Here is a 72,089-nt window from a genome sequence, read left to right as displayed (position 1 = left end):
AGTACTGTCAAGTTTTTAAAAGTCACTTTATGCTATCTTATGAAAACATCAGCATCTAGTCATCAGGACACCCTAGATGTTTATTGTAGGACAATCCAATAAATTTTCTTAAATTTTGAAAACTATTCTAGATGTGTTCATGGTGTTGTTTTGGTCTTTTTCCCTTTGTTAAACAAACAGTTAACATTTTTGTAAATAAGTGCACTATGCACAATTATGCGTTTTTATGCGCTACTTGGCGATCTTAGGGCCTTTGTGGTGCGTCACTCGAATTGTTTGGAATCCGGAAGTACAAAGCATGGGAAATTCCAAACTTAATTGCGAAAAGGGACTTGGACACATGCACGTGGTATGTGGGGTCTCAGCCCGGCCGGTTGTTTCACAGCTGGTGGTTGATCTTAAAGGTGCATCATCTTCCTCAGCTGGTAGGATGCTCTGGTGTTATCACAATTACATGTATGGTTGACCAAACAGGTTAGTTCCTAGTCTAGGCCATGGGACTAGGGACCGCGTCTCGGGAGTAGGGGGTGCCCCCCTCAGACGGGGGCATGGACCTGGGCGCTCTGTAAAAAGAGTGCGAGGGACCTGATGATCTCCATGGCCTGTTTTAGGGACGTCTTGTAGTGTCGGGGCTGGTATCCTGGGACCTGCACGTGGTGGCCCTGCTTTTAACTAGCCTTACCAGGATGATATGAGCAAAATTAAGAAATTAATTAATTATTAAACTGCTTGCAATGGTGCACTTTTACAACACCTTACACTTTACTTTCATGAATTTAATATCCAATGTAATACAGGCACAACTTTTCAGGTAATCAGCTTATTTCCTCTTTGTGTTTTCTCAGCTGTACTGACTAAAAATAAATTAAAGTACATTGTTGTGCCAGGCATTTACTCTTTTGCTTAGGAAATTTTGGTTGCATACCTGTTGCAGTGCGATTGCTATGAATGAGATTAGCATATACACCTGCAGTCTTGTTTTGTGTTAACAAATTGCTCAATAAGTTTATATTCATGTGGAGTCTGTGTTTTTTTTATAGCTCCTGGTAAATGGTGTTTATTGACATAAGGGGTTAAAGGCAGTGGACACTATTGTTAATTACTCAAAATAATTATTAGCATAAAATCTCATTTGGTAACGAGTAATGGGGAGAGGTTGAAAGTATGCAAATTGTGAGAAACAGCTCCCTCTGAAGTGACGTAGCTTTCGAGAAAGAAGTAAGTTTCCACAAATTTGATTTCTATGCCTCAGATCATAGAACTTGAGGTCACAAAATCAACCATCTGAAAGCACACAACTTTGTGTGACCAGGGTCACAGGGTGTTTTTTTTTTCTTTTATTATTATCTCGCAACTTCGACGACAAATCAAGCTCAAATTTTCACAGGTCTGTTATTTTTTGCATAATAGGTTGAGATATACCAAGTGACTGAAGACTGGTCTTTGACAATGAACCAATAGTGTCCACTGTCTTTAAACTTGTTCTTTTGACTGATTTGGGGCCATTTTATTTTTCGGCCAACTTTTAAAAATAAGCCTTTTTGAGCCAGGATTTTTTGTTATAAAAAACTGCAAGGGGTTAAACTTGTTCTTTTGACTGATTTGGGGCCATTTTATTTGTCGGCCAATTTTTTAAAATGGGCCTTTTTGAGCCAGGATTTGTTGTTAAAAAACTGCAATGGTTAAACTTGTTCTTTTGACTGATTTGGGGCCATTTCGTTTTTCGGCCATTTAAAAAAAAAAAAATCTTTTTGAGCTAGGATTTTTGGTTAAAAAATCTGCAAGGGGTTAAACTTGTTCTTTGGACTGATTTGGGGCCATTTTATTTTTCGGCCATTTTTTAAAAATTGGCCTTTTTGAGCCAGGATTATTTGTTAAACAAACTGCAAGGGGTTAAACTTGTTCTTTTGACTGATTTGGGGCCATTTTATTTTTCGGCCAATTTTTTAAAATTGGCCTTTTTGAGCCAGGATTTTTTGTTAAAAAAACTGCAAGGGTTAAACTTGTTCTTTCGACTGATTTTGGGCCATTTTATTTTTCGGCCAATTTTAAAAAATGGGCCTTTTTGAGCCAGGATTTTTGGTAAAAAAACTGCAAGGGGTTAAACTTGTTCTTTTGACTGATTTGGGGCCATTTTATTTTTCGGCCAATTTTTAAAAATGGGCCTTTTTGAGCCAGGATTTTTGGTAAAAAAAACTGCAAGGGGTTAAACTTGTTCTTTTGACTGATTTAGGGCCAATTTATTTTTCGCCCAATTTTAAAAAATGGGCCTTTTTGAGCCATGATTTTTTTGTTATAATAACCGCAAGGGGTTAAACTTGTTCTTTTGAATGATTTGGGACCATTTTATTTTTTGGCCAATTTATAAAAATGGGGCCTTTTTGAGCCAGGATTTTTGGTTTAAAAAATTTCTTTTGAATGACTTTGAATATGGCCAAAGTGCCATGAATTTCAAGCCGGGGAGGGCGCTCTACAAGGTATTTTGGAGGCTAAGTTCTTCCGCACTCAAGAGGGCGGTATAGCAAACAAAAATTAGGAACTTTTGGATGCCGAGTACTCACGGCCACTAGAGGGCGCTATAACAAAAACTGTTAGGCAATCAAAATGATGAAAAAAATGCATGTTTTTGTTATAGCGCCCTCTTTTGATTAAACTTTACATGTTTTGCTGTAAACACCCAAATCCATCCAGTCAAAAAGGCTCATTAAATTGGCCGAAAAATAAAATGGTCCCAAATCATTCAAAAGAACAAGTTTAACCCCTTGCAGATTTTTAAACCAAAAATCCTGACCCAAAAAGGCCCATTTTTAAAAATTGGCCAAAAAATAAAATGGTCCCAATTCATTCAAAAGAACAAGTTTAACCCCTTGCAGTTCTTTAAACCCAAAATCCTGACCCAAAAAGGCCCATTTTTAAAAATTGGCTGTAAAATAAAATGGTCCCAAATCATTCAAAAGAACAAGTTTAACCCCTTGCAGATTTTTAAACCAAAAATCCTGACCCAAAAAGGCCCATTTTTAAAAATTGGCTGTAAAATAAAATGGTCCCAAATCATTCAAAAGAACAAGTTTAACCCCTTGCAGATTTTTAAACAAAAATCCCGACCCAAAAAGGCCCATTTTTTAAAATTGGCCAAAAAATAAAATGGTCCCAAATCATTCAAAAGAACAAGTTTAACCCCTTGCAGTTCTTTAAACCCAAAATCCTGACCCAAAAAGGCCCATTTTTAAAAATTGGCTGTAAAATAAAATGGTCCCAAATCATTCAAAAGAACAAGTTTAACCCCTTGCAGATTTTTAAACCAAAAATCCTGACCCAAAAAGGCCCATTTTTAAAAATTGGTTGTAAAATAAAATGGTCCCAAATCATTCAAAAGAACAAGTTTAACCCCTTGCAGATTTTTAAACCAAAAATCCCGACCCAAAAAGGCCCATTTTTAAAAATTGGCCAAAAAATAAAATGGTCCCAAATCATTCAAAAGAACAAGTTTAACCCCTTGCAGTTCTTTAAACCCAAAATCCTGACCCAAAAAGGCCCATTTTTAAAAATTGGCTGTAAAATAAAATGGTCCCAAATCATTCAAAAGAACAAGTTTAACCCCTTGCAGATTTGTAAACAAAAAATCCCGACCCAAAAAGGCCCATTTTTTAAAATTGGCCAAAAAATAAAATGGTCCCAAATCATTCAAAAGAACAAGTTTAACCCCTTGCTGTTCTTTAAACCCAAAATCCTGACCCAAAAAGGCCCATTTTTAAAAATTGGCTGTAAAATAAAATGGTCCCAAATCATTCAAAAGAACAAGTTTAACCCCTTGCAGATTTTTAAACCAAAAATCTTGACCCAAAAAGGCCCATTTTTAAAAATTGGCTGTAAAATAAAATGGTCCCAAATCATTCAAAAGAACAAGTTTAACCCCTTGCAGATTTTTAAACCAAAAATCCCGACCCAAAAAGGCCCATTTTTAAAAATTGGCCAAAAAAAAAAAATGGTCCCAAATCATTTAAAAGAACAAGTTTAACCCCTTGCAGTTCTTTAAACCAAAAATCCTGACCCAAAAAGGCCCATTTTTTTAAATTGGCTGTAAAATAAAATGGTCCCAATTCATTCAAAAGAACAAGTTTAACCCCTTGCAGATTTTTAAACCAAAAATCCTGACCCAAAAAGGCCCATTTTTAAAAATTGGCCAAAAAATTAAATGGTCCCAAATCATTCAAAAGAACAAGTTTAACCCGTTGCAGTTTTTTAAACCAAAAATCCTGGCTCAAAACGGCCCATTGACAAAAATTTACCGAAAAATAAAATGGTCCCAAATCAGTCAAAAGAACAAGATTAAATAAAAAGACAGACTCAACATGAATATATAAACTTATCAAGCAATTTGTTTACACAATACATATGTATTCATGACAATGCACGTATTTTGTTTTTTTCCCAAGTTCTCTCAAACGCCCTTTTCCTCTCTTTTATTATTCATGAGAGCCAAAGAGTGAACTCAAACATGGTTTTTTCTTTTGACTAGTTGCAACAGGCATGCAACCAAAATTTAATAAGCAAAAGAGTGAATTTCTGGCACAGCAATGTACTTTAACCTATTTTCAAACAATACAGCTGAAAAACCAAAATATTAGACAATTGATGACACTCATGAGAGTAAAGGGTAAGGTATTGTATAAATGCACCATCGCAAGCGTTTAATTTATTTGGTTCATAATTTTGCCTATATCATCCTGGTAAGGCTAGTTAAAAGCAGGGCCACCACGTGCAGGTCCCAGGATACCAGCCCCGACACTCCCGGGAGATCATAAGGTCCCTCGTACTCTAATTAAAGAGCGCCCAGGTCCATGCCCCCGTCTGAGGGGGGCACCCCCTACTCCCGAGAGCGGTCCCTAGTCCCATGGCCTAGACTAGGAACTAACCCGTTTGGTCAACCATTATGTGATAACACCAGATGATGCACCTTTAAGATCAACCACCAGATGTGAAACAACCGGCCGGGCTGAGACCCCACATGCCACGTGCATGTGTCCAAGTCCCTTTTCGCAATAAGTCTGGAATTTCCCATGCTTTGTACTTCCGGATTCCAAACAAGGCCCTAAGATCGCCAAGTAGCGCATAAAAACGCATAATATGTGCTTGCTTGCAATGGTGTACTTATTTACAGAAATGTTTTAAGTAGTTTAAAAACTTTATTGAAAAACACCATTAAAACATGTCAGGCCTAATAACACATCTAGAATAAATGAAAAAATTTAAGACAAATTACAGGGTGGTTCATTCATAACTTGACAATGAACAGCTATAGTGTGTTCTAATGACTAGATGCTGATGTTTTCGTAAGAGTTGCTCTCCTTGTACTTTGTAGCCTTCAACAAGGTCAGTGGAGCTGATTCCCTCTGCACTTGATTTTGGGGAACAGCTGAATCTCTGGCTCTGAAAAAATAAGTTTACAGATACAAAGTTGTATGGTTAAAAAAGTTAAATTAGCAAAATACCCTGCAGAGGTATCAAATCTGGCTTAAAAAAACAATGCATAATGATAATTTGCAATTTGCTTGCCATTTTGATTTTGTGTAAAATATACATCAGGTCTTGACTAATTTGCTTTTAAGGAATTTACCTTTTACTAGAGAGTGCAGTTCCTTAATCAAAATTGAAAGCAGAAACTCACCAATTCCAGAAGCGACATATCGTTGCTGTCCAATGAAGGCTCCACATTGACAACAGGAGTAGAGGTCTAGGTTTAGGCTGAAGCAGACACCGATGAACTCATGCATCGTGGTGACCTTAGCAGAATGCCCTGATGGGCCGCGATTCTGCAACTTAGGTATACCCATGGAGCTAGCTCCATGGGTATACCAACCACCGCATTCGATTTTGGGGTGGCGGAAATACACTTTGAGCGGCAGGAATTCGCATTCACAAACAAAAAATGTTTTAAGCATGCACACAAACAGGAACAAACTCATGCAAATTGCAAGCGAAAATATAAATCACAGGAAAGGAAGCAGAAAGGTGTTTAAAATTTAACAAAACTGATTTTCTTAAGCACAAGAAGAAAAAAAAGGTAACACTAGGACTGCTCAAATAACAGTGAAGTGTATCTTGCCATGTGGACTGTCAAAAGCCTTCCTGTAACAAAACAAACAGTAGATGTAAAATAATTAATTACCTTCAACTGAATTGCTTTCACTTTAGAATTTTTATCAAAAATACTTGCAGAACACCAACAGTTTAGAAAAACTACTCCAAGAAACTTATGCGGATCCAGTTTATTTTCAGTGTTGAATGTCTTGATTTGGATCAAATTGATATTTTCCCTCAAACAAGTTTCAGACTTACAGAGAAATGTGGCACATAGTGGCCCCTTTGTATTTTCCAAAGTTCTAGAGTTATTTTTATGAAACTTGCCACAAATTGTACATTGTACAACTTGTCCTTACTTGAGATAAGACTAGTCTTTACTCTTCGTGAAATCCACCCCAGGTGACTAGCACTGCCACTTTCTTTGGAAAAACACGTGGAAAGTTTGTAGTAAAAGACCCCAAAATCATTTGTTTTATTTTAATCAATTGTCCCAAGGTCAAGCAAATGCTTGCCATGCTGGCAGCTGATCATGATAAGAACTATTTTTGTTAACAATTATTACTGTAGATAAGTATTGCTTTAAGTAAACAAATGTGGTGGTGGTGGTAAGATGCAGCAAGAAAAAGCTAGACACAATATATTTTGGTAGTGGGGATCATTTTTATTTTGGGAAAAGAGCATAGAAATTTGTGGCATCAACGTTTCCATATCCTCTTCTTATATGTCACTCCACAAATTGGTTGTACTTTATAAGATTGGAATGAGACCCTACTGGCCCAAGTCCTAAATCCTTCACTTTGGACACTGGAGAAAGTATTGGGATTATAGGGTTTCAATTAACCTGTTTACAGAGAAGGTAGTTCTTTATGCCAAGATGTATGATGATAACTGGGTCTCAGATCACATTCATGTTGAACTTTTGGAGACTGGAGCTGCAGGCAGGAAAATGAAACAAAAACATGTTTTGTTTAAAAAAAAAACTAATAAAAATCTGACAGTTATTTCATTGTATCACCACTGAAAGTTTTTTTTTACAATCTAGAAAAAAATAAAAATAAAACAAAGGTATTTTGTGCTTACTCTAAATTTTTCTGGAAACAATACAACCTTGATTAATAATGAGGAGAGCGCAGAACCTTTATTAGTTTACAACGATCTCTGCTTTTCACCCTTTCAAAAGATTGTAAAAGAACTGCTGGATCCTTACCAATATTAATATGTCTTGATTAAAAAATGTAAGGAAAACTGTTATTAAATATCTTCAAATTTGAATTAAAATATGTATTAAAGGAGTAATTTAGTAAAACCCCGTGCCTCATCAATGTGATTTATCAATGTGATTTACTGTTAAGTGGAGCAAACAGCTTTAGGCTGAAAAAAAAAACCAATATATGTTATGTACTCCAGACATTTGTTGTTATTTTTGGGGGGTGGCTAAACTATCACAAAATGTATAACTGGGTTGGCACAAATTAGCCCTTTGTGGTTAGGATTTACAAAATCTGTAAAAAAAAAAAGAAAAAAAAAAAGGGTTTTTACTAAAGATTTGTTGTACTTTTTGAAGTAAAGGCTGCCAGTATGCAATCACTGGTTGGCAAACATAACAACTGTGCCGTGGCAATTATTTATATTGAACCTGTCGTGTCCAAGTCATTAAATTCATTCAATTTATGGTTCATAACAAACAAATTGCCAAAAAAGTTGCAGCATCGACCTAATTGAAAGTAGATTTACAGTAAAAATTAACCATGTGTGCACTTTCCACAAGTTTCGTACAGATTTGTCTACAACTATGCAAATAGTGAATATTTGTTAACGCACATGCAATTATTTTTGTTAGAATACATTAGCCCAAAAGGTTAGAATAGCTAAGAGTGTCTGGAACTAGGTGTGGCCTTTGTGTGAGTGTGTAGTGGAATGGAATTGTGGGCCAGGAGGGTGAATGTGGTTTGACCAAGAAACACCCTGCATGCATCTCAATTTCATAAAGCAGTTCAACAACAAAAACACTGCTTAGCAACTTTGCTAAGCAATAAATGAGCGGGGCATCAGTTGCTACAATGTAAATTTTATAGAATTCTGGCTGGTAGCCAGTCTCAAGTAAGACTTTTTCTGCTTACAGACTTTAAGATATTGGGCTCTGATCTATGACACTACATGCAGTGATTTCACCTCTCTCATGAATCATCCCATTTGCTCATTAGCAGTGCGAGACAAAGATTATTGAGCCTACTGGCCCAAGTCCTTCTGAATCCTTCATTTTGGATCCTGAAGGAATTGGGGTAAGTTAAGCTTGGGCGGTTCCAGAAATTTGGGGCTCGGTTCCGGTTCTGGAAAAAAGCTCGGTTCTGAGACATACCCGGTTCAAATTCAATATAAAACATAAGCCGCCCGTCCCGAGCTCACACACACACAATTGAGCCGATCTATTTTAACTGAAAATAACCAAGTTAATCAGACATCGGTCCCGAGCTCACACACACACAATTGGAGCCGATCTATTTTTAACGAAAATACCAGAATACCCACCCCAAGTCAATCAGACATCGTGCCACCGAGCACCTATTCTCCCTGCATTTAACCAAGTCTTTGATTTAGCCGGCAGGCAGTACGTCCGTTGTGTAGCAGTACGTCCGTAGTGTACGTCCGTAGTGCAGTACGTCCGTAGTGCAGTACGTCCGTGCATGCAGTGTGTCGTCTCTGTTCATACAAGTGTACATGCCTGTACATGCCTGTACATGCATACAGTACTGTGTGTTTTGTGCATGGATGGGGCAAGCTTTTATGAATATGGATATATCAGCAGCCAATCACAACGTGCTGTCTATTTGGACTTTGTACATGTACATGTATATGCATGAGATATACATGTATAGATGCCTATGCATTGGAGGGGGCTGTGCACTGTGTATGCAGCCACACGTGATAGCTTGATACTCATGTCAGCTTGAAGCCTTTGCGCACTGTATCTGCGGTCACCGCTTTCAACATCAAGCCTCAATTTCTAGAGCCGGTTCGTCGCAGGATCGGCTCCACAGAGCCTTTTATAGTTGGGACTCGGTCTTTTAAAATCGGAACCGACAAAAGCGGGTACCCGGTTCCACAGAAGAGTGGAACCGCCGGTCCGGTTTTCAATTTGGAACCGGGTAGAACCGGGTAACCGAAGGAACCGCCCAAGCTTAAATTGGGGGATCCTTCATTTTGGATACTGAAGGAATTGAGATTGTAAGGGTATAAATTTACCTGTTTACAGAGAATGTTGTTCTTGATGCCAGGCTGTATGATGAGACTGGAGCTGCAAGCAGGCAAACAAAACACACCTTTTTGTTAAAAACATCTAGCGGTCCCACAAAGTCATTTTGTACAAGAAAACAGACAAGGAGAATCTCCTAAAGAGAAGATTGAAATTGTACCCAGTCAGTTTGCCACATTGTTTACAATTTGGTATTCATAAGTTTTGGGGTCTTTCAGGCTTTTTTCATCTCAATTTTTGTTTCCACTTTAAGATTGACATTCTCAATGGCGCAGGGTTTGTAGTAAGACCAAAATACATCAACCTGGAGGCTGTTGGTTCAAATCTTGTAATTTGTCTTTGTTCAACCGAATAATTTAAAAAAAAAACATACATGGTTTGCATCATGTACAATTGCTTCTCATTCCTAGATTTTGTGTAATGTTTACATCAGGCCTACTGATAATACTAATTTGCTTTTTAGAAACTAACCTTTTACTAGAGAGAGCAATTCCTTTAAGGGACACCCTGCCTTGGACCCGAATAACAGGGAAGGGGGGGGGGGGGGCACTGTGTTGACCCCCTTTTTATTTTCCCACTGTTTGGGGAACTATATAAAAAAAGAAATTGATGACAAACTTTGTTTGGGGGTTTTCACTTCAATTCTTTTTCAAAAATGGAGACACCCAAAGATACAGACTGAAAACAAAAACCCAAGATGATGTTGCATATGGTGGCCATCATATTCCCACAATGGATATAATAGGTTAACACTCCACTGCAACTTTCTTGGGAAAGACCCAAAGAAAGTAAAATGGGTGGAAAGTTTGCAGTAAAATACCACAATAACTACTATTTTGTCCACAATATGACCCTGGATACTTTGTTGGGTAAAGTCAGAAAGTTTGTTGGTGGTAAGATGTAGCAATAAAAACCTATTAACAAATATGGTGGAGTGCACCATGTGCCCCCCCCCCCCTACAGATAGGGTTTTAACGTAATTAAGAGTTGTCATTCCAAGGTGGAAATGATGCAAAATGAGCAGTAATTCAGTAGGAATCTTCGCCAGCATGTAGCCTCTATCCTTCTATATCCTCTTCTATGTCACTCCATACCAAATACTTTATCAGATTAGAGTTTGAGAACCTGTAATGAGGTTTTGGGGCCTACATGGCCCAGTCCTTATAAATCCTTCACTTTGGATACTGAAGGAATTGAGACTGTAAGGGTTTCAGTTTACCTGTTTACAGAGAAAGTATAGTTCCTATCGTCAGACTGTTCAATGATTGGGTCTCAGCCTTGTTGACATGTAGAGGTTTTGGAGACTAGAGCTGTAGGCAAAGGAAACAAACACAACTAATTGTTAAAAAGTAGTATGTGCTTTTGAAAGAGACCTTGTAGGCCTAATGAGCAACTGTCATTTGAGCCTACTGGCCCAAGTCCTTCTGAATCATTCACTTTGGATATTAAAGAAGGAATAGAGACTGTAAGGGTTTCAATTTACCTGTTTACAGAGAAAGTAGTTTCTATGGTCAGACTTTTTGATGATTGGGTCTCAGCCTTGTTGACATGCAGATGTTTAGGAGACTGGAGCTATAGGCAAAGGAAACAAACACACCTTATTAATAAAAAGTAGTATGTGCACTCAGAAACTAATGGTAAAAAGATGTTTTGTAAACAAAGTTATGTAAGAAACTACCTAACTTAAGTAAAACACGGCCAAAATTATATACTGATTTGTAAAGTAAAAAAATATATACATGTTTTGAGAGTAAGTATTGCAGTTAATCAAAGTTATGTAAGATTTACCGAAGTAAAGAGAAACTTTACATGGCATTGGTAGGTCTTACAAGGAACTGTGAAAAAAATCCGGTGTTTACATGCAAGTTATGTTTTCCCCGCGTGTGCGCACGCGCGTGTCTGCGTGATGCTAACGTCTCAGTCCATGCAGTCATGTCGTTCGTGCTCGTCGAGCAAAAGTTACAAGAATGGGGATTTGTGCGCCTAGGTGGACTTATTAAAAGGTGAGTTTCTCAAAAGTTGTTACGATCTACAGCCATATCTACTGATGCGTGTCGTATTATTTTTTGTTAGTTTTACAACCATTAAAATTTGGCCTACATGTTTGCCATGAACTTGAAGATGTATACAGCGCTATAATGCTGACATAGCAAGACAACATGTGGCAACACGTTACAACACATGCTCACTTTATAGCGCTGCAGACATGTTCACGTTTATGGCAAACGTGTAGGCCGAAGTGGTTGTAAAAACTAACAAATAATAATACGCAAACATCAGTGTCTGTATATGACTGAAGATCGAATTTTTTTTGAGAAACTCACCTTTCAATACGTCCATCAAGGAGCAAAATCCCCATGCTTGTAACTTTTGCTCGACGAGCACGAACAAGCAGTAAAGGCCTTAGGGTCGTGTTAGAACAAACTCAAACGTTCAGACGGGAAAAGGGTACAAACAACGGTAAAAAGATGTAATTTTGTACGACTACAAACAATCCAAGTAAACATTTTACCTAAACAAACGGTAAAATAATAATAATTACACAGCTATAAGGTACATCAAAGTTTTTGCCCATTAAAAGGGTAACGCGGAATAGTTTTACATGTAATATAAGTGTAAGGTTTACACAATCAATGTGTAATATTTTACATATCTAGCGTTTACTTACAATTTAGGTAAATATGTTTACTCCTAAACGAAGTAAGTTGGTAAGACTTTGTTGTGTAGGTTTTACCCTGGACGAACTGGTAAAAGTTTACCTAACTGTTAGCAGGTTCACCCCCTGCCTCTAAAACATGTTTTTTTTAACACAAATTGTGTAAATATTTTTCTGAGTGTGCTTTTGAAAGAGACCTTGTAGGCCTAAATGAGCAACTGTCATTTGAGCCTACTGGCCCAAGTCCTTCTGAATCCTTCCTTTTGGATACTGAAGAAGGAATTGAGACTGTAAGGGTTTCAATTTACCTGTTTACAGATAAGGTAGTTCCTATGGTCAGACTGTCCGATGATTGGGGGGTCAGCCTTGTTGACATGTAGATGTTTTGGAGACTGGATGGAGCTATAGGCAAAGGAAACAAACACACCTTATTGTTAAAAAGTAGTATGTGCTTTTGAAAGAGACCTTGTAGGCCTATAAATGAGCAACGTCATTTGAGCCTACTGGCCCAAGTCCTTCTGATTCCTTCACTTTGGATACTGAAGAAGGAATTGAGACTGTAAGGGTTTCAATTTACCTGTTTACAGATAAGGTAGTTCCTATGGTCAGACTGTCCGATGATTGGGGGGTCAGCCTTGTTGACATGTAGATGTTTTGGAGACTGGATGGAGCTATAGGCAAAGGAAACAAACACACCTTATTGTTAAAAAGTAGTATGTGCTTTTGAAAGAGACCTTGTAGGCCTAATGAGCAACTGTCATACGAGCCTACTGGCTCAAGTCCTTATGAATCATTCACTTTGGATACTGAAGAAGGAATTGAGACTGTGAGGGTTTCAATTTACCTGTTTACAGAGAAGGTAGATCCTATGGTCAGACTGTCCGATGATTGGGGGGTCAGCCTTGTTGACGTAGATGTTTTGGAGACTGGAGCTATAGGCAAAGGAAACAAAACACACCTTATTAATAAAAAGTAGTATGTGCTTTTGAAAGTAATGTTGTACAATTAATAAAACAGGGCCCAATTTCATGGCTCTGCTTACCGTAAGCAAAGAATATCTTACGGAATCAGGAAATTCATCAAGTGAATTTAACAGCCTGCTTAGCAGTGACTTTTGGCTTGTGCACGTAGGTACTCCAGGTTACTAGGCATCTTTGCTTACACAGCTAGTGCAGAAGTTTGGCGCTTAGCAAGCAATCGATGAATGGTGATCAAGGTGATCCCTGGAGCATTCTATTTTGATCCCATGTGGTGGGATACAGTAATTGAGGATACTTTCCTTGACAATTACAAAAAGTATAACCTGTCTTTGAATTTTGACTACAGCTGAGGTGATTAAAAGGGAAGGTATAATAATATGTTTGGTAAATAATCTTTGGTTAGAAGCCTAAGTAGACAGCAGCTTTGGATAGTTCAATGGGTAATGTGCTTATGATAAATATAATCTTTTAAGCCCACAAGTTTGCAGTTACGCAAGTTACCAATTATGGGGCAATTTTTGTTTTTCCTCAATATTTGGGGGTAAAAATCAGGCATGAGAATGGGTGATGATAAAAAAGCAGGAAAAAATTCAGTTGATTGGAAATGTCAATACTCCATCATTTTTGTGCGCAAAGTCCCTTACGGCCGGGGTCCAGGGCCCGCTTAAGGGCCCTGGGAGCTCTGGGTATTTTAGAAGCTCTTAGGTGGTCTCTGATGCATTTCTGACACCTATTTTTCCAGGTAGAAGTGAGCTACTTTTGTGTGACTTTTCCTTTTTTTTTTTTTTAATAATAGGTTTAAGGGAATATAAGGAATGTAAAGCTCAAACAATTCAAACAATTTTGGGTTCGCCTGCGATTTTGTTACAATTCCGGAAAAAGAAAGGGGAAACAAATAATAATAATAATATTTTTATTTTTTTGACGATCTTATCCCTTATTTCTGCCCTTGAAAATGCCTTTTTTTCTCACCAACAACAATTTTTATAGGTTCTTGATTTGAAATTCGGTTGTGTAAAAGAAATTCTTTTGCGATTAACTGTTTGTGATTTTAACGATCCGTCGGCGACGCACATTTTAAAATATACATAGGCCTATATATTTGGCGAGAGCGATGTGTTTTTGTGAAAGAGGTTGTTATTCAGCATAGGGTATAACTGGAACGAGGTTGAGATTAGACCCCAACATAGAAATAGAACCAATGAAGAAAGCACGTCGTCCGGACGTACAGTGTGTTCGCTGGTTCCCAATATATCTTTCGCTGGTTGTGAGGCAATAACGGGTACAAGTTTACCATGGCCTGCCGGCGATCTCAGATTCGTGCCGCGCCGCTCATTGGTTCGTGTGCAAACCTGCACGTACACAGTACACAGTACACATGGTGCAAACACGTGCATTGTTTTTTCTGTAGACTTTCAAAAGTCTCCACACGTGTTATCTTTGCTGCAGCAGCAAGCGCATTACACGCAAACATTATTGAACCGTACCACTATAAACGAAGCAAGGAATGAGGCAAGTTTATACATCTGTCGCTGCTGCTGCATGCATGCGCAATGCCAGGAAGACAACAAGCCGTAAATTGGGCCAGCTGCTGGACGGCAATTTATTGTTTAGGTGCCGGTATTTCATAACGACGTGTGGGGATCCGCGATAATAACAATTACAAAGGTAACTTACATTGTCTGACTAGAGAAGAGGGATTAGAGAAATCCAAATGTATACCCCAAAAACTACCCCCCCCCCCCCCCCCCAATTTTATAGCAAATTCACATCGAACTCGGAGACCACAATTTTGAAAGGAAAAACAATGGAATTCCGGTTTAAACCGGAAGATTCTCATGCCTGAAAAATACAATCATCCACAATTTGATATTATAATATTTAATAATCACTGATTTGTACACTTTTACATCTGTCAAATCAAAGTTGACAAATTGTATTTCAATTTGTACTTTACTCCAGTGTACAAATAATATTCAAATAGTGTGTAAATATATTCATAGAGTTGTGAAGACATTTGAATAGTGCAAGTAGCAGTTTGAATTAGCCCAGAAAGGTATAAGAATAACCAAGTATGTCTGGAAGAAGCCTTATTTGTGTGAGTTGTGCAGCGAAGCACGGGTGAGTGGGCATGGAGAGTTGCAAGTGCCTAGACGCCAAAGATTATATAGCGCCGCAAGGCACAAGATGCGGAACTCGGGCTGGAATGTGAAATCCTACTGGGCGCCATTTCGCCAAGTAACTATTTTGATACAACAATAGACCTGTGCAGATCAGTGCAGACAATGACCATTCCTATCAATGGGAAACAAAACATCCACTTGCTGAAATGGCGCCCATGCGTATTTCACGTTCCAACAATAGATAAAGCTTCAGTTCCGCATCTTGCGCCTTGCGGCGCTCTATAATCTTTGCTAGACACACACCATACTAGTCTTTTGCTGCAGTGGGACGCGGTCTATAATAAAACAAGAATGGGGTAACTTCACTCTGCAATGTTTAACTGTTGGCCACATGACTCCATGAAATCTCCTTGGGATTTGTTCTACAAATAAGCCATGGTAGACTAAGATGAACTTGGGAGGTTGTGGCCAACATTATGTGATAGCAAGGGAGCTCATTAAACAGCAAACCAATAAGTTAATTTGCTTTATTTTAACAAATTTTGTTCAAAAATGAAAGTGGAGATCCTAAACCATGCAAATATGTTTAAATTTTATCACAGTATGTTTATTTAACCCTTTGGTGAACAGTACAGGGTTTACAGAAGGTAATGGTGAACGACTTCCCTTGAAATATTGTTCCATGAAATGCATTACTTTTTGAGAAAACATTAAAACAATTTCATTATCAATTAATTCTCGATATATCGAGAATAGCAGATTTATTTTAAAAATGTCACGACCGGCGAAACGTGTGGAAACAAGGGTGGGTTTTCCCATTATTTTCTCCCCACTCTGATCCAATTGAGCCTAAATTTTATATATAAATTGTGATACACGAAGTGTGGGCCTTTGTACAATACTGTTTTCCGATGTTGTGCGATTGCTTTAAGATACAGATCTGAACCAGTGAAATTATTTTTAGCCAAGGAGATAACATGTGAGAATGCGAACAAAGTAATATAAGCAACGATTTAATATAATAATAACCATGGCAATGGATTATACTGCAGTTTTGTAAACAAGTCCATGGCAGCAGGTTCTGTCCGGACTAGAATGCCTCCACTGCGATTCATGTGAGTGTCATTGGTCATATATAGTAACCATTGTTTACCATACCATAGTCACCCATCACTTAATTTGTCTTTTCAATCAGAATCATTTTGTGATAATTTAAGGAATTCCTGTGCTTCTTCTGGCCCAAAAGGAGACGCCATGTTGAGATATTGGTCGCTTTTCAGTGCGAAATCACACAATTTAAACCAAAACCATAGAAATAGAACCCAAAGAACGCTGAGTGTCTCATTGTGCGTGTGGTTTCGTTGTGAGACCATTTTTATGCACGCGCACACGCCATTTTCGTAACGCGTGTATGCCAAAATATTTTGCCATACAATTTTGCCATACAATGACATCATCATTGACCAATGAAAACACTAGAAATGGTATATGTGTCTGACATCTTGCCATTTTGCCTTAGCGCGTATCACAAGATGATAATTTTGCCATACGCGCGTGTCACAAGATGATAATTTGCCATACGCGCGTATTGTGCGGTATTGATACGCCGCGTCCACAGACGACACAGAGGGTGGTCGAGCTCAGCGTTCTCCGGGTTCTATTTCTATGACCAAAACACATTCAACCATGTTTTTCTTGAAATTTGTCAATAATGCCCCCTATTAACTATCATATTAAACAAAATTGATCAACAATGGTTATAAACAACTGAATGAGGGCAGTATATACGTGGGTTGTAGTTTTAACCGATTACCACACGTCAATTTGAACATGTTTTTGGTGGGCCCTAGCGACAGCCTTGTGCACTTAAGAGTTGAGTAATTAACTGTTGAACACTGTCAAACTTTGTGAAAACTACGCGGGGAGTACAACAAAGTTCGTAATAAGTGTCTGTTTATTGAAAATTTATCTTGGTTAAACATTTTCTCCCTTTGTAAAAACTAAAAATGCAGCAAGTAGTTGTTTTTGGCCCCATGCCCGCACTTTAATATACCATGTAAAAATTGGGAAATCTCAGTGTTTGTGGCAACGTAAAAGAGGAAATCACAACATGCAGTGACTTTTACCAACATAGGGTGTCAACTGCGAGATTTAAAAAGTGTAACAATTTGAATTTTTTTCATTGACACAGAATGACAGAGTATAATCATGACATTTTCCAGGCATCTTCACCTTGTTGACACATCATGGGCTCGAATTGGTGGTTAAAAGAAAAAAGATACGGTAATAATTACTGTTTTCCGAAAACATTGGCAATTATTGACAATCAACTTCACATATTTATTTTGATTTGTTTTTATGCATCATGTACATAAATTAACTTTTTAAGGGAAAACACAAAATTAGGGCTCTGCCTTTACCTCCATTTAGTCCGATTTTGACGTTTTACAACTCCACGCTTGTTGTGTGTACACAAACATGTGTTTGGCAATGAAAAACAAAGTCGCAAGGCAGGCAGATCACTGGTAGTGGTGGGTCACAAACATTAATCCAGTACAAGCCTTGAACACCAGCGAAATAGCCAGGGGAAAAACATAAACTGTATCCAGTCCCTGGCCGCGCGCCTCCCTCGCCCCATCCGCTACAAATACAGATCTTGATAGACAAATCAGTGCGAAAATGCGTAATTTAGTGTAGGGACTTGTGGCGAGTTTATACATTGGAGTAGTCTGTTGCTTCGTTTTTAGTAGTAAACAGCTCAACTAAGGCCGTGTCCGAAACGACGACTTCGGCTACAGCTACGTCTAGATCAGCGCGTCTACCAGTGTTGAAGAATAGGCAGACGCGCGCGATCTAGCCGTAGCTGTAGCCGAAGTTGCCGTTTCGGACACGGCGTAAGTTTGATATGGTTACATTTTTTAGTGCACAGAATCAGCATTGTGAAAACTAGTGTGCGGGATCGTACGTTCCGAATTTTACCTCCATATAAATTAAATGGGTCACAATGTTAACATTAAATAAAATTTTCGAATAAATAATGTTATGGAATCAAAGAAAAAGGGCACGACGGCTAAGTGGCCGTAAGGTACGTGATTTTTAAAAGGGCTTCACGGCAATTCGCGGGGGCATCACGGCAATGGCCGCTGGTGGCCGCTGCAGAGGTCGAGGCCTGTACTTGACAAATTTCTTTGCTAAGCAAAAATTGAGTGGGGCACCAGTCAAAACAATGTTAACTTGTCATGGAGTGGCTGATAACTTGTTTCTGTTTAGCAATACTTTTCTGCGCCAGGCTTTGAAAATGGGCCCACATATAATAATAATAATAATAATAATTTGGGGGGCTAATTCACCCTTACTCGCAGCTAAGAGCTGAATTGCGAAGGACGCGGCTACAACGTGTTCGAGAAGCAGGCATGCAAGGGCGCATTCAGCTGCCAGCCACGTCAACCCATTATGACCACGGAGCACAGCCAAGATCGAAAGTGTTTAATTTTTTCCTGAGGGAAGAAAACCGGATAGTCTGGAAAACCCTCATGGCACAGCAGAGAACCAACGCACAACTCAACTCACATTTGGCCCCGACCGGGAATCGAACCGGGTCACCTTGGTGAGAGGCGAGCGCTTTACGCACAAGCCAACCGTGCCACCCAAAACATGGGCGGCACAGGCCACAGCTCCATTGAAATACTCCAACTTCTTCTGGAAATGTGTTATAAAATATGTTTTTAAGATATAAAGATCTAAATCGTTATGACAGTATACATGTCAAATTATTTTAACAATTTTCAGCACAATATTGTTCTTATTCAGTGACACCAGGGCCCAATTTAATAAAGTCTGGTCATTGCTGGGTGAGTACAAAAACGTGCTAAGCACAAACAAATCTTGCTTAGCAGGAACAGGAATACCAGCTACTTTTCCAATAAAGTTTATATTGTTGCGACTGGTGCTACACCAACTATTTGTTTAGCAAAGAATTTTCTGCTAACCGGCTTTATGAATTTTAGGCTCAGTTTCAGAACAAACTCGCTTTGGACGGGTTGTCATGGACGATTGTGCAAAAAGTAAGTTTTCAAAACTCAGCCTCCAAAAGTTTTAAAAACAAAGACTATATAATATAGCAAACTCACACAAGCGGAACACAGTCCTTCTTTTCTAAGGGCCCGTAGCACTTGGGCATGCTTATAAAAGAATTTTAGTCGTGCATATAATACGTTTCAATTTGGAAAATTTTCGGACGACATATTCGGTAGTTCTAACCTGCACATTTCAACAATGTCGTCTGCGCACCGAATAATTGAGTCAACACATGTGTTTTTTATTTTACTTTTCGGCCTGCGGGTTGTGTTGTAAAGTCCAACATTTCTTCAAATTCTGCGAATGAAAATTCTTTGCAGCACTTTTATTTTCAAGACAAAACAAATCTCAACTCACCATTACACTTTTGTAGTAGTTTGAACTCGGAAATCCGGTGAAAAGCTGAATTTCTTGGAGATAAAAGACACGGAAACTTTTCAAAGTCCTCCATTTTTTCTTTGAAAATGTGCAAATCATGCAGATTTTCACCAACGACCCCAGCCGGCGTCCTCCATCCAGCCCCCAGCCAATCAGCAACCAGCTTTGACATTTGCATAACAAAGCCGGACCTTCTAGAATTTTCTTGCCCAACTTTTGTGACCATATTAGGTACTAAATGGGCGGGCCCTGCAAGAGTTGAAACTATTTATTTTAAAAGGGGTGATCGGGTACGTCTTCTTGCATGGGGTAAACTCGTGAAATTATTAAACCAGTGTTTACATGGTGAGATTTTTATTGACTGATAATTAAGTGAACAATGACCCTAGAAGAAAATAGAAGACACAGAATAATAGAACTGAGATTTGTTGTCTTAAGGTATGGAGAATTTAGAAGTTGATCAATACCACCATCCGCTGAGAAGTAGGTATAACACCTGATTTGATAGACACGTAGTGAGAAATTAAAAATTTATCAATTGGATTATACTATTTGTATGGTTTCAATATCCCAAATAACTTTTCTTTTTCCAAGACAGTTTTCTTCGCTCTTTACATATAATTACTGTTTTAACAGATCAATCTTTAGTCGCTATCTGCCAATTTCCCAATTTGTTTTCGGGTAATTTCGTCAGTTTCTTTTCACCCCGTTGAACCCGACTTTTCCCTGCCATTGATCCCCATTATTAGTATGGAAGGATACCCTTCCCCACGTGGGTGACCCAACGCTTCTCTGTCCCTACCAAGTAGTCTGTACACTTTCTGTACAGCCTTTTGTTAAGTTGTATTAGCATCTGAGAAGTTTTTGTTTTACACGTGTTTGACATTACGATCGAAACAGGGGACTGATTTCATAAATCTGATAAGCAGAAAAAAATACAAACGAATGAAACAAATTTATTTGCTAAGCAAAAATTTAGTGGGGCACCAGTCAAAACAGTAACCTCTGTGATTAGCAAGATTTTTTTCTTCGTAAAACAAAAGTTAGCTAAAAACTAGGTCAAAGATCTACTATTAAAGTTCAAGTTACATGACGCCCGACGATAGTTGATTTTATATAACACCCAAGCAGATCCTTGCCATTTGATTGGAGGATTGTCCGTCACGTGATAGCAAATAAAAGTACCATTGCACGCTGAGTCACTCGCCGTGCTTTTTCGTTCCATCCGAAAAGTACCATTGCACGCTGGCACGCTGCCAGCGTGCAATGGTACTTTTCGGATGGAACGAAAAAGCTGAGTAAAAACATCACTGCGTGCGCGTGTCTTTGGTAACGCAGCAGGTGTTACTGCAAGAAGGCATAGTAAAATTACTAGCATTCGGCTTCTACAGTTGAAATTGTTTGTTTTGAAAGTTGTTTCTTTCAATCAAAATGACAAAGTTCTACTTGGATGTTATATAAAACAAATAATGAATGTTTTTCATTCGTGCAATGGTGCGAATATGTTCATTCGTTGAAAGCTGGAATGTTCCATTCAACTCGGCTCCGTCTCGTTGAATAGAACATTCCATCTTTCAACTCATGAACATATTCGCACCATTGCACTCATAAACATTCATTATGTGTATAATATTACTTTTATTTATTTATTTAAAAACAATATTATTGAATGCCGGAATAATGAATACTCGAGAGTTCCAAGACTCCTCGAAATTGTTTTTATCAGAAAATACATTCGAATAAACTTTTTTTTTTAACGGCCGTGTTGATCCCAAGAGGGCGCAATACCGAGGTATGTGCACTTTCATAATAGACCTTATCGCAAATACCAATGCGCAAGCGCAGACTGTTGAATGAGGTGCATTGTGGGATATATATGGATCAAATTTGGATACCAGCTAGACCACAATGCACCTAATTCCAAGCTTTACGCGCGCGCCCCGGTATTTGCGAAAAGGTCTTCCTAAAAGCACAACCAAATGCTTACCAGAATAAGGTTACCAGTCAAACTATTACGTGAGATGTACAATTTGTTGTGACTGGTACCCTGCTCATTGCTGCCTAGCAGAAGACATGGGCTTTCTCATTGATATTCCTTGCCAAAACAAAAAAGGGTTGATTTTTGCCTATAATCGATTCCATGTTTTGTTATCTTTATGCTACTTTTGCCTATCGATTAGCGTTATGTTTTCAAAATTTAGTGTTCTTGAAAATATCGACTTTGGTAACCGGCTTGTGTTTCGGTTACTTCTATTATTCGGAAATCGGTATCATTGGGTCTGTTCTTCGCGCGCCAGACTATTTCCAACGACGAGGCGAGTATCGATGCGTAGTGAGCAATTTGAGGCCGAGGTAAATGTCAATTATTTCTTCATTAACCACCACTCTTCCTTCTTCTAAATGAATCGAACATATCTTCCGGTATTTCTCATTTGAAAAATTCAACTGATCTTTGCATAGGTTGTATCGTAGGAGGTCCTGTTTGTGAGGTGTCCCTAAAATCGTGGCAAATCTTTTACCTCTCAGTCTCTGTGCGCGATGTAAACAGTCCCTAGATAAAAAATGTGTGGTTTTATTTGCCAAGCAAAGAGTGTCCTCTCCCTTGGCTCCACTGGATATTTGCACTTGTAAATGCAAAAAGTTTGGTATTTTATTTTAGGCATTTCTACAAGGTACAAACTACAAAAATATGTCATAATGTTGAGGCCATATACAAATATTTGCCCACCGAAAAAGTTTCATCAAACACTATTTCAATTCACAAATCATGATGATCAAACCATGTGACTGAATATTTTGCTGAGCATTCTGGAAAAAAAATACAGAGGCTTAAAGAAGCCATGTGCCTTATATAATTTTCTAATATTTTTTGATTTTTTTTTTAACCCTCCGATCAATATTATTATTAATATTAAAATTTAAATGATCAGCTTGTTGATTCAATTATCACTGTTTATTTATACGCTTTATTATAAATTTTAAGAGAAAAAAAAGGGGGAAAAATAAATAAAAATCAGATTTGAAAGCCAATGATTATTCACACTTTTTTATAAAATTATTTATTTTTGTTATTTTTTGCAAATTACCATGGTAATTTTAAAATGTCATTAAAAAATATTTTGAATAAAACGAAGACAACTGCTGGCTATAGATTAATACTCAGAGTCTCAAAGAACACTTGTACTGTAGTCACTGTAGATGTTTCTTCCATGTATGGCTTCACCGGGAAACTATGCTTTCTTGTTTGCCGTGAAAACAGGAAAAACTCAAAACAAATGGGGCCAGTTGAAGTCATCGAAGATCTGTGTGTAGTGTGAACATTTCAATGTCCATCAAGTTTTAATATATGTTTGCATACTTCATATTGGCAAAAAGAAGGTAATTAGGGCATCGGTTGATATAAGGCATCATTATTTTTTTCCCAATTCTAAGAAAAAGGCATAATAGTGTGAAAACTGGTAAGGGGAGGATAATCCTTTAACAAATTATGAGTTTATTTTTTAGGTAAGCGCGGATTCACTTTTTAAAATGGCGATGTTACCCACGCCGTATAGCCTACGTTACACACGTTACACTGCAGCCATGCTGTTTCAATTTCCGACCCATACTTTCAAAGTATTTTTGGTTTTTTTTCTAGAGATATCAAATGAATCTTTAAGTTTAAAGCCAAACACAGACACATAACGACAAACAAAAGATGTCAGAATCACAAAAAATTACCACCCTCCCAAAAATAAATAAAAATATAAATAAAATATCAACCATCAATGTCAACTCAAAATACTCAATGACTATCAAATAACTAAAATTAATTAAATAGAATGAATTAAACAATAGACAGAAAAACTTCCAGAATGTTTTGAGCAAATTACCAGCAGCTGAGTTCGTTGCCCATTCTCCATCAACTAACGTCCGTCGATGCCAGTTTTTTAAATAACCGATCGGCGATATATCAAAAATTCAATATCGAGTTTACTCGATATATCAAAGGATGAAGCCAACTAAAAACAGTTCTGTAAAAAAAAAACGAAGATCGACAGTTTAATAATTGGGTTTATATTTGGATAACTTTCCGTATGGCGCCTCCACCGCTTTTTCACTCATTTTTACAAAAAGGGATATATCATTGAGGTAAATAAGATACTATATTATTTCATATCGAATGAAAAAGTGGTGGCGCCATACGGAAACTTTTCCTTATATTTAATGGTTTTTTGCCCCGCACTCCGTTTTTTCTTCTTCTACCAACAAAGAAAAGACGTGATTTCGTTGCCGCTTCTGCTCGCTAGGCAAAGAGAGAAAGTCCGCTCCCTGTATGATTGACACCATGATTAAAACACAAACTTCACAATTCTCCTCGTACAGCAGACGTTGTACACTGTTAATGCACAGTCTGGCTCCATGTGTTTTTACACGATTCTCCTCGTTCAGCATACCTTCTACACTATTTTCTGCACAGTCTGGCTCTGTTGGGCCTTATTGCTTGTTGTATAAGGGAATGCGGGGCCGGAACCAGATGAAAAAGGGAAAAAAATACTCGACGGCAATCTTCAGTTTTAATTTCCGTATTTTTTTCAGCTGAAGAATTGCATGCCTGTTTTTTTGCATAGAGGTAGGTTTTTGTGACATCAAAGTTTTCGCTATTAGCAAAAAAATTTGGTCAATCAAAAATTTCAATATTTTGATATGATTAAAAAAAGTGTCATCAGCGATTTGGATGTTGAGGAAATATCACTTCTTTTTAGTATTTTCGATATATCGACGGACGTTACACTCAACTAATGTCAAAAGTGGCATTATTGAGGCCTGCCTCAGCCAAAATATTAAGCTTTGCAGGTACTCACCACGACTTCTACTAGAGCATATTAAATATTTCCTTTGTACTACAAAACCCATAGAGATGTTAACTCATATTATGCGCTATATAAATGCAATTTATTATTATTATTATTATGACAACTAGTGTAGTCTCATTCACGCGCAGCATGTCGCACATTGATCACACCCGGCCCGCACAACTGTTGCGCACAACGTTTACGGGGTCAAACTTAACAGGCAGTTGGCGAAGTAGTTGTACTTTTCAAAATTATTTAAATTTCATATTCTGTTGAAGGCATGATTAGTTAATCATTTTGTGGTATTTTGATGTTCATATCTTAAAAGAATCCACCCGCTGTAATAAAACTTAAGTTCATTTCACTTTGTGACCCGCGCTACATTGTAAGTAAAGAGAGCGCGCAAGCATGCTTGCTCTGTCGCTACCGATGCGTTGTGTATAAACAACCGTCATGTTCTTCGTGAGCCCCAGTGAATTATTGCCACACAAGTACCAAGTACTTCAGTTCACAAGGAAGATGGTGCCAGCTTTGTTTACTGTTTTTGCTCAACTAATACACCCGCTAGTTTAAGTACATGTTTAAATGCCAACAAAAACCTAGATAATGTTTGATCGAATGTGGCGAGTGTGTCGGGGCATGTAGGTCATTGAGAAAGCGCTGTGTGGAGCACACGTAACCTTGCACTGGTATGGCACACACTGGGTTTCTGCCCTCACGCACTTTAGCAATTGTGCATTATTGCGAAGAAGTCATGCTGCACGCGCACTGTGCAAAATTGAGAAGCGACTTAGTAAAGTTAAGTACTGGCAGTCAATATGAGACTCAGCGTGTACAAACTATTTGTAATGAAACAAACTCACAATTTTATGGCATAACACTTAATTGCAAGTGAAATTCAACAAAACTGCTTGGCCGTAGCACTTTCGGCTACAGCAGTCAAAGACTGTAGAACAACTTTCCCTGTCCAAGCTCAAAGGGAATCTGGGATTTGAGGCATTGCATGGTGGGGTATCAACATATTTTGATTATCATTAAAGGAAATAATTATTATATTATTATTTTTGTGCATGTTACAGGATCCAAGTAGATGTCTGAGACCAGGAGTTGAGGAGCTTCCTAATATTGTACAATGAGTTTTGTAAATGAACTGCTCTCTCCTTGATAAAAGTAAGGGAAACTCCCGAGTCGTGAACATTAGAACAGCTGTTATAGTTCATAAATCTATCATAGTTTCCTTCATTATTGGCAAACTTGCCACCTTTCTTCTATTGTACATTCTACTGGCAACCGAACTGTAAAATTGAGTAAAATTTATGTTGGGGGGGGGGGGGAATTAATACTGTTTTGGGGAAAATCAAATATCAAATTTTCCTTGCATCAAAATTTAACACCAAGAGTAATAACTAGTAAACACATAATGGTAGTGTGGGGGTTGTTTTGCTTTGCAAAAATTGTCATAAAAAAAAAATGAAACCAAATTTGTTTACATTTTTACCTTTTGTTTGTGTGGCAGCTGGTAAACTTTTTACAGCTGTTTGCAGCCACTTTGAGCATTATTTTTGGTACAAGCTGATTCCGGTCGCTATGGTCGCCATTATTCTAGTACACAGAGACCCGAAAAAGAGTGGAATTGTGGAACGGTTGCTGCAGATGAAAAAACCCGACAACATACCTCTTTTACATAATATTGTTTATTCTTGTTAGCTACAGGCAGATGCCAATGTCGGATGAAGTCTACCCCTCCAAAAGTAGATGCATGATGTCCATGCTGCCCAGTGTCAAAGTACAACGATGTCTTCCCAAACAAAAGGTAAGAACCAGTTTCAACATGGAGGTTCAGTATTTATTTGGACTATTTAAAATCTTGGCCAACATAGGCCGCTGAAAAAATGGTTTTATAAACATACATGTTAAAGAGTCAAGGATGTCTTCATCAACAGTTAAATTGAACAATATCAACAACCACATAATTTCAGATGCATCAAGAGAAGTGTAAAGTTCTCTCTGTAGTTTTTGTTGAAATTCTCTGTAGTTTTTGTTGAAATTTGATAAAAACAAAACCTACCCACCCCCTTCATTTTTTTAACTAGTGTTTTTTTATGCCATTGGTGGCGCTTTTCAAGGTTCCCAGCACTAAAGACCCATAAAATCAAAAAGTGAAATTAACACTGATTTACCACTTCCTCAGAAAACCAGTGTAAAAGCAGTATGTGTTGTGATGTAAAATTGGTCAAATCATGAACTTGAAGATTGTTTATCTCCGCTAATGTGCAACTTCCAATGCGTGTATTCAAACCTCACAGTGCTGTTTTCATGAAAACTCTGCATTTTGGCTGAGCTTGACACAAATCAAATTAAGTTTTTTTTAATTGTGCACCCATTTTTAGATATATAGAAAGGAAAAAGAGTGTGTATAATTGTAAATCATTGCACACTCAATTTTGTTTTAAAACAAAAGAACAAACATTCAAATTTTGTTTGAGGTGATCTTTATTGATAAATTCTTAAACTACCCGTGTGCTTATTTGCTATTATTGTTACTTGCTAAATAAGGCTTTTTTGTTTTATTTGTTTGTATGATACAGCAAGGGTTGTCAGCTCCACAGAGATCTACACATCAACCAAGAAGATGTCTGAGACCTGCAGTTGATGAGCTTCCTAACCATTTACAAAGAGTCTGATAAATGAACTGCTCTCTCCCTGATAAAAGGTAAGGGAAACTCCCGAGTCGTGAACATTAGAACAGCTGTTAGTTCATAAATCTATCATAGTTTCCTTCATTCATTGGCAAACTTGCCTCCTTTCTTCTATTGTACCTCCTACTGACCACCAAACTGTAAAATTGAAAGGGGGGGGGGAGTGACACTGTTATTAGGAGAGCATATCTAATTTCCCTCGCATCCAAGTGTTAACAGCAGGAGTGGTAACAACTAAACACAGAGATTGTTTTGCTAGCCTAGTTTGCCATAAAACAAAACCAAACATGAAACCAATATTGCTTTATCATTTTGACGTTGTGGTTGTGTGGAAGCTGCTCAACTTTTTGCAGCTGTTTTCGACTGCTTTGAGCATTACTAGTATAATAATAATAATAATATAGAAGTCTTACATAGTACATGTATCTACCAACAAGGTACTCAAGGCGCTTAGTATATACATTTATACAGAATGAGAGGTTATTGAAAGGTACGAATTTTGAGACCCAATTGTGTAGCACCTTATTTATAAGAACAAGTTTCAACATGTGGGTTCAATAACTAATAGCGCAAGGTGTTGCTTATTTAGAATTTTTATGGTCTTGGCTCACAAGGTGCTACAGCCAGGAACACCGGGGCGAACCCCTTCTCTCTTTGATAAGTGCACTGGGTTCTTTTACATGCGTTACACAACACATGGGACCAATGGCTTTACGTCCCATCCTAAGGACGAAGCAATGGTTAAGAGTCTGGCTTAAGGTCACTGCTGATTCAGGCCACTATGGTCTCTAAAGTATTCTAACACTAAAAACCTGTGCCATTATTCTAGAACATGGGAGTTTCATAACAAAAAAAGAGTATAATCGTCACCTGCTCGATTCCTCAACCCCCGCCCCCCCCCCCCTCTAAAAAGAAAAGAAACATCACATAAACATGTGCCATCATTTTCATTTTGCTTGAATTGTTTAAATCAAGTCTTTTGAGATGACTAGAATGCCCCCCTCAAATGGTAAAAGCCTTATTAAATTGTTGCTGCAGATGAAGACACACAACAACACACCTCTTTTACAAGATATTGTTTATTTTTGTTTAGCTACAGACGGATGCCATTGTCAGATGAAGTCTACCTCTTCAATAGTAGATGCATGATGCACATGCTACCCAGTGTCAAAGTACAGCAAGGTCTTCCCCATCAACAGGTAAGAACCAGTTTTAACATGTGGGTTCATTAACTAATAGTTCAAAGTGTTGCTTTTTTAGACTTTTTATAATCTTGGCTCAACAAAAACCACGGACAAAAAGGTTTTATAAACATACCAGCTAAAGAATCGGGGCTTTCATCGTCATTAGTTAAATTTAATTATATGCACCAACATTAATTTGAGATTTTGGACAGCTCAATTTTTTTTTAACCAATTTGATTGAGCTTTACTCAATTGTATGTAATTATTACACATGACACTTATGTCCAATAAGCTTCTCTCCACCCAGGGGTAAATGGGTACCTGTGAGGGCAGAGTTGGTTCTTGTGATTGATTAGCTTAGTATTTGGCAGCACAGGCTGTATACTTCCCAGGGAGCTGAGCTGGTTGAAGGAATTATTTAAGGCCAAGTGACCAGGGGTAATAATGTTGAAGCGCCATGAGCGCCACTATGTGACCGACCCGAGCGCTGAATAAAAAGCCTTTATTATTATTATTACTATTAAAAATGTTGAAGTTGATCTTTAATAGTAAATGTTCAAACTGCCCTTGTACTTTATTACTTGATCTTACTTCAAAGCTTAATAAGAGTTATTGTATTTTCTGTTTGCATTGATAGCTGGGGCAGTCATCAGACAGCGAGGGTTGTCAGCTCCACAGAGATTTACTCATCAACCAAGTAGATGTCAGAGACCTGCAGTTGATGAGTTTCCTAACCGTTAACATTGAATCAGGTAAATAAACTGCTCTAAAAGGTTGCGGAAACTATTCTGCACATTACGAAAGCTGATGGATCAATCATGAATCTATCCCAGTTTTGTTTTCTTAATTTTTTCACTTCTTTGTCTTGATAGTTTATGCAATAGACCGATCCATTAGGCTCCGCTTTCATTGAAAACATTCCGCTCACCTGGCTGTCAAATATATCTACACAAACTGAAATAATAACAACTTTTCTGGGGGGGGGGGGGTGGTTTGGGAAGTAAATAATTTGAAAACAAAATTTACACATACCTCAACATAATGGCTGTTCCTTCAAATGCCTACATCTCGTTGTTCGATCTCGATCATTTTTATCTTTTGTTAGTACATGAAAAACTAAAATTACATTGTTTAATGTCACAGTCTAAATATACCTTAATAATAAACATTTGTTTGTCTTAATATGTAGATGGTGTCTACCTGTCACACATTTCCGAGACCTGCAACTGCGTGTAGTCAGCCCACTGTCTACATATCACCTGTTAATATGTGTGAGGGTTACGCAAGAGGAAGGTAAAATACCTGTGGTTGTTTTACACTAACATCAAAGGGTGGTCTGTTTTTGCAGCACTCATGCCAACAGAATATCTCGTCACATACCACAACATTTGTGGGGATGAAATGCTGGCACCAGCCTAACCCGAAATGAGAGGTCTGTCCCTACAGATTGATTACAGATTTAAAAGATAGGAAACATGTTTTTGATTAACAAAACCCCTGTAACTGTACAAAATTACAATTTTAAATAATTAAAAAGGTTTTTAGTACAAACCATTGATATTTCTTCTCAAGTTAAACGATAAACTAGGAATGAAATTATTTCGCATCGTATGATGATAAGTAAAAGATCTGGAATGTGCTGTACACCATGCCTGACCTAAAACAAATTTACAAAATTTAGTTCAGGCAAATCAGATCCAATTTATTTAAGGTACACTTTGGCAAAATTGATCTGAAAATTTAAATGATGTATAAATGGAGTAATCATTAATGGATCACCATATTTTGATGACAACAGCCAAATTAAACGCCCCTAGTTATGGTTAGTTCATTTAATAATAATAAATTATAATAACAAATATAATAATGTGCCATGTCTGTCTAAAAGACACTCCTGGCGCAGGAGAGATGCAGAAGCAAGATTGCAATGAGCTACATTGTTAAGCATAAATAGAAGTTTTTGACTTCCTTTTCTGTGTCCCGTTACATCTTAGGACACCTCAATGTTTTCATCTCACAGCATAAAAAAGCTGATATCCTAAAACTTAGAGAGTGTAGCAAATAACTCTCATTACAATCTTGAAAGCTTCAGAGTTTGAGAGAAAAAGTAATTTTTATTATTTAAACCTCACGGTCTTCAAGGCATTATATATGAAGGAATCCTAAATGAGCAACCAGCTTGTTGATTTCATTTGTAAGTAGATTTGTTAATTATTTAATGTCGGAGGCAGATGTTATCTAACATTCAAGTAAATGTTCTTGTAAAAAGTAAGTGTACAATTTGCAAGCAAGCACACAATTTGTGTGTTTTGAGCTCACAAAGTTGGAGAAAAATGTACTGTTTCTCGGGGTGGAATACTTCCCGAAAGAGTGGCTTTAAGATTTCAGAAAGATAGTGGGTCTGGTATAGACTTTTGTTACCAGGAGGAAAAAACCTTATCTTAAAATTAGATTTCTTGCAAGGTACACTTATTTACTCCACAACTTAAAGCTTCACAAAATTTTAAAGTAAACTCATACATGTAGGTCAATAATTATAAGTAGCCATAATCTTTGCTCTTAATGTTGTTGACTTAAAGACATTGGACACTCGTGGTAATTACTCAACATAATTGTTAGAATAAAAACTTACTTGGTTACGAGCATGGGAGTGCTGTTGATAGTATACAACGTTTTGAGAAACGGCTCCCTCTGAAGTGACATAGTTTTTGAGAAAGAGGTAATATCTCACTCAAATCTTACGCAAGGTGTACAGTGCCTTTAAGAGGTATTATTTGCATAGTGGACAAAGATCTTAAAAGCAAATTATTATTTGATAGTAATGAAAAACTAGACATTTAAATAAAAATGTCCTTCACAAGTTTTGCCTAATAATTTATGTGACTGGCTGACGAAACCCTAATCTCTGAGCCAATAAGTATTTTGATATTTTCTTGATAAATTATTTAATTGACCAAGTGTAAAAAACATGATTTAAAACCAAAAACCCAATACCAGACATTGTAGTTTCTTGACAGGAATACCTGATACGATGACAGAACTGTTGCACCATAATCAATTGGGCAAAAAAACATTCCTCATAGTAAAAAGTGTTACTAGCATACAATCTGTTGCAAACGATTTTTCTATGATTTCTGGTATTTGGATTTTAAAACTTGCACAATTTCATAGAGGTGCTTAAAGCCCAAAAGTAGCTAAGCACAAACATAAATATGCTTGCCAAAATATGGTTACCAGCCTAACTACCTTGCTATGTGAAAAATGTGTGACTGGTATGGTATCCTGCTCCTTTCTGCTGAGCTGAAAACTGCTAAGCAATATTTTCAGCTGAAGCAGCTCTGTGAAGATTACTTTGTTGTGCTTAGCTACAAGAAGGGTCATGACAGTGCATAAAACAGCACTCTGCAAAAGATTCAAAGTTTTTGCAAAGAAAAACAATTTAAAACAATTGTCTTACGCTGATAATGTTAAGATACTTTGTTTACATTATAATATACTCTTTGAAGTTTGAGTTGTCAAATAAAATGATTCTATAAATGAAAAAACAAATCTCTCTATTTCCCTTACTTAATGTGCTATTGTTTTACATAAAATGTGTTGTGGATTATAAGTATTAAAAGTAACTTAAAAGTATTTAACTAAAAAGTATCATACCACACTTTTAATATGAAAAACCCCTACCGTCAAATTACATCTAAGAACAACCACTTTAATAGAAATAGTTCCACCCCATTAAATAGTACTACACCACACCTTTAATGCAAAAAAAAAAACCTTCCGTTAAATTACATCTAAGAATAATTACTTTAATAGAAAAAGCTCCACCCCATTAAATACTTTAATTAAAAGGTACCATACCACATCTTTAATACGAAAAACCCCATGCCGATCAAAATGCCAAATTTCGTTGCCAAACGCGACCAATCATTGACTCCGGACTAACATACATTTGGTATATTAAATCAACGTACAATAATCACGATGGATCTTGGCGTGAATTAATGGCAGGAGATCATTCAATTGCGTTTTGTGATAACAGTAAAACAATGACAATGCAGAGATTGACAATGAGAGAAAACAGCACTGCAGTGAAATGTATGGTGTTCAGAGGAGCCATGTCATTTACTGGGGAGACTGTTAAAGGCTTGTTACTTGTTCATCAGAATGAAGTAACCACAGGCGTGGTGTCGACATCTCAAATGGCAGTGACCACTTCCCATCCACTTACCAGCTACCCTGCAATCAGCAACACCGAACCCGTACCGAGAGATCGACCAGACGGACAGTCTACCCCACCTGCACCCCAGACCCCATCCCATATACCGACCAAGAAGCAAGATCCCGGTCCTGACAGTAAGAACCCTTCTTCAGGATCTACGGACTCTACAGTCACCTTAGTAGGATGGTTTCTAGCTGCTGTCTCCACCTTGCTCTTCCTCGCGTCACTCCTGTACATTATCTTGACGAAAAGAAGATCCAAAGCCAATCCTAATTCAACCCGTGTAGTTCAGACAGCTCCAGATGAAGATGCAAATACGTAATGAGGAAATGGAAACCCAACTACACGGGCAAGCTGCTTCTACTGGCCATAAAGAAACATCACCATCCAGCTACCAAGATCTGATATTCGAGTAGGATGTGTTCGTCAAAATGACGCCATCTTTTGTACTTTTTGTATATACGAAATACGAATTAACCCTTTCCGCTACGGTTAGTTTTAAGGTCTGCAAATCCTTTATCTTCGACTTTTAACAAGAGTTAAATAATATTTATCCAAGGAGAATGGCGCCGAAATAAAATGAACAAGCGATGCGCTTCAAAACTGAAACTCATGTTGTTGTTTTTTCAATGGTAACCGATCCGACACTTGACGTTAAACTTTTCCGATTAATGGTCAATGAATGAAACATTTACTGGGATTGTTGTTAGAAAAGCGGTGTTTAAAAAAAAAAAAAAAAATCGTATAAACCCCTCGACGTCGTTGGAAATCAAATATATTTCCTTTGAGGTTCTTTTCTAGGGTAAGAACTTTATACTTCCGGATTAAAAATTTGTTTTGTTTGATAGTTGACCAATCTGACATGCAACATTTATCCGCAAAATAACACGTTCTCTTATAACCAATTAGTATTTCTTATTTACATTCATCTGAGATACGCCTACATCTTAAGATGGCCACGTGGATATGACGTCATCTCTTCACCTGCATGCATTACTCAATATTTATTAAAGAAATCACCACAAGGACAAATGACTATGTGATATACCTTTAAACGGACAATAAGCTATTAAAATAATAAAAACAACTCATATACGCCGTTTGAGAAAGCAAATTAGAGCTCAAAAGAATAATCAGCTAAAAACTTTTCTCATCATATTATTTGAATCCAGTCTGAGAACATCCGGGTCAGGATAAATCATGGTTCCGTGTCCCGTGGGGGGTCTGACCCATTTCGCTTTCAGTTAGACCAGGAATCAGTGTCAAGTTACCTGGAATGGATCAAAAGGACGCAAATCAAAGTTAAAATCCATGGGGTTTGACAGCAGATGGTCAACCTCCCCCCCCCCCCCCCCGGACTGGAATCCGGGTACGTTTTAGAGTGAAGTGCAGTAGTTATTTCAGTAAATCACATCGGTTGTTGGTCGTTTAAAATATCTTGATTTTCATTGTGTTAAAAATGTGTCGACGCAGTGCTAGACATAACACAAGCCTGCATTAGTTATCAATTAAACTAAAAGTAGAGTTTTCTTAAAGGCACTGGACACTATTGGTAATTGTCAAAGACCAGTCTTTTCACTTGGTGTATCTCAACATAATGCATAAAACAACAACCCGTGAAAATTTGAGCTCGATTGTTCGTCGGAGTTGCGAGATGAAAGAAAAAAACACCCGTGTCACACGAAGTCGTGTGCTTTTATGGTTGATTTCGAGACCTCAAATTCTAAACTTGAGGTCTCGAAATCAAATTCTTGGAAAATTACTTCTTTCTCGAAAACTACATCACTTGAGAAAAAGCCGTTTCCCACAATGTTTTATACTATCAACCTCTCCCCATTACTCGTTACCCAGGGAGGTTTTATGCAAATAATTATTTTGAGTAATTACCAATAGTGTCCACTGCCTTTAAAAACCTGTCTTGTATGAAACCATAATTATGTGTAGTTTTAATAAAGTAAGATGATCTACACATAAAAACAGGCGATGTAAGTGTTTTGATTCTTTTAGGAAACAAAGAGGGGGGCAAAGAACCAATTGAGAAAAACAAACTGCAATATGAAGGGTTCAGTGCAGTTATATTACATTAAATCTGAACTTTCCCAGGGCAGGGGAGTTTACAAAACTCGTAGGGAACAAACAATCTGTGCAGTTCTAACAGTAATTCTAAGGGTAGAATCTGAACTTTCCCAGGGCAGGGGTGTTTACAAAACTCATAAGGAACTAACAATCTGTGCAGTTCTAACAGTTATTCTAAGGGTAGAATCTGAACTTTCCCAGGGCAGGGGTGTATAGAAAACTCATAAGGAACAAACATTCTGTGCAGTTCTAACTGCAATTATAAGGGTAGAATCTGAACTTTCCCAGGGCAGGGGTGTTTACAAAACTCATAAGGAACTAACAATCTGTGCAGTTCTAACAGTTATTCTAAGGGTAGAATCTGAACTTTCCCAGGGCAGGGGTGTTTACAAAACTCATAAGGAACTGACAATATGTGCAGTTCTAACAGTTATTCTAAGGGTAGAATCTGAACTTTCACAGAGCAAGGGTGTTTACAAAAACTCATCATAAGGAACAACCAATAATGTGCAGTTCTAGCAGTAATTATAAGGGTAGATTCTGAACTTTCCCAGGGCAGGGGTGTTTAGAAAACTCATAAGGAACTAACAATCTGTGCAGTTCTAGCAGTAATTATAAGGGTAGATTCTGAACTTTTCCAGGGCAGGGGTGTTTAGAAAACTCATAAGAAACAAACGTACAAAAAACACTTCCCGCTTGTCCTAGTTATATTACCAAAGACCTTTCTGTATTAAAATTAAGGCAGGAATTTGTTGACGTTGGTGCAAAAGAGGAAGAAAAATAGAGAAAATATTTGAGTTGTTGTGCCAAGAAAATATTCTTAACATAATCCTCAATGAGAAACGAGGAGAAAACGATTAGTCTTGGTTTTTAAGGCTGGTAGGTGATATTGATGCGCGTCGTGACTTGCAAAACACGTCTCAAGATCATTATTCAGTACAATTCAAACAAACTTGCTCAACCAAAAATGGAGGCGGGGGTGGCGTGCACAGTTAATGTCCAAATTTTGTCTATAATTTCAAGGTTTAATACTTTGGGGGCGTTTTACATTCAACCTAATACAAGGAAGGAAGCGAAAGAAATACAAGGGAAAAACACAGAAAAGTCTGTTGGGAAAAAAAGCTTTCTTTACCAAAGCTGTACTTTCTGAAGTCATTTGCATGTTGTGATTATATGAAGCTGGTTGTCATTTCCAAGTTTAGTTTGAAGTTGCCGAGTGAGTCGCTCATTCATACAGGTATCAACAGATACAATGTTTCTGCTCATTCTTGTTATGACTTAATCGATATGGGGGTTGGGTGAGGACTCACTTTTCCAGACTCACCCAGTTGACACCCTCGCCTTGAAAGGAAGTGATGTAAAATTAAGCTGCACGCTCCAGAATGTATGGTGTAATGTTTGATAATAATTATTTTGAGTAATTACCAATAGTGTCCACTGCCTTTAATACTTTGAAGTTCACTGCTGTAAGAAGAAATACCATTCACTCATTGTACTTTTTAATTTGGCGGGTAACCTTATTCTGGTAAGCTGCTTAACTATTTTTTTTTCTGCTGGAGCAGATCGATGAAATTGGGATCAGGGCGCATAAAGAGCCAATAATTAATTTACACGACGGCTCTTGGAGTATAGCGCCCTCTATTGTCGGTAACAGAAAACCGTGGTTTAGCTTAAAAGATGGCGGCGCCCTTAAACCGAATTTGATTGCCAACAACAACCTACTGTACATTCACATTGGACTGCAGCAATAGCCACATTATCTGAAATTGTGGTTTATCTACAGATACGTTCCCCTGTAGACCACACCTCAGTGGAAACATGAACTCAGGCAAGTAAATAGATTAGAAGTGAATTATTCCTCGTAAGAACTCTTTGAAAGTTTGAATTAATTGTCACGATCGATTGTTGTCATGGTCATGACATAATATGATGATAATGGCATGATTGATGATGGTTGTTGAATTGAAATTTGAACACTGTTGAATGGAATTTACTTTATTTTTCCTCCACTTCAAGTTCACACTTCCATCCACCAGATCAAAATAAATTAATTTCTTTCTAAAGTCATCAATCAATACAACACAGACCCAGTGAGTGTAACTGGGGCGCTGTATTCCTTTTTTTAGAAATTTTGACATTATCGGTCATTGTACGTGTATTTGTACTATTGTTTGTAGGCCTAAGCCTATTCGGATAACTTTCCGTATGGCGCCACCACTTTTTCACTCATTTTTACAAAAAGGGATATCTTATTATTGAGGTAAATTAGATACTATTAATATTTCATACCGAATGAAAAAGTGGTGGCGCCATACGGAAACCTTTCTGCCTATTTTTCCGCCTTTTTCGAAATTAATGTTAAAATTTCGAAAAAGGAATCAGTGCCCCAGTTAACACATCCGTTTCCCTGCCACCACTTTTCATGCAGAAAATTGTAATTTTTGACGATGTTTTGTAATTTCACTCAACAAAAAGGAAATACAAGCATTATGAATGTATATTGAGTAGGTTGGGGAAAGCTTTAGTTGTACAGTACACAGGAAACTTCAGTTTTGGCTGGCTAACGGTCATAAAACTTTCACTCATCAACGCTGATTTGAAAAACGTAAAGCGTTAAGAAGGCCCTAAATAATTATGTGACCCCTACATAAGGCTCACAGGGGAGCGTTATAGTTTCTAGAAGTAGGCCTACATTATCTCATTGAGGTAGGCCTAATGAGACTTGATATTATTTCATATTGAATGAAAAAGTGGTGGCGTGTGATACAGAAACTTTTCCCTATACAATCATCTAGGCCTACAAGTCAACTCTTCTACCCTTTCTACTGAACACAGACTCAGAACACGGTCCAAGTTTTTCACTGATCAAATTGAGATACAAAAAACCTAAAGTTTATTCTGGCTTTTAAATAAAGAATTAAAAACAAAATTAAGGAACATTGAAAAATGTACCAATACGATCGAGTGACTCAATCGCTCAACGTTTTGTGTAACTGTAAAATATGTAGACCATGGATATATCCAAGTAGGAACCTTCAGCTTTTCAGTTTCAGGAGGTGAAATAATTTTTTAATGGAAAACCAACTTTTCATGCTGAGATGCTACCCAAGTTATTATGAAACACCCCCCAAAAAGTTCACACTAAAACAGAAATGAATATATTCTAGGCATTGCATGGCAAGCCGACTACCTTGCTCTAGTCATCGTCAGGAGACTGGAGTTAATAACTTGACATTAATCAATGTGATCACTTTCTTCTTTTGCAGCTTGTGGGTTTGAAAGCAGAGTTATTCCTGAAACAAGAGGCACTCGGCAAAGAACAACTTCAAGAGAACTCTACTACAGTCAAGGCTAAACCTGTTCCTAAGGTAGGCTGGACCTTGGATGAACTGAAATGAGACTCTGTCTGAAAAGGTGGTTATTTACTATGTTCACCTATGTTTGACACCCCCATGGAAGTGTCGTGGCCAAGCGGTACAGAGCACTGAATTCAAACTTTGTTGTTTCTGATCAGCAGAGTGTGGGTTTGAATCCCTAGCCGTGACCCTTGTGTTCTTAAACAAGACACTTCACCATTGCTTCGTCCTTCGAAAGGGGCGTAAAGCTGTTGGTCCCATGTGTTGTGTAACGCATGTAAAAGAACCAATTGCACTTGTCGCACTTTTTTATCGCAAATAATATGAGTAAAACCTGAGTCACAAAAATAATCTTCGTCTCAGTGAAAATTATTTCAGCATGTAAAAACGTATTAAAAACCAGTTATGATAAAAATGCAATTTTGCTGTAAAAAGTATTAAAATACTTTTTACGGCAAAAACTGAGACAAACATTATTTTTTTGTGGCATTGTTTTACTCATTTCTCTAAAACTGCAGAACCTCAGCAAGTTAGTAATTATTTTAAGGAAATCTTTCTACTATCATTATCTTCAAACGGTGTATGTAAGTTAATCTAAATCTGTGGATTTCGTGTTTTGTGTTACAAAAAGTACCCAGACCCTTTAAGCAATCAAACTCAAGTTAAGGCAGTGGACACTATTGGTAATTACTCAAAATAACTATTAGCGTAAAACCTCTCTTGGTGACGAGTAATGGGGAGAGGTTGATGGTATAAAACATTGTGAGAAATGGCTCCCTCTGAAATGCCATAGTTTTCGAGAAAGAAGTAATTTTCCACGAATTTGATTTCGAGACCTCAAGTTTAGAACTTGAGGTCTCAAAATCAACTATCTAAATGCACACAACTTCGTGTGACAAGGGTGTTTTTTCTTTCATTATTATCTCGCAACTTCGACGACCGATTGATATCAAATTTTCACAGGTTTGTTATTTTATGCATGTTGAGATACACCAACTGTGAAGGCTAGTTTTTGACAATTGCCAATAGTGTCCACTGTCTTTAACATTTCAAGTTCCAATCAAAATTATTCAAAACTTTACCCTGTCAGTTTCCTTGTGGTTATTGGTTTTTTTTTTTTTTTTTACAGAAAGCAAGTATCTGGACCAAGAAGAATGACGGAGTTCAGTCCCGAGCTGAGAAGGATAAAGTCCTTACAGCAGAAGAAGAAAATGCATTGGATAAATCAAGGTAAATAATGTAAGATGCATGTTTCATTCCCTAAAAAAGTTTTGAAGGTAGTGCATTTTGCTCCACCAGCCATGCTCCTAGTGGATGATCCTTACAGACTTTGAAGGGGGTAACCCTGTTTCAGCCCTAGGAGTAGGTGGCTCCTAGTGGATGATACCCATGCCTACATCCTTAGGGACTGTGAAGGGGGTAACCCTGTTTCAGCCCTAGGAGTAGATGGCTCCTAGTGGATGATACCCATGCCTACATCCTTAGGGACTGTGAAGGGGGTAACCCTGTTTCAGCCCTAGGAGTAGGTGGCTCCTAGTGGATGATACCCATGCCTACATCCTTAGGGACTGTGAAGGGGGTAACCCTGTTTCAGCCCTAGGAGTAGGTGGCTCCTAGTGGATGATACCCATGCCTACATCCTTAGGGACTGTGAAGGGGGTAACCCTGTTTCAGCCCTAGGAGTGGGTGGCTCCTAGTGGATGATACCCATGCCTACATCCTTACGGACTGTGAAGGGGGTAACCCTGTTTCAGCCCTAGGAGTAGGTGGCTTCTAGTGGATGATGCCCATGCCTACATCCTTAGGACTGTGAAGGGGGTAACCCTGTTTCAGCCCCTAGGAGTAGGTGGCTCCTAGTGGATGATACCCATGCCTACATCCTTAGGGACTGTGAAGGGGGTAACCCTGTTTCAGCCGTAGGAGTAGGTGGCTTCTAGTGGATGATACCCATGCCTACATCCTTAGGGACTGTGAAGGGGGTAACCCTGTTTCAGCCCTAGGAGTAGGTGGCTCTTAGTGGATGATATCCATGCCTACATCCTTAGGGACTGTGAAGGGGGTAAACCTGTTTCAGCCCTAGGAGTAGGTGGCTCCTAGTGGATGATACCCATGCCTACATCCTTACGGACTGTGAAGGGGGTAACCATGTTTCAGCCCTAGGAGTAGGTGGCTCCTAGTGGATGATACCCATGCCTACATCCTTAGGGACTGTGAAGGGGGTAGCCCTGTGTCAGCCCAGTGTTAGGTGGCTCCTAGTGGATGATACCCATGCCTACATCCTTAGGGACTGTGAAGGGGGTAACCCTGTTTCAGCCCTAGGAGTAGGTGGCTCCTTGTGGATGATACCCATGCCTACATCCTTAGGGACTATGAAGGGGGTAACCCTGTTTCAGCTCTAGGAGTAGGTGGCTCCTAGTGGATGACACCCATACCTACATCCTTAGGGACTGTGAAGGGGGTGACCCTGTTTCAGCCCTAGGAGTAGGTGGCTCCTAGTGGATGATACCCATGCCTACATCCTTATGGACTGTGAAGTGGGTTTCCTGTTTCAAAAGAGCTAAAACTTAAAGTCACCTGGAAAAAAAATTTTTTTTTTCCAAACATAAGAGTATAATGTTGATAAACAATAACATATTTTTGTTTAGTAAATGTTTGTCACGATTTATATGTTAAAAAAATAAAGTTGTTTATGGGGGTGACTCCGCCTACCCCTTTTGTGACGTCAATCGAGGCAGACCTTGCCTTGATCGAACATCGAACACATGTGGAAGTACATGCAAGTCCTAGTCGTGAGTTTGTACGTTTCAAAAAAAAGTTTTTTCATGCATTTTTCCGGCAATGCCGACCAGGTGTTTTGCTGCTAAATGTAGTAAAACAACTTTAGATGGGGTCAGTTTGCAAAGTGGACGGTCCATTGTCTTTTTTCAGCGCTGTGCAGCGAACACTTCGTACCGTCGTGCTTCGAATCCGGAAAACAATACACCACACATTTGACATGAAAAGAAAAGGTATTCTGAAACATGACACCATCCCAACAATTTTTCTTGCTAGTGGGACGTAAAAGAAGGTACCTGAAAGACGTGATGAATTTAAAGGAGCATTTGCCTGATGAGAAAACAATTTGGGTAATGTTTCAACTTTGAGGGCATGTTTTTAGCTTACACCAATCGTCAAGCGCCAAGCTATCTTGTGTTGGCACTGCATGCCATTGTCCGTGCAGGGTAATCCGAGTGGACCGTCCGCACAGCAGCCATAGTGCGTGCAGACATGGTTCGTGACCATAGTTCTGTACGTATGCATCATACCGATCAGGTACCCAGTATACGAGGCCAGACTACACATTTTCTCTTCAACTATCGTGCCTCGATTGACGTCATGGACAGCGCCCTCTCGGGTCGGGCCTAACTCTTAAAAAATAAAAATAAAACAAATTTTTTGGAACCTTAGTCAACTATTTGTTCATATTCTACTCATCAAAACACATATTTTGATTGTTGACAAAAGCTTTATTTTGAATAAAAATACCACTTCCAGGTGACTTTAAGAAAAGTTTGTTTTAACTATAATAGGGCCTATATTCCAGGTTTTGCATCGGAGATAAATAATATAATTTGTTTACACCGATGTGTATGAAAGCACTGTATACTCAGTACTTTCCCGAGTTATACATGTGTCTGCTCTAGCAATGCAAAGGTCATGGGTTCAAATCCCACCTGAGTGATTTGCCTGTGATAGTTCTGATAAAACAGTGAGTATACAATGCCCAACACACATCTGTGTTAAAGACTCTGGACACTATCGGGTATTGTCAAAGACTAGTCTTCACATTTGGTGTATCTCAACATATGCATAAAGTAACAAACCTGTGAAAACTTGAGCTCAATCGGTCGTTGAAGTTGCCGGATATTAATGAAAAAAAATACACCCTTGTCGCACCATGGTCACACGAAGTTGTGTGCTTTGAGATGCATGATTTCGAGACGTCCAATTCCAAATCTGAGGTCTCAAAATCAAATTCGTGGACAATTACTTCTTTCTCCAAAACTGCGTCACTTCAGAGGGAGCTGTTTCTCACAATATTTTATACTATCAACCTCTCCCCATTACTCGTAATCAAGAAAGGTTTTATGATAATAATTATTTTGAGTAATTACCAAACTGCCTTTAAAGGAACGTTACAGAAATGGTAAGAAACAAAAATCGTGAAGATCACAGATTTACATAAAACTTACACGGTCTAATGATGATGATAGTAGAAAACATCCCTTGAAATATTTCTGTCTGAAATGTCATATTTGATGAGAAATAAATATTCTAACTTCGCGTTTGGAGTTTATCGCTCAGTGAGCGTTTTATTCATTTTAATTTTGGCATCGATGCAATGCAAAATTTGTAATCGGTTTTTCACTATTCTCTCGTGACCCAGATGGCCGATCGATCTCAAACTTCTACAGGTTTGTCAGTTTATGTATTGATGGTGGATTACATAAAGTGCTTACACTGCCAGCAACTGTTCTGTTAGCAAAAACCAATTCTGTAATGTTCCTTCCCATAAGAAGTAAATACCAGGTAACGATAGTATGTTTTAGTGTTTCAAGACTTGATTTTTTTGTTGTGTTTTCAGGGCAGCCTTAGAGGCCAAGTTAAAGCTCTAGGAGGAGATGTCAAAAGGAGCCATTCTGACAGCAGGTAAAGAGTTGTGCCCTTACGCTTATTTTCCTAAAGGGTTAAACAGAACCTGTGACTGTTTTTTTTAACCATCAACTTTCTCTACTGATTCCAAGCAGACCTACACATGTATGAGCCCATCTTTAAAGGAACACGTTGCCTTGGATCAGGCGAGTTGGCCATTTATGGGAATCAAATTTTTGACTCCCTTAATTAGGTTGCTGACCGTGTTTTAGTCCACGGCATACAAGGAAAACACTTTCGAGGCATGTTTGTGTGGATCATTATATTCAACTTTTAAAATATCTTTCTAATCATATGCATTTCATCGTCCGATCCAAGGTCAACGTTTTCCTTTAAAGCCATTGGACCCTTTCGGTAAACAGTATTACCCAAGGCCCACACTTCGTGCATCACAACTTCTATATCAAATAACAAACCTGTGAAAATTTAGGCTCAATCGGTCATCGGAGTCGGGAGAAAATAACGGGAAAACCCACCCTTGTATCCTGCGCGTTTCGCCGTGTCATGACATGTGTTTAAAATAAATCCGTAATTCTCGCTATCGAGAATTGATATTGTTTTTACTTTTTTTCTCAAAAAGTAAAGCATTTCATGGAATAATATTTCAAGAGAAGTCTTTTACCACTACCTACTGTAAACCCTGTAAGTTATTTGTAAATCTGTGAACTTTTTTTTTTTCTGTACCGAAAGGGTCCAATGGCTTTAAAGGACTTGGGTACCTTTTCAAAATGTCCATAGATTTACATTAAACTTACAGGGTTTGAAGAGAATGATAGTGGAAAGCTTCCCTTCAAATAGTACTTACTGAGGTGCTGTAGTTTTTGAGAAATGAGTAAAACAATGTCATGAAAATACGTTTGTAAATGATTAAAATAGTTTTCGTCTCATGAGACGAAAGTTATTTTCATGACATTGTTTTACTCATTTCTCAAAAACTACAGCACCTCAGCACGTAATATTTTCAGGGAAGCTTTCTACTTTCATTATCATCAAACTGTATAAGTTTAGTGTAAATCTGTGGACATTGTGTTTTTTGTCCTACAAAAGTTACATATAGTCTAGACCAGATTTCCAAAAAAAACAACTTCGAGCGGCATTTTTGAGTAAAAGTTGGTAACATACCTGATTTAACTAATTTGGGGGTGCTGAATCCGAAAATGATGGATACCAAACCTAATTTTTAGTCCTTCACCCTGAAACGTCAAGTTTAAAACAATACAGCAAACCTAGGAGACGCAGACTTCTCACGTGAAAAATAGTCAGGTTCTGCTGTGGTTCCACATTGATGTTGTCAGGATACTATACAGGGCAGGTACCCGGGTGCAGGTCAGGTATCCGTAACAAGCTTTTGGGTGTACTGGATAGATCTGCAATCAAATTGCACATTCAGAGGGACCAAAAGGTGCTTTTAATGTCATTTTGAAAGTATTTGAGTTCGTGTTTTTTCTAATAAAGAGTTATTTATTATTTGAACAGTCCACAAGTATAGACTCCTACTTTATTTTTGTATGTCAGCTTTTTTTTGTTGTCAGAATTGTTCAAGATACTTAGAGTGCGAAAATCAAGCGATTTTTTGAAGTGTTTCAGTTTGATGTCACTTAATATTATGTCCAATAAACAACCCAATGTATATAAATTATAAACAAATGTTTTGTAGTATTTGGGCTCCCATCCCTGTCCTTACAGAGACATTTCTATAAAAGAAAGTACAGAATTAATAGTACACAACACATTGCAATTCGATTGAATAGTGACTTGCTAAAATACACAAATCATCATGCAGATGGACTAGCATTCAGGAAACTGATAAACAAACATATAATTTTACAAACATGTTAATTTCCTTAGGGGAGATACAGTTACATGACATTACAAAAATGCCTCTATGGAACCGACGCATCAAAGCATTCCATTCAAGCTGATATTTCCCCAAATCCAATAGTGTTTTTCCTAAAATTAACCTGATTTTATGTTATGTTATGATAGAAGTATACCGGAGAAGGTATCCTTGTAGTACTGAAACAACACTGAAACACATACAACAGCTTGGTGCAATGAGGCATCTTCTTTTCAGTGTATGTCATCCTTTCCAGCATCCACTTAAACCCTATACTATAACATGTACAGAGTCATCTAAATCAAAAATCATATACTATCACATTGCAAAGAAGTCCACTGGGTATTAGACATTTTGACGATTAGGTCCATATGTTAACTTACTATTTTCATTTTTGGGGGGTTTAAGACTTTTCTTGAAGTTGGTTTTAAAAGTTTAAACTCCTGTTGTTCTTCCCAAATAAAATATTGCTGGAAAAGCAAAGTAAGAGTCTGGTGTACTTGGCCAAAATTAAAACAGTCTTTTGACTTAAGCTTTTTTGTTTAGCAAAACAATTTGCCTCAGTTTGTACTCCAAACTATGATTGCTAATATCGAAGATACGCACACCTTTCATGAATGATTCATTGCTGGGAACCGTCCTAGCTGACACACAAAAATAAAGTAGGAGTCTATGCTTGTGGATTGAACGGTAATAATGAATAAAGAGATATTTGTTTTTTCCTTGTTCTTCACAGCCAGCTGAAAAGAGAGGGGTGGATTGTTTTATCAATGGAGGGGACTAACAATGCGTTATACTGCCAACAAACAAACAAACTGGAATTTATTTTTTCAATTGTTAGCCTACAACAGTTAGATTGGTTCGTCAACTGTGGAGAATACTTTCTAAAACGGGGGAGGATTGTAATCGAAAAATGAGTTACTTTAAAATCCTCTAAAATCAATTTGTTTGACTGGTAAGATAATTTCAAGCCATGAGTGTGAACACTAAAAGCTAACCTATGCAATTTGGTTGTAGATCTATCCAGTACAATCAAAAGTTTGTTACGGATACCTGACCTGCACCTTGGTACCTGCCCTGTGTGGTATTCTGACAACATTAATATGGAACCACAGCAGAACCTGACTATTTTTCACGTGAAAAGTCCGTCATCTGCTAGGTTTTCTGTATTGTTTTAAATTTGATTTTTCAGGGTGAAGGACCAAAAATTACCCTAGGTAGCCACCATTTTCGGATTCAGCACCCCCAAATTAGTTAAATCAGGTATGTTACCAACTTTTTCTAAAGAATGACGCTCACTTCCTTAACTATAGAGCCCTTTTTGGAAATCTGGTCTAGACTAATAGACCCTTTAAAGGATTAAAAACAGAACACTGTTACCCAGTCATTACTTATTTTGGTTTACACCAGCGGGACTTGAACCTGTGACCTCTGAATTAACTTCCCGTCTTGGTTCAGGGCAAGCTTTTGTATAGCAACCTCCAGTTGAGCAAACTTCCGTACCATTGTGCCATGCACTCTCATTGAATGTTGGGCCATTCGGGAACAAGGTCGTCGCAATGGGGGGTTTTTTACGTGGTGTTTATCTTGGTGTCTGGAGCATTAACAATTGTTGTATCCAGAGGATTTTTGTAAAATTAGTAGATACAAAACTAAGTATCATGATTTTTTATCTTTTTTCAAAACGGTTGTATTTGCGCTTATTGACTAGCAATTCCCGAGTATCGACCCGAACCCTGCATCTCTTACTAACTATGCAAACACTTGCCCTGAAACATTTGATGTAGCAACTGTCTCAATTGTCATAGAACTTTCAATTTAAGAAAACACCTTGTGGCTAAGCATGTCATTGTACCAGACATTGTTCAAATCTAACTTTCAAATGGCTGATCACTAATACTGAAGTCATCTTGTCACATTCCGTCTTACCCAGGGGACGATGTTGCAGATCACTTCCTGGTGGACTATGAGAAGAAGACCATCAGTGACATGAAGGAGAAGAGAAGACTCGAGGAGGAGGAAGAGGAGGCAGCAAGGGCGGGGCCAGAGTATGAGATGGGGGCTACGGATGTACCTGGCCCAGTCGACCCTCAAGACCAATGGTAAGGAAATTCATCTAGAGGGGGGGGGGGGGGGAGGTGGAAAGAGGAGGCAGCAAGGGCGGGGCCAGAGTATGAGATGGGGTAGTCTTGGTTCCAAGACCATTGGTGTTGCGCGGTCACACACAACCAACGTTCCGATTATGCACGGCAAAAACTGTACACGCTTGTAATGAACGAACGCTAGCGGGCGCTCTGTTTCTCTGATTTCCTGTGCTCACCAAGGTCTAGGACATTTGCAACGACGGGTCTTAACTTTTTTATTGTTTTTCGGCAAATCTCCCCCGACTTTCCGGTGGAGCCAATGAGAGGCTGCGTTGCGGTTGGCTCATGAATAATTCATCAGTGTTGTGCATGCAGTGTACAATGCATGCAGTAATTGCGTTGCATGACTTTTGCTATACCCTGCATGTGTGTGTGGGTATATGTTTTTATCGGAGTATAATAATGTCCAGATCAGTAGGATTTGAAACTTTGCCACATGGTGGAAATACGATAAAGAAAGGTTGGCGGTACCACCACAAACCTTACTATGTATAATATCCAGATCCAGACTACTGCATTGCCATGATGCAGCTTGAAATGCGATCGTGGTGTTATGCTCCCGACGTGCCAGGGCCCACACTGATGAAGCCTGTATTGGCTAAACAATTTGCTTATAGTTAGCACAAAATAGTATTGCTTAGCAGAAACTGGTTACCAGCCAATTTTTAATTAAATTTGAAATGTTGTAGACTTATGCCGAGTGCCCAACTAAATGTTTGGATAGTAAAGAAATTTTGTACAGTATTTTCTGCCAAACAGATATTAACTGGTGGGCCCTGTAGTGTTATTCACAGTGAAAGTTTTTTAATCTCGGGGGAAGGAAATCTTGAGGGATTCAAAAGCATCTTTGTGTTCAAAAGCGTCTTTGGGTTCTATTTCCATCAGCGAAAGTGATGTACTTGTAATACTTAATAATTTAGATGTCACTAAAGCTATAGGCCCCGATGGACTATCTCCTCGATTGCTTAAGGAATGTGCTAATCAAATTGTATCTCCTTTGAGTCATTTATTTAACCTGTCTTTGTCTACCAAAGAATTACCAAGTGACTGGTTGAGGGCTAATGTCGTTCCAATTTTCAAGAAAAAAGACAAGAGTTGTGTGGAAAATTATAGACCTGTTTCGTTACTTTGCGTATGTTCCAAGGTTATGGAAAGGGCCATTTTTAATACCATATTTCCTGCCATTCAGGGTGAACTTCATCACTTACAGCACGGGTTTGTCAAAGGCCGCTCCACTGTTTCCCAACTTTTGTCTGTTTATCAAGAGGTCAGCTGTGTTTTGGACAAAGCCGGGCAGGTCGATTTGGTTTACCTCGATTTTTCTAAAGCATTCGATAGCGTTTCTCACAAATTACTTTTACACAAATTACAGAGTTTTGGGTTCCATTCTAACTTACTAGAGTGGTTCAATTCATACTTACGTAATCGCCAACAAAGGGTGGTTGTTGAAGGGAGTAGTTCTGAATGGCGCCCCGTTGTATCGGGGGTTCCACAGGGTTCTGTTTTAGGTCCGCTTTTGTTTCTTTTGTATGTAAATGACATGCCCAGTTCCGTTCAACATTCCACTGTAGCTTTATTTGCTGATGACTCTAAATGCTTCAAGTCCATTAAAAACACATCGGACTGTAGGCTTCTTCAGAATGACCTAGATTCTTTGTATTCGTGGAGTGTTGAATGGGACTTAAGCTTTAACATCCAGAAGTGTCAAACTATGTCTATTTCTAGACGTAAACAGTGTGTTAATTTTGATTATAGCTTGAATAATTCTCATCTTGAAAGAACAGACTCTTTTCGTGATTTAGGTGTAGATATTTCTGTTGATTTTATTTGGAATTCTCAAATTAATCGCATTACTGCCAAGTGCAATAGAAAGTTGGGTATGATTAAACGCACTATTGGTTACGACGCTCCTAGCAGAGTTTCTAAATCTCTCTATACTGCATTAATTAGAAGTGACCTAGAATACTGTAGTTCAATTTGGAGTGGAACTTCAAAACGTGATATAAAACTTGTTGAAGGTGTCCAGAGACGAGCCACCAAATTCATTTTGCATCGTCCTCAAGATGACTATAAGACCCGGTTAGAACAGCTTTCAATTTTACCACTCTCTTTTAGAAGGGAAATTTGTGATCTTATTTTGTTTTTTAAATGTAAATACGGTCAAATTGACATAAATGTTAATAGATATGTAAGTTTTAATGTTACACAGGGCCGTCCTGCCACTAGACTGTCTTCTGATCCCTTCAAATTATCAGTTCCTCGTTGTAAAACAGAATCCCATAAGTCGTTTTATTTTCAGCGGATTGTCCCCATGTGGAACCAGCTTCCGCTGTCGGTCAGATCTAGCGTGTCCTTGTCAGCATTTAAGACTCTTCTTCTCCAATTTTACAGGGACAAGTTTGCATCTGACTTTTCAGCGGATGATGTCTGCACTTGGGTGTCGCACTGCCATTGCTCTTCTTGTCGTCTGTAATTGTCAGTCCCGCCTTAAAGCGCTCCTTTTTTTTTTTTTTTTTTTTTTTGTGGGTTGGGTGGTTTTTTGCTATGGGGTGGGTTTCAGGGGACATTTCTTGTGACAGGACGGCTTTGTAGAGGTGCTGGTCACCTGTTCCTCCTCGTCACTCACTGGCTTGGTATTTTTTATAGCTAATTTGATTCTTTATTTCTTTATGTATCGATTTGTATTTCTATATTTTTATGCCAGTGTAAAGTCTAATAAAACTAAGTTTAATAAAACTAGAATGTATTTTGAAACGTAAGCGTAGCTGCAGATCTTGAAACGTAAGCGTAGCTTGACTCGGGATTGAAAGCGTACTTTTTGATATTGTAGCGTAACCTAAACGTATCTTGGAGTGTATACATGGTATAAGCGTAGCTGAGTAGCTGCGTAGCTTGGAACGTAATAGTATCTTTTGGAGTGTAAGCATATCTTGGAACGTTATTCGTAGCTGCGTATCTTGGAACGTAAGCGTAACTTGACATGGGATTGAAAGCGTACCTTTTGATATTATAGCGTACCTTTTGATATTATAGCGTAACTTGAAGGAACGTAAGCAGATCAGATCTGTAAGCGCAGCTGAGTAGCTGTGTAGCTTGGAACGTTGACATCTTTTGGAACGTAAGCATATCTTGGACTGAAGCGTAGCACCTTGGAACATAAACGTAGCTGCGTATCTTTGAACGTAAGCATAGCTTGACTCAGGCTTGAAAGCGTACCTTTTGATATTATGGTGTAACTTGAAGAAACGTAGACCTAAGCGTATCTTGGAACGTAAACGTAGCTGATATCTTGGAATGTAAGCGTAGCTTGACTCGGGCTTGAAAACATACCTTTTGATATTATAGTGTAACTTGAAGGAACGTAGACCTAAGTGTATCTTGGAACATAAATGTAGCCGAGTAGCTGCGTAGCTTAGAACGTAACCATATAATATTTTTAGAATGTAGTCGTAACAATATATTTTGGAACAACTCATGAGAAATTGCGAATTTTGATTGCTTGTCGAGTGGTGACTACTGCTATTCAACTCCCAGTTATTTGAGGCGAATAGTCGGGTCATAAATTCCACTAGTTGCCCAGTTTAATCATTACCTCAAAAATAACTCTTCATTCACAGAATTAAACAATAATATTTTGTTTGTTAAAATTATGCTTTGAGGGAATTTTGTTTTAGCATTATTTTTATTTCAACCTTTTATAAAGAATTCTCATAATTTTTTTAAGCTACTCACACAATAACACTGCCAATATAACAAAATGCGATATTCCTACGTTTTGACCTCATCAAAATTACCTGAAAACTCAAAACAAAAAGAAATTAGGGGGTCATGAGTCAAAATGGAGCATATTGGAACGTTGCGATCATAAGAAACAACGGAGTCGACACCCGCAAGCTGGGAGTTCATAGCGCCCGGGATTTAACACCTCCAACCCCCACGAGACACGGCATGGGCGGTACCTGATATTCCACAAGGCTTATTTCACGTTCCGATTGTTCCACGCCGTGGGGCCATACAAGCGTCCGTTACACGGACTCTCTGAAGGCTAATCTTATGTTCGATTTTTGACCATTGTTTATGATTTCAAATCGTCACGTATCCATAATCTGAATAGGTAGTCTATACTTAAAATTTCACTGTTTTCCTTTTAATAGGCCTATAATGACCACGGAATTACTCTTTGAGCAAAGATTATTAAAAATAGAGCGCTGATCATGTTGACCTTTGACTCGATCTAGTTTGAATAGTCATCTTCAATTCGTCACGTGTTATGAATATTGCATACATTAAAAGTAATTTACATAGCCTGGCCACGCCTTCAATTTGCAAATGTCCTAGACCTTGGTGAGCACAGGACATGGTGAGATCCGGAAATCAGAGAAACAGAGCGCCCACTAGCGTTCGTTACAAGCGTGTACAGTTTTTGCCGTGCATAATCGGAACGTTGGTTGTGTGTGACCGCGCAACACCAATGGTCTTGGAACCAAGACTAGAGATGGGGCCACGGATGTACCTGGCCCTGTCGACCCTCAAGACTAATGGTAAGGAAATTCATCTAGGGGGGGGGGAGGGAAAGAGGAGGCAGCAAGGGCGGGGCCAGAGTATGAGATGGGGGCCACGGATGTACCTGGCCCTGTCAACCCTCTAGACCAATGGTAAGGAAGTCATCCAGGGAGGGGGAGGGGGAAAACAGGAGGCAGCAAGGGCGGGGCTTGAGTATGAGATGGGGGCCTCAGATGTACCTGGCCCTGTCGACCCTCTAGACCAATGGTAAGGAAGTCATCCAGGGAGGGGGAGGGGGAAAACAGGAGGCAGCAAGGGCGGGGCTGGAGTATGAGATGGGGGCCTCAGATGTACCTGGCCCTGTCGACCCTCTAGACCAATGGTAAGGAAGTCATCCAGGGAGGGGGAGGGGGAAAACAGGAGGCAGCAAGGGCGGGGCTGGAGTATGAGATGGGGGCCTCAGATGTACCTGGCCCTGTCAACCCTCTAGACCAATGGTAAGGAAGTCATCCAGGGAGGGGGAGGGGGAAAACAGGAGGCAGCAAGGGAGGGGCTGGAGTATGAGATGGGGGCCTCAGATATACCTGGCCCTGTCGACCCTCTAGACCAATGGTAAGGAAGTCATCCAGGGAGGGGGAGGGGGGAAAACAGGAGGCAGCAAGGGCGGGGCTGGAGTATGAGATGGGGGCCTAAGATGTACCTGGCCCTGTCGACCCTCTAGACCAATGGTAAGGAAGTCATCCAGGGAGGGGGAGGGGGAAAACAGGAGGCAGCAAGGGCGGGGCTAGAGTATGAGATGGGGGCCTCAGATGTACCTGGCCCTGTCAACCCTCTAGACCAATGGTAAGGAAGTCATCCAGGGAGGGGGAGGGGGAAAACAGGAGGCAGCAAGGGCGGGGCTGGAGTATGAGATGGGGGCCTCAGATGTACCTGGCCCTGTTGACCCTCTAGACCATTGGTAAGGAAGTCATCCAGGGAGGGGGAGGGGGAAAACAGGAGGCAGGAAGGGTGGGGCTGGAGTATGAGATGGGGGCCTCAGATGTACCTGGCCCTGTCAACCCTCAAGACCAATGGTAAGGAGGTCATCCAGGGAGGGGGAGGGGGAAAACAGGAGGCAGGAAGGGCGGGGCTGGAGTATGAGATGGGGGCCTCAGATGTACCTGGCCCTGTCAACCCTCTAGACCAATGGTGAGGAAATCATTCGAGGGGAAAATCAAGCTAAAAATCCCATCTCATTTGCTGCTTATTTTTGCTTTGTAGAAAATGTTTAGGTGCTTTGTCCACTTAAAGGCAGTATTAGTACTTTCGGCAATCCTCACTTGGTATATCTCTAAGTAAGTATTTATAACCATGTTTTTCAGACCAATGTCAAATCCGTCCACGTTTAGTGTTTAGTGTTGATGGTGACAGCACATTTGTCTACATTGAGTAATTAAATTGTCAAAGACAAGTATTCTCAGTTGGTGTATCCCAACATATGAATCAAATACAAATCTGTGAAAACTTTTAAAACAATCGAAGTAGCGAGAGAGTAATTAAAGAAAAAACACCATTGTTGCCCAAATGTGTGTGCTTTTAGAAGCCTGAGAAAGGCTTCAGGCCTGAATGTCTTTAATTACTTGGGTGAAAAGTTGCCCCTTTCTCAAAACTATGTTTCTCGCAATGTTTTATACTCAAATCAAATCAACAGCTCTCCATTGCTAGTTATTAAGTAAGTGTTTATGCTAACAATTGCTTTGAGTAATTACCATGGTGTTCAGTGGATTTTAAAGTCATACTTTCCTTGTTTTCTCTTCTTCTTTGACAGTTGAACATTCAAGGTTGGAAATATTTGTTTTAAAAACTTTGTGACACGTGGAAGCCAGCTGGTCATAAACACTGGTCATTATCAACCATTCATAAATACCCCAGACAGTTTCTCTACTCCTATTGGTGGAGAGTGCGTCACGTGGGGGTGTTTAAACGGTTGATAAAGACACAGCTGAAGCTGTTTAAGACTGGCTGGCTTCGGCGTGTCGGGCGCGCGCGCGCGCAAGATTATCACGCGGAATGCAAATCATAGCTATACAGGGCGTAATATCTGAATATATGTAAGCGCGCGCGTAATCTTTTTATAAGCACGCGCGCGTACACACAACCCACGCGCATCAAACAGATTCTTCACAAAGTTTTTGAAAAAAATATTTCAAACCTCAAATTTTTAATTGTCAAAGTGTCTATAATTGTATTTTGTTTGAAGTTTTTAACAAAAGGGCATTTATGAATGGGAATAAAAGAATAGTGACTCGTTCTTAAACGGCCGTTTAAAACCTTGCAGGGTCGTTGCCGTGCGATAAAGGCCCTCGCCTTCGGCTCGGGCCTTTATCACACGGCAACGACCCTGCCGGTTTTAAACGGCCGTTTAAGAACTCGTCGCTACACTTTTATTCCCTTATTTAAACACCCCGCACGTGACGCGCTCTCCACCAATAGGAGTAGAGAAACTGTCCGAAGTATTTATGAATCTACATTTAAAGTCTGTACTTTCCTTGTTTTTATCTTCTTCTCAGAATGGATTTTGTGGACACCTTAGGACGATCCAGACGCTGTATGAAGAAAGATCTTCCTGAGCTCATCAACATTGGTAAACGTCTTAATCCTCAGGCATTTAGGTAAGTCCAGATTATCACCGGATATAAATGATTGGTCTCCGTGCTCGCTATTTGATTCATAGTTTGTAAAAGCACTCAATTTGTGCAACATTTTGGTTTAGGAGGCCGAAAAAAATACAACTCCAAAGAAGTCACTCATACAGAGTGAACTTGGTCAACTATTCTACATTCTGGTAATGAAATAAGTAGTAATAGTAATAATGAAAACTTATAAAGCGCACAAATCTATCCTCATTTCATTCGTTGCTCGGGCATCCCTGTCACTCAGGTTTCCACAGAGAGAGCCTCAGATTTGTCCCATGACCGGGTACCGAATAAGCGGCAGAGGGCCAGAAATGACCGTCATCCTCGGTCGTCTGACGACTCCTCACCTGACAGCCATAGGAAACATCATCGGGGTAGCGAGCCGCTATCCTGAGACGAATTCCTCACGGCTTTCTTGACCTTAGCGGCCTCAATATCGGGCTGACACGAGGTTCAGGAATTTTCCCAGTTAGCGGGACCGTACACCCAGCCCGACCAGGCCGGTCATGGCTGGGTGCGCCAGGACCGAGGCGGCGTACCGTGCACGGTCAGCCGGCCACCGGCCTCCCCTCCCAGCCACCGTCCCGCGGTCACCACGCAGGAGGTTGCATGGGTGGTAAGGGATCAGGGTGATGTGCGGTCACGCACGGGTGCACGTCCACAATCCCAGGCGGGGATCAGTATACACCCCTCGGGATCCTTTGTATCCGATCGGGATGCAGAGCACCATGATTTGTTAGGCACAGCCCTACCTTTGGGTGAACAATCAGGGAGTGTATCCGACCCCCCCCCCCGTGTCCGACGACTCGTCCCCGGAATTAAGAGGACGAGTTGGCCACGGCAGTTCAACGGCTTTCAATTGCCGAAACTGAATTGCGCCTTGTCCAAAGGGACATGGCCCGGGTGTTGGATCTTCCCGCCGAGGAGGCGGGGGACGCCCCCTCTGAACGGCGGTCTTTTAAGAGGAGGACTGGCCCCGCTCCAAGGAGTAGGGCAAACGTCCTAGACGCTCTGTTCCTCCCGTCCGTCGGGGCTCGCAAACGACTTGATGCGCTCCCCCTAACGGGACGAGACCTGTTTGCAGAAAAATTCCAGGAGTCTATGGAGGCCGAAGCCAGGCGCCTCAAGGCCACAGAGAAGATCAACTTGTGGAAGCCGCAGACCTCCGTACCGGCGGCAAGGAAAGGCAAACAAGCCTCCTTTGTGATTCCTCGTAGGCGCCCACAGAGACCCGCCCGTGGCGGTTTTCATGGGAACCAAGGACCGCCGAACGCACGCACGCCGGCCCAAGGCCAACAACGGGCCCAGTCGGGCCGTAGTTTTCGTGCGCCCACCCCCCGGTATCCCGGGGCGTGGCGGAAGTGACTTCCCGGTCTCCAGGCGACCTCCCAACGACGGACCCGTGGGAGGCCGCCTTCAGGAATTTTTGGGGTCCTGGGCTCAGATCACGTCCGACAGATGGGTCCTCGAGACGATCGAGTGCGGCTATGCACTCGAGTTCACGAGAACCCCCCCGTCGGACATGCTGGTACAGCCAACGCCCACCCCGTCCGACCCTCTCAAACGCCGTGCCCTCGAAGGGGAGATCAGTTCCCTTCTCCTCAAATGGGCAATACGCGTTGTCCCCGACGAGGGGACACGGACGGGATTCATGTCCACTTTCTTCTTAGTTCCCAAGAAGGAGGCGGACACTTTGCGACCGATCCTGAATTTAAAGCCCCTAAACCGATTTATCCGCCGAAAGCGCTTCTGCATGGAAACGCTGCGGGCAATCCTCGAATCAATCTATACACCTGCATGGGGGGCGAGTTTGGACCTTCGGGACCCTTACCTCCACGTCCCCATCAGGGCCGAACACCGCAAATTTCTGCGCTTCCTCTACAACGGAACGCTATACGAATTTGTGGTACTCCCCTTCGGACTGTCAACCTCCCCTCGGGTTTTTACCCGAGTGGTACGGGCGATCGGAGCAGCACTTCGGAGACGAGGACTGCTGATTTTCCAATACCTCGACGATTGGCTGATTGTAGGCCGACGATCACGGGCGGCAACGGACGCGGCGCTGACACTTACTTTGCGCCTCGCATCCAGCCTGGGGTTCCTCATCAACATCGAAAATTGCACCCGATCCCCTCTCAGGTGCCCACCTTTCTCGTGCGCTCTCGCTCCGGGCTACCCCCTCGCGGAACGGTACGACTTCGACAGTCGTGCCCTTTTCCTGGGGGCTTGGTCTTGATCTCAGACGGAAGATCTTGGCCTTGGTTTCGATCTTGGAGGTTAGGTTTTGGTCTTGGTCTCACAGAGAAGGTATCTGTCTTTGTATCAATCTTGGAGAGGAGTTCTTTGTCTCAATCTTCTTGTGGGATGAGTATTGCTAGTCTCAACATTTCATCTAGCCTGCTCTAGTCATCATCAGCACTCACACCACCCTTTAAAGGAACACGTTGCCTTGGATCGGTCGAGTTGGTCTTTGAAAAGCGTTTATAACCGTTTGTTATAAAATGCATATGGTTAGAAAGATGTTTTAAAAGTAGAATATAATGATCCACACAAGTATCACTCGATATTGCGTGGTTTTCCTGTACCTCGTCGTCAACACGGTCGGTCATTTATGGGAGTCAAATTTTTGACTCCCATAAATGGCCCGCAAAAGGAAAACCACGCAATTTCGAGGCAAATTTGTGTGGATCATTGTATTCTACTTTTAAAACATCTTTCTAACCATACGCATTTTATAACAAACGGTTATAAACGCTTTTCAAAGACCAACTCGACCGATCCAAGTAACGTGTTCCTTTAACCATGTTAACTTGACCTGTCTTTGTTTGCATAACTTAGGGAGAAGGAAGACAAAGAGAAATCTATGAAGCAAGAATCACTTCCAGATTTTCGCTCTTGTGATAATAATATCTGTTGGCATGTGGCCTTAAAGGATTTGGGTACTTTTTGTATCAAACACAAAACACAATGTTCACAGATTTACATCAAACTGACCCTGTTTGAAGCTAATGACAGTAGCAAGCTTCCCTTAAAATATTACTTACTGAGATGCTATAGTTTTTGAGAAATTAGTAAAACAATGTCATGAAAAAACGTTTTTACATTCTAAAATAATTTTCGTCTCATGATCACTGAGACAAAAATTATTTTCATGACATTGTGTTACTCATTTCTCAAAAACTGCAGCACCTCAGCAAGTAATATTTTCAGGGTAGCTTTCTACTATCATTATCTTCAAACTGTAAATTTGGTGTAAATCTGTAGACATTGTGTTTTTATCCTACAAAAAGTACATAGACCCTTTAAAGGATTGGGAAAGAGGAGACTGTTAAATCAGCCATGATGGGAAGAATACTGCCCTCTGGTGGCGGATGGGGATGAGATAATAAGCTTCACTTTAATACCTGTTTTTGTTTTGCATATCTTAGGGAGAAGGACGACAAAGAGAAAGCTATGAAGCAAGAAACACTGCCAGATCTTCTCTCTAGTGACATGCATCGGAAGATGATGAGGAAGAAATGGGAGGCTGAGGAGGAAGAAATGAGGAGCCGAGGTCCTGGGCCTCTTCACTACCAGAACCTCAAGTTTGATGGTAAGGTGTAAGATAGGGTTCTTAAAGGCACTGGACACCTTTGGTAATTGTTAAAGACCAGTCTTCTCACTTGTTGTATCTCAACATATGCATAAAATAACAAACCTGTGAAAATTTGAGCTCAATAGGTCGTTGAAGTTGCCAGATAAGAATGAAAGAAAAAACGCCTTTGTCGCATAAGTTGTGTGCTTTCAGATGCTTGATTTCGAGACCTCAAATTCTAAATCTTAGGTCTCGAAATGAAATTTCTTGAAAACTACTCAACTTCAGAGGGAGCCGTTTCTCACAAAGTTGTATACTATCAACCTTTACCCATTTCTCTTTACCAAGTTAGGTTTTATGCTAATAATTATTTTGAGTAATTATGAATAGTGTTTTAAACACCCTTTAAATGCCCCAGGCGGCCCTCATGCCTTCCTTTTGTTACGCAACACCAGGCGGTTTCTCTGACTCCACTCACACCTGTGTACTCACTGCATGCACTCCCTCTCTCATTTATATTTTTAGGACTCACTCCTGGATGAGGCAGTAGGTTAAAGCCATTGGACCCTTTCGGTACAGATACAAAAATTAAAGTTCACAGATTTTCAAATAACTGACAGGGTTTACAGAAGGTAGTGGTGAAAGACTTCTCTTGAAATATTATTCCATGAAATGCTTTACTTTTTCACTTGAGAAAACAGTAAAACAGTATCAATTCTCAATAACGAGAATTACTGATTTATTTTAAACACATGTCGTGACACGGCGAAACAGGCGGATACAAGGGTGGGTTTTCTCGTTATTTTCTCCCGACTTCGATGACCGATTGAGCCTAAATTTTCACAGGGTTTGTTATTTGATATCGAAGCTGTGATACACGAAGTGTGGGCCTTGGACAATACTGTTTACCAAAAGGGTCCAATGGCTTTCAGGCAGTGTACACTATTGGTAATTACTCAAAATAATTATTGGCATCAAACCTTTCTTGGTGACGAGTAATAGGGAGAGGTTGATGGTATAAATCATTGTGAGAAACGTCTCCCTCTGAAGAGCCATAGTTTTCGAGAAAGAAGTAATTTTCCACGAATTTGATTTTGAGACCTCAGGTTTAGAACTTGAGGTCTCAACCATCATATGTTGAGGTTCACCATCTGTGAAGGCTAGTCTTTGACAATTACCAATAGTGTCCAACGCTTTAACCATCACCAGAATGTGTGTATAATGAGTGCCACATAGCAACTCTTATCTGTTAGAGAGGACAATTCAATTCAGCACTTACATTACTTTATTGGGACTCTTGGTGCTGTGGTGTACTGGGCCTAATTTCATAGAGCTGCTAAGCACAAAAATTTGCTTAGCATGAAATTTCTTCCTTTATAAAAACAGGATTACCAACCAAATTTCCACATGATTTTCAGGATAAGCAAACAACAGCTGAATACCAGTAACAAGAAATATACAACAATGGAAATTTGGTTGGTAATCTTGTTTTTATCAAGGAAAAAATTTCATGCTAAGCAAATTTGTGTGCTTATAGCAGCTCTATAAAATTTGGCCCTGTTTGGCAGAGAATCGGGCAAGTCGGGCTATGGTTTTCCTTTAAAGCTAACCCAGTCGGCCATTTTGTGGAATCAAGAGTTCCGTGTTAGTTCACGACATACATGTATAAGGAAAACCGCAATTTTAGTGTTAAAGAAAGAGAAACAATTTGTGTATTTTGTTTTCCGTCTTAAAGACTCTGGACACTATTCGCAATTGTCAAAGACCAGTCTTCTCACTTGGTGTATCTCAACATATGCATAAAATAACAAACCTGTGTAAATTTTAGCTCAATAGGTCGTCGAAGTTGCCAGATAATAATGACAGAAAAAATGCTTTTGTCGCATAAGTTGTGTGCTTTCAGATGCTTGATTTCGAGACCTCAAATTCTAAATCTGAGGTCTCGATATCAAATTCGTGGAAAGTTACTTCTTTCTCGAAAACTACTTTACTTCAGAGGGAGCTGTTTCTCGCAGTGTTTTATACTATCAACCTCTACCCATTACTCTTTACCAAGTAAGGATTTATGCTAATAATTATTTTGAGTAGGTCTCAAGGGTTGGGAACGGTAGGAATATTTCAATTTGACAAAGACCACTCTATTGGGCGCCTGCCCGTATTCACTCATGTATGATTCCTTTTTTACTTGAGCATAATGATTCAGTCTAGTCAGTAGATCGTTCTTGTGGTTTAAAGGGTCTATGTAACTTTTGTAGGACAAAAAACACAATGTCCACAGATTTACACTAAACTTACACAGTTTGAAGATAATGATAGTAGAAAGCTTCCATGAAAATATTATGTGCTGAGGTGCTGTAGTGTTTGGGAAATGAGTAAAACAATGTCACAAAAATTATTTGAATTATTTACAAACGTATTTTCATGACATTGTTTTACTCATTTCTCCAAAAACTACAGCACCTCAGTAAGTAATATTTGAAGGGGTAAGGTTTTCACTATTATTCTATTATTATCTTCAAAATCTTCAATACCCAAATCTTTTAATGGGTTGCGATCATGTGCCCACGGGAATGTTATTTCGGAACACGCAAGATTTGTTGTGTTTTTTTTGTATTGCCCGGATTTCCAAAGAGGATAATTTTAAACAAAATGTTTCAGCATATTCTAAAAAATATTACCATAGGTTAGCTCAATAAATTTTTGAGACGGTGAACAAAAGCCACATTTTCTCAATAGATAAAAATAAGTCTCGAGGTACATTTCTTGAGAACAGTCAATTTCTCTACTGGGTTAGAAATCATTGTTTCATTATGACAAAACAAATTAAAAAATACAAACTTGTTCTGCAAAGTGATCACTGAAAGGTGGTTAAAGGGAAGGTACACGTTTGGTAATTACTCAAAACAAATATTAACTCAAAAACTGACTTGGTGATGAGCATTGGAGAGCTGTTGATAGTATAAAACATTGTGGGAAACGACTCCCTCTGAAGTAGCGTAGTTTTTTGAGAAAGAGGTAATTTCTCACTGAAATATTAAAAGACTTCTAGCTAGAAGTCTTTTATTCCCATCTGAAAGCACACAAATTCGTCCAACAAGGGTGTTGTTTCTTTCATCATTTTCTCGCAACTTCGTTGACCGATTGAGCCCAAATTTTCACAAGCTTGTTATTTTATGCTTTTGTTGGGATACACCAAGTGAGAAGACTGTTCTTTGACAATTAACAAATGTGTACCTTCCCTTTAAAGGCAGTGGACACTGTTGGAATTGTTGATTGTATAAAACATTATGAGAAACGGCTCCCTCTGAAGTAACGTAGTTTTTGAGAATTTTTTTTTCCATGAGTTTGATTTCGAGACCTCATATTAGATTTTGAGGTCTCAAAATCAAGCATCTGAAAGCACCCAATTTTGTGTGACAAGGGTGTTTTCTGTCATTATTACCTTGCAACTTCGATGACCAATTGAATTCAAATTTTAACATGTGTTATTTGAGATACACTCAGTGAGAAGACTGGTCTTTGACAAACACCAAAAGTGTCCAGAGTCTTTAATGCCAGTTTTGTTTCTGTTCAGATGTGAGAGAGATGGGTGTCGGCTGCTTTGACTTCTCAAAGGATGAGGGAGAGAGACAGAGTCAGATGGAGATGTTGAGTCATCTTAGAGACGAGGTAAGAAGATAACATGATTTTTGTGCTGATTAAGGGCAGTGGACACTATTGGTAATTGTTCGCCCCGATGTTCCTGGCTGTGGTTGCTTAATGCGCCGTAGCACCTTGTAAACCCTTATAAGGTGCTAACTAATTGGGTCTCAACATTCATCACTGCAATAGCCTATCTTTCTGAAAGTTTGTATATACTCAGCGCCTTGAGTACCTCGTTAGGTAGATACGTGCGCTATATAAGACTTCGATATTATTATTATTATTATTATTATGTATTGTATGTTGATAAACCTTGTAAACATGGTAAAAGAAGAACATGCACTAAACCTTGTGGAGAGTTAGGATTTCAGAGTCTTGTTGTGATTAAAGGGGCTGTTTCATGATCAAAGCAGATCTGTGGCTGTACATAGTATCATGAACTCTCACCTGCATGTTTGCGTGTACTCGCCTTAGATATGATACCAAGGGAGGGCACATGTGTGACCTATCACAACAAAATGAGCTAAAATTCGGAATTTAAAACAAATTAGCTATTCACATTTCTGAATTCTGCAGATTAATAGCTTTCCAATGGTGTACAACACTTGGGGTAACAATAATCCTCCAAGTCGACAGAGCTTGTGGAAACAAGAGAGTTCTCACTTATCTAATGAGAAAGATTTGACTTTGACCGTCTGTAATGGGAAATGGCACAATGCGACTTATAGCTCATTTCGTTGTGACAGGTCACATATATGTACAGTAATTCATGAATCCGTTTAAAGCTACAGGCCTGTTGAGTATAACACAGCCCCTTGGAACCTAACCTTCCTAAAACCTCTACATCCTCTTTGCTGAAATAAACGATTCAGAAGGACTTTACACCGCAATAACAATATTGTACCAGGGCTGTGTTTTGAGAACGTTGCATGGAGGGACGTCTCGTCTTCTTGGTCACGTTGCATGCTGAACCAAATTGTTAGTCCAAATGTAGCACATATCAATGCGCAGTTCAATCTGGCACCGCGTGTGCGCACATGTTTTTGTTTTTAAAGGCAGTGGACACTATTGGCAATTACTCAAAATAATTACTATCATAAAACCTTACTTGATTACGAGTAATGGGGAGAGGTTGATAGTATAAAACATTGTGAGAAACAGCTCCCTCTGAAGTGAGGTAGTTTTTGAGAAAGAAGTAATTTTCCGCGAGTTTGATTTCGTGACCTCAGATTTAGAATTTGCGGTCTCGAAATCAAGCATCTGAAAGCACACAACTTTGTGTGACCATGGTGCGACAAGGGTGTGTTTTTCTCTCATTAATATCTCGCAACTTTGACGATAGATTGAGCTGAAATTTTCACAGGTTTGTTATTTTATGCATTATAATGTTGAGATACACCAACTGTGAAGACTAGTCTTTGACAGTTTTCAATAGTGTCCAGTGTCTTTAAAATGGCTGCAAATTACTAGTATATATAGGTTTGCGGTAACACCATGTGTGTATCTGCTTGCCAGTTAGAGTTTGTTCTTAGAGAACTGTCTTGCTTAGTTCTACTTCCGTGGAGTAGATTGATCGGGAGACTTCTCAGTTCAATCTGGCACCGTGTGTGTGCACATGTTTTTGTTTTTAGCAAAATGGCTTCATAAGTACTCGCAACACAAATCAGGTATCAGTTGCAATCGCCAAAACGCACCCCTGATGTCAACTGAAGATATTGAAGACTTTGTTAAACTTTTATAATTAGGTAGCTGTCATTTAAAACTAACAATTTGTTTACAATTCTTATTTATAAACAGAAGAGTCGCAATGGGACAGGGTGAAGAAGCAAGTACATGAAGAGCGCCCTCAAGAGTTTGCTCCTCCACAGCAGTACAACTGGATGATGCCATCGATGAGACAAACTCCAAAGAAGAAGAGCAAGTTTGCGTCCACAGAAAGTTGCGACGACACGCTTAACACGTCAAAACAGCCGCAGGAGTTCACTCCTCCTAGTAATTCTGCAAAGTGGAACATGAGACAGGGTTTGTCTGCAAGTACTTCGTTAGAGGCCTAGAAATCTAAGGATCAAGGCAGCAGGCTGGGGAATCGAACCAAGAACCGCAAAGAACTGGAGAAGATTTCTGCCGTGGAGGTAGCCTGATCGTCTGACGTCATTCTTCAAGGCTCGTGAATAACACCAGAGAGCGGCCAAAAACCGGCGTTTAGTTGACCTCTGACCTCTGTCGTTTCACATATAGATACGCAGTCAAATTACATTGCGGACTTGAGAGCAGTGACTATTTGGACATTATGTCACTGCATGTGCATTGTATCCAATGGGAATCACTGGATCTAGCGGCAGCGACCTGTCTTTATCCTTGCGGATAAAGACAGGGGCCCAGTCTACCGTGGAGGGATCGGAGCTGAGGTAGTTAGTGCGGACTCTATAGCACAAGCTTTGTTTTTCTTCCGTAGTAAGGCAAAGAAGTAGGACTCAATAGAGGCCACAATTTGACAATATTTGATTAAAGGAAAACACTTGACGAAAAGTAACACTGAATTTTCAGGTTGTATTATTAAAACCTCAGAAATTTACAAAGGGTTCCCCCATGGCAGATTCTTTTCCTAAGTGTAAGTCTATGTTTATTGAGGGCAAAAATTGACAAAATCTCAAACATATTTATTAATTTTGGGCAATAAATTGAAGGAAAACAAATCACAAGGGGTCATAAGTCCAGTTGTTTTATCAAATTTTAGCCCAACATTAAAAAAAACGACAAGGGGTAAAGTCCTTTTGTTTTATCTTGATAACTTAGCCTTGTAAACTTTCGCTCGAAAAAAAACATAAGACAATAGCCTTGTGAACTTTTCGCACGAAAAAAACGCACGAGGCTATAGCCTTGTGAACTTTGCGCTCGAAATAAAATCACAAGACTATAGCCTTGTAAATTTGTCGCTCTAAAAAAATCATAAGGCCTTGTAATCTTTTCGCTCAAAAATAAAATAACAAGGCTATTTATATATAGCCTTGCAAATTAAAGCAGAGTCTTTCTCGAAGGCTAAATTACTATAATTCGGCCAACTTAAAAAAATAAGTAAAAAAACATAACGTGGAAGCATGTTGTGATTGTTGTTATTTGTATATTATTGTTACGCAATAAACCAGTCGGGCGTGACCGGTGGCTGGGCAGCATCCTGCGGCCTGGCCATGCGGCAGTCCGTTGCCCACCAGTCTTCGTCGTTGTGGTATAATTCTTAGCTCTCGTGTCAACCAGTCCAACGGGACTCTAAAAAAATCATAAGGCTGTAGCTTTGTTAACTTTTCGCTCGAAAAAAATCATAAGGCCTTGTGAATTTTTTGCTCGAAAAATATCATAAGGCTATATATAGCCTTTAAACTTTATGCAAAAAAAAAATCATAAGGCCTTGTGAATTTTTTGCTCGAAAAATATCATAAGGCTATATATAGCCTTTAAACTTTATGCAAAAAAAAAATCATAAGGCCTTGTGAACTTTTCGCTCTTTAAAAATCACAAGGTTAAAGCCTTGTAACCTTACCCTTGTGAACTTTTTGCTCCCAAAAATCCATAACTTTTCGCTTGTGAACCTTTCGCTCCAAACGAAATCACCGGGCTATTATTAACCTGGTTAACTTTAACCTTGTTAAATCATAAGGCCTTGTGAACTTTTCGCTTGAAAAAAATCATAAGGCTATATATAGCCTTGTGAACTTTTCGCTCGAAAAAAAATCATAAGGCTATATATAGCCTTGTGAACCTTTTTGCTTGAAAAAAATCCTCAAGGATTGTGAACGATTGTAGCCTTGTTAACTTTTTGCTCGAAAAAAATCTTAAGGCCTTGTGAATTTTTTGCTCGAAAAATATCATAAGGCTATATATAGCCTTTAAACTTTATGCCAAAAAAAAATCATAAGGCCTTGTGAACTTTTCGCTCTTTAAAAATCACAAGGTCAAAGCCTTGTAACCTTACCCTTGACTTTGTTCCAAAAAATCCATAACTTTTCGCTTGTGAACCTTTGGCTCCAAACGAAATCACTGGGCTATTATTAACCTTGTTAACTTTAACCTTGTTAAATCATAAGGCCTTGTGAACTTTTCGCTTGAAAAAAATCATAAGGCTATATATAGCCTTGTGAACTTTTCGCTCGAAAAAAAATCATAAGGCTATATATATATAGCCTTGTGAACCTTTTTGCTTGAAAAAATCCTCAAGGATTGTGAACGATTGTAGCCTTGTGAACTTTTCGCTTGAAAAAAATCATAAGGCTATATATAGCCTTGTGAACTTTTCACTTGTGAACTTTTTGCTCTAAAAAAAATCACCAGGCCTTGTAAACTTTTTGCTCTAAAAAAATCATAAGCTATAGCCTTGTGAACCTTTCGCTTTAAACAAATCATAAGGCCTTGTGAACTTTTTGCTCGAAAAACATCATAAGGCCTTGTGAACTTTTCGCTCTAAAAAAATCATAAGGCCTTGTGAACTCTTCGCTTGAAAAAAAAATCACCAGGCCTTGTGAGCTTTTCGCTCGAAAAAAATCTTAAGGCCTTGTGAACCTTTTGCTCGAAAAAAAACCATAAGGCTATATATATAGCCTTTAAACTTTTTTCTCTAAAAAAAATCATAATGCCTTGTGAACTTTTCGCTCTAAAAAAAGTCACAAACTTACCCTTGTGAACTTTTTGCTCCAAAAATCACCAGGCTATTATTAACATTGTGAACTTTTCGCTCAAAAAAAAATCATAAGGTTATATATAGCCTTGTAAACTTTTCGCTCGAAAAAAATCATAAGGCCTTGTGAACTTTTCGCCCGAAAAAAATCTTTTCGCTCGACAAAAATCATAAATCTATAGCCTTGTGAACTTTTCGCTTGTGAACTTTTCGCTCTAAAAAAAATCACCAGGCCTTGTGAGCTTTTCGCTCACAAAAAATCTTAAGGCCTTGTGAACTTTTTGCTCGAAAAAAAAATCATAAGGCCTTGTGAACTTTTCGCTCTAAAAAAATCACAGGGCTAAAGCCTTGTAAACTAACCCTTGTGAACTTTTTGCTCAAAAAAATCCATAACTTTTCGCTTGTGAACTTTTGCTCGAAAAAAATCATAAGAATTGTGAGCGATTGTAGCCTTGTGAAATTTTCGCTCTAAAAAAATCATAAGGCCTTGTGAACTTTTCGCTTGAAAAAAAATCACAAGGCTTTGTGAACTTTTCGCTCTAAAAAATTCATAAGGCCTTGTGAACTTTTCGCTCTAAAAAATTCATAAGGCCTTGTGAACTTTTTGCGCGAAAAAAATCATAAGGCCTAGTGAACTTTTTGCTCGAAAAAATCATGAGTCTTTAAACTTTTTGCTTTAAAGGCAGTGGACACTATTGGTAATCACTCAAAATAATTATTAGCATAAAACCTTTCTTGGTGACAAGTAATGGGGAGAGGTTGATGGTAAAAAACATTGTGAGAAACGGCTCCCTATGAAGTGCCATAGTTTTCGAGAAAGAAGTTATTTTCCACGAATTTGATTTTGAGACCTCAAGTTTAGAACTGGAGGTCTCGAAATCAACCATCTAAATGCACACAGGACTTCGTGACAAGGGTGTTTTTTTCTTTTTATTCATTATTATCTCGCGACTTCGACGACCGATTGAGCTCAAATTTTCACAGGTTTGTTATTTTATGCATACGTTGAGACACACCAACTGTGAAGGCTAGTCTTTGACAATTACCAATAGTGTCCAGTGCCTTTAAAAAAATCATAAGGCCTTTTCGCTCCAATGTGTACTTTTCGCTCGAAAAAAAATCATTGTGAACTTTTCGCTCGAAACAAAATCATAAGGCCTTGTGATCTTAGCACTCGACAAAATTCATAAGGCCTTGTAAACTTTTCGCTCGAAAAAAATCACAAGGTCTTGTGAACTTTTTGCTCGAAAAAAATCGTAAGGCTATATATAGCCTTTTAACTTTTTGCTCAACAAATATCATTAGGCCTTGTGAACTTTTCGCTCTAAAAAAATCACAGGCATATAATAGCCTTGTGAATTTTTCGCTTGAAAAAATCGCAAGGCAAACTTTTTGTGAACTTTTCACTCGAAAAAAAAATCATAGCCTTGTGACTTTTTCGCTCAAAAAAATCACAAGGGGGTGTTTGAACGGATGATACAACATTGGAGCGAAAAGGCCTTGTGATTTTTTAGAGCCAAAAATTTACAAGGCTCGAAAAAAGCCTTATGATTTTTTAAGTCTTGTGAACTGTTTGCTCGAAAAACTTGTGAGCTTTTCGCTGTAAAAAAAAAAATCATTAACTTTTCGCTCGAAAAAAAATCAAAAGCCTTGTGAACTTTTTGCTCTAAAAAAAATCACAAGGCTATAATAGCTTTATGAACTTTTCGCTTCTGAAAAAAAAATCATAAGGCTATATTTGATAAAAATGCTGGACCTTACCCTTTATAGTTTTATTCAGTTTCGCCCAACTTTTAAGTAAAAATAAAAAAAATCACAACTTCCTTAATTATTGCTTCAAATATTATTATTCTTGGCCTCTGTTCAATAAAAAAAGGCTTCAGAAAAGCCTACCGCATCATGAAGAGCACAACATCGGACCTTAAAAACAAAATAGGCAAAAGTTGAGAAAAGTGCTGGCCTCACCGCCTATGATTCTTTCAAATTTCGGCCAATAAAAGGATGCACATCGAGCAAGGCATGCTGGGGAAAAAATGGCGCATCGAGATCGATCGCCCCTGGGAACGAAGTTGGTGCACCCCTTTACTTAGTCTGGTTCCCAGACCCAAAAATCTCCGACTAGGCTCTGTCGACAAGAGACGTCAAGGAATCTTTGGTCAGGGGACCAGACTACCCTTTACTCCCCCGCGGCCATTTTCTTTTCTGAGCGCGGGCATGGTGGGTTCAGCTCCACGTGTGTGGTAAAAAAGCAGATTTTCTGCAACATTTTACATCGCAAACCGACATCAAAATTCAACAACTTCCACAATGATAACTGCACGGATGTTCATAGAATCTTCTAAATCAGGTAAGTGATTCATGTGTTGATGCAAAAGAGGAAATTTGAGGGGGGTTCTAAGACAAGATTGTCTTGGCAATACAAACAGTCAAATTCCGTTAATATGTTCATAGTGTCCCTCACTATATTTTGAACGAGTTTACAGCTACAAATATATCCATGAAATAATTTCTGAAAATATGTCGGAGTCCTGCCACTGGCGATGCGATCGTCATGTACCAAATTGATAGTGTGAGCCCAAAATATTAACATTAAATGAGAAAATTCAACAATTTTAAATAATGCTGTCTTGGAGTTCCGACTACAAGGAACATAACTAGTAAAAGTTCAGCTTCCTGAGTTAGGTGTATTTTTTTTCGCAATGGTACGGGACCTTTATACCCTGGAGACAATTTAAAGGCCTCTGAACAATTTAAAGGCCCCTGAAGTAATTTTCCCAATGCCTTATACTTCCTATATCCCCTCATTTGTATGAACACTAATTTACATCTATACTCAAAATATAATTTTGTTCTTTTTCAGAGTTCGTGGAATCTGATGTTTCCCTTTCATCAAGTGTATGCTGCCTCTCCCTGCATCTTAGCAGTCTTTCCAGCCACAACAGCAGTCACTGAGGTACACAGCCTCAACCATTCTGTAAGGCAACCAAAATAAATCATATTCTATTACTAGCTGTAGGGCCAGAATAATTTATACCAACACATTTGCCAAAATTTCTCTCATATTTTTTTTTCTCCTAAGACCCACCTATGACTTCTTTTTTTGTGGGGCCTCCGAATAATCAGTTAAATTTCTATTAAAAACTTTCATTTAGAAAGCACACAATTTCATGAACGGAATAATTTGTTTTAAACTTTAATGACCATTTGAGCCAAAACTTCAATTGGTTTGTTATTTATGCATTTATTGAGGCACACCAAGTGAGGAGACTGTTGTTTGATAATTACGAAAAGTATCCCCAACCTTAATTATTTTCTAAAAGTTATTTTTAATTAGTTCATCAACACCAAGAAGGCATCAAAGTTACAAGTTGTCCAAATATTAGGATTCTTCAGAAAATAATAAGCAAACCAGACTAGATTGTTTATTTGAATTTTCAAGACTTTATTTGAACAAACTTTAAATGTCTTCCAAAGAAAGAAAACAATAACACTCACTTAGTGCATCCACACTGTTAGACATTACCCCCACCCACCCCAACCTCAAGAACTTGATTATGACTATGCTGTATGTTATGTTTCCTTAATGTTTTAATTAAAACAATTTTTGTTTTTGTGGGTGCTTTTGCACTCCTATTGCTTCCTTACTATTCATTTTGATAGTTGCTTAAATTGATGGTTGGAAATATGCCAGTTGATGTACAATTACTTTTTGAAAACTTCATTGAAATTATTTCAAAATGTCTTTTTTTTTTTTAATGCACTTGTCAAGTGCCACAATTCAAAAATTGTATTTGTAAAATCAAATACAGCTTTCAATTCATACTTGTTTTAATTAAAAGTTTTGAAAATGTGTATAGTTTCAAAATTCAACTTAAACCCCCAAAATATTCGCGAAGAAATATCAGCTGGCAAATGACAACCATAGCTAAGAAATATAAATGATCAACCAAGGAAGAAATGTAACCTGTTTTATCCAAAAGGAGTCCACATGGCTAACAAAAAAAACTAGTCTCATGAATTAACTATTTGGTTTCTGCAAACTTGCAAAATATTTTTTTGTGCTTTTTCTTCATCTTACAAGAACTCAGAATATTTACAGAATCAAAGCGTTTTTTTTTTCTTTTCAAACAAATCTAATTAAATTTGACTCCTTTATGGTTTACAGGTTGCATTTCTTACTTATAAAGAAGGTACAACATTGGTATTCATATACTGCATATAGAGTGCACAAATTTTGACACAAAAAACGTTATCTCAAACTTGCAGCGTTTTCATAACACATTTCTTTATTTATTGTTTAACTCAATACAGTTTTTACATCAAGTGGACATTTAGATGAATGTTTACTTGCATGCTTACCAAAATTGAAGGCAATGCATGTTCACTAAATTCCCGCAATAAACATATAAGTTCAATTCACAATAGCGTAACTACCAATGTTGTATCTTCTGTAAAGGCCGCATCTTATAGCTTGTTCTGTGACTTTATAATCTCAATCTTGGAAAGTTTTTGAAGTCCACAAAGGGACACAGAGAGTCGAAAATTACTAAGTGTTTTTGTCATAAAATGACTAAGTCCAAAAAAAGACCAAGTACAAACAATGGCTAGTTTTTTGGTCGGAAAAAATGACTAAGTCCACAATAGGACACAGAAAGTCAATAATTACCAAGTGTTTTTGTAAAAAAAATGACTAAGTCCAAAAAAGACTAAGTACAAACATTGACTATGAGTTTCTACTCAAAAAATTACTAAGTACAAACAATGGCTAGTTTTTTTGGTCGAAAAAATGACTAAGTCCACAATAGGACACAGAAAGTCAATAATTACCAAGTGTTTTGTCAAAAAAATGACTAAGTCCAAAAAAAGACTAAGTACAAACATAGACTATGAGTTTCTGCTCAAAAAATTACTAAGTACAAACAATGGCTAGTGATTTGGTCAAAAAATGACTAAGTCCACAATGGGACTCCATTTTATTGTTATTTAAAGTCACAACAAGCTATAAGACGATACCTTTAATAAGGGGCTGTATTCCATTTTGATGTACCTAGCTATATAATCTAATGGTAATTTGAATTTGACGTCTTGTATAAGTGTCATGTGCAAATTTCTAGTTGATTACATTGTTGGTGTACATTACTTTGGGATACAGTCTCTTCTGCACCCCTATAGGGGGTGCACTTGGTTGATCAATATTTTAATAATAGGGGGGGTAGGGCCAAACTTTTTACGCAGTTAATTTCGAACCGTACAACGGCACGAGAAATATTTTTGGCTGACTTAGTCTATATAAAAAAGGCGTTTTTTAAGGGATTTTTTTGATTTTTTTAAGCACCACTGAACTGTAGAAGCAGCAGAGTTGCGCAAACGTGTGTGCCGGTCGGTGTGGCCAACTACTATCTAGAAAGTGAAGCGACTAAATGATCTAAGTATTAATGGAAGGAAAGCATTTTATTAAGTTAAATCAAGTTAATGTTTCATTGATAGTCTGTTTTACCAATGTCCTGCCTTACATGATTGACAAACTAAAAAGATTGTTTTTTAAAAGTCCGAAGCCAAAAACAAACTTAAGATTTTTTTTTTCAAAGTCCAAAACACAAGTCGGAAAGGATTCTGTTGCCCGTTAAAATGTTTGATGAATCTGTATCAAGTGTACCATCGGACGTCTCCCCCTGTTCGGGCAAACACGTCGCTAAGTTCTTGGAGTAAAGTTTCAAGTTTGAATTTTGGTTGAAGTGTAAAAGGACGCTCCCACTCCGTCACCGATTGAGTCCTGTACCATCAGAATAACGAAGACTTCAACCCAGATGATGATGCGCTGATCAGAGAAACAAGATTCCAACATGGCGGCTGAACTTGAAAAATTTTGTGAATTTTTGTGACAAGCACAAAAAAACAGAACAGCATACTCAGGAATGTATTGGTTTCACTTGCATTAGAAGTACTACAATTTGTTTTGGATTTGTTAAAACATCGCAACATTTTAACAGTGTGTGTGATTACACGTTCAAATGAAGTCAAATTTCAAAGTCAAAAATGAGGTTATACACAAACATCAGATTTGCATATCATTACAGGAGATATTGTAGATGACATTGGGTTTATGGAGGATAACTAGACTGTGAAAAAAAAAACTCTTAAAAAAAACTAACCTATCTCTAAACAAATTCTAAACTCCTAAGTACAACAAAGTTTCAAATCCTACGGAACTACAAATTGCTAATGAAGTCCCAATAAAGTATTGAACATCTAGGATCAACAACTACTCCTACTGATTAACTTCATGTAAGCCTGCAAACCAACAACTGCATGCTAATGATTTTCGCACCAATTTTAAATTACAATGTTTTTGCATAAAAATGAGTCCGACGTTGATGTCGGAAAATTAAGGTTTTATCAGTGACGATAAGATCCTAAGTACAACAAAGTTTCA

At 38.8% G+C, this 72,089-nt stretch overlaps 1 protein-coding gene across 4 annotated transcripts; it reads left to right on the top strand.

The window, feature by feature from the left end:
• The first annotated feature begins 22,178 nt into the window (after positions 1-22,178).
• Positions 22,179-63,197, top strand: LOC117305524 (coiled-coil domain-containing protein 174-like). Of its 4 annotated transcripts, XM_033790397.1 has the most exons (7): positions 22,179-22,191; positions 37,831-37,978; positions 39,050-39,150; positions 46,383-46,551; positions 57,200-57,363; positions 60,920-61,014; positions 62,785-62,896. In XM_033790397.1, the coding sequence occupies exons 2-7, from the start codon at positions 37,959-37,961 to the stop codon at positions 62,806-62,808; spliced, it is 573 nt and encodes a 190-aa protein (XP_033646288.1). In that variant the 5' UTR covers positions 22,179-22,191; positions 37,831-37,958; the 3' UTR covers positions 62,809-62,896. The 4 variants fall into 4 exon arrangements, with proteins under 4 accessions (XP_033646288.1, XP_033646285.1, XP_033646284.1 ...); XM_033790394.1 differs by lacking the exons at positions 22,179-22,191; positions 37,831-37,978; positions 39,050-39,150; positions 60,920-61,014 and adding exons at positions 36,119-36,392; positions 42,545-42,609 and having other exon boundaries at positions 62,785-63,197; XM_033790393.1 differs by lacking the exons at positions 22,179-22,191; positions 37,831-37,978; positions 60,920-61,014 and adding an exon at positions 42,545-42,609 and having other exon boundaries at positions 39,063-39,150; positions 62,785-63,197.
• The last annotated feature ends 8,892 nt before the right edge of the window (positions 63,198-72,089 follow it).

This window comes from Asterias rubens, assembly GCF_902459465.1.
Source record: "Asterias rubens chromosome 8 unlocalized genomic scaffold, eAstRub1.3 super_scaffold_89, whole genome shotgun sequence".
Taxonomy (NCBI): domain Eukaryota; kingdom Metazoa; phylum Echinodermata; class Asteroidea; order Forcipulatida; family Asteriidae; genus Asterias; species Asterias rubens.
Note: the sequence above shows the minus strand (reverse complement) of the source record. Positions and strands in the feature narration are given on the sequence as shown.

Bases quoted from the DNA above. Each gene is read 5' to 3' on its own strand.
- LOC117305524 (XM_033790394.1), top strand. From the start codon at position 42,582: ATGTCAAAAGGAGCCATTCTGACAGCAG. The intron at 42,610-46,382 runs GTAAAGAGTTGT...CGTCTTACCCAG, and splicing joins AGGAGCCATTCTGACAGCAG to GGGACGATGTTGCAGATCAC. The intron at 57,364-62,784 runs GTAAGGTGTAAG...ATTTATAAACAG, and splicing joins CCAGAACCTCAAGTTTGATG to AAGAGTCGCAATGGGACAGG.